Below are 72,089 nucleotides of genomic sequence, written 5' to 3'. Positions count from 1 at the left end.
GGCTTTTAAAACAGCAATACTTTAAATTGTCTTTGGTGCAATTTGGAAACTTTAAAACCAGATGGCACTTTTGTGAACACTTTAGCAGACAAATTTGATGTTGTCATTGGATTTAAAAGGAACATGTGGACTGAGGCCCCTGCAAGACAAACATTAAATTTAAAAGCATCTGGATCTGTCTGTGCTTAAATCAGAGCTACCTGTTATCACCATCATAGCATGATGACTGAAGTTGTCATCATCCCATGGCTGAAGGTGACCCTGAGAATCTTTCACGCTTTCACCGCATTTTTTTTCCAGTTGGATAAAAAGTATTTCCTAAATTTATGTTTTAAGTATGTAAGAAATACAAGTAAATAAACTGCAGTGGAATCAATAAAATACGACTTTTCCCATAAAAGATCTACTTCGGTTTTTGGGGTTTTTTTTGGAGGAATATTAGCCCTGAGCTAACATCTGCTGGCAATCCTCCTCTTTTTGCTGAGGAAGACTGGCCCTGAGCTAACATCCATACCCATCTTCCTCTACTTTACAGGTGGGACGCCTGCCACAGCATGGCTTGACAAGGGGTGCATAGGTCCACATCCGGGATCGGAATCTGTGAACCCTGGGCCATCAAAACGGAACATGGGAACTTTATGGCTGCACCACTGGGCCAGCCCCCAATTTACAGTTTTACCCACGCCATCATACTTGAGGTCATCACACTACTGCAAAAAGTGTTAATATCCTATTTTCACATACAAACTGTGTGTTCTTCATATTCTAACGTGCTCATTATTACTTAATCAAAACAACACGTAACTGATTAGGTCAAGCCATACAAAATGTCCCGTAGTCCACCCTATTAGACATATGTAAACAGAATTTTCATATAACTTGACATATGTGCAGTTTAAAGACCATCTGATGAATCCTATTTACCACTACCTTATGTACGAAATAAAACATCACCCAATATTATCAAGTACTTTGAAGCACCTGTGTCCTTCTTCCTCAAGATCAGCCATCTGCCTCAGAGTTTTGTGGTATTTACTACATGGCTTTATTTACGGTTTTACCATGCACCATATGATAGCATGTCATACTACATTTTTTAATTTTATCCTTTTTAATGTAATATAAATAGAAGCATACTACACGAGTAGTTCTATAATTGCTATTTAAAGTTCGCTATTAAATACATCTACTTGGTGAAGAGAATTGAAGGTCATTCATTTCCATTTGTGGTCTTTTGGGGGCCTGTGTACTTTCAATTTCCAAAGTATTTTTCTAAGTATTTTATTATTGATTTTTACCTTAATTGGCATAGCCTGTAGAATATTAGTTCTTTAATGTTGTAGGGCCTGTCTTTGTAACCTATTAACGGGCAAATTTCACAAATTTCTCCTGTGAAAGAAATAAATGATATGTTCTTCAGTTATCAGATGCAATAATAGCTGTGTATATGTGTATGTAATGTGTGTATCTCTTTCACACATAAACGTATATGTGTGTGTAAATATGTATAAATATACAATCTTAAGGTAATTAATTGTGTAATTCAAGTCCTCTATATGTTTGATTTTTTCTCTGTGCTTGAATAGTGTTAGCATCTTCATATTTATAGTAGATTTATCAATATATTCACATAGTTCTGTAAATTTTACTTTCTAAATTTGAAGTTTTATTATCAAGTATATTCATTTTAAGATTTGCCAAGTCTTTCTGATAAGTTGTATATTTCTAAAAATCTATGTGAAATCACACCCCACTTATGCCTGGCAAAGCATTTTATTTCATTTTTTTGAGCAAAATTAGCCCTGAGCTAACATCTGCCACCAATCCTCTGCTTTTTTGCTGAGGGTGACTGGCCCTGAGCTAACATCCATACCCATCTTCATCTACTTTTATATGTGGGATGCCTGTCACAGCATGGCTTGACAAGCAGAGCATAGATTTGCACCCAGGATCCGAACCAGCGAACCCCAGGCAGCCAAAGCAGAATGTGCAAACTTAACCGCTGTGCCACCGGCCTGGCCCCATAACAAAGCCTTTTAAACATATAGACCACTCTTACTGGCATTTATGTCCGAGTTTTCTTTCGGTAGTAATTATCTGGTACATCTATTTCTTTTATTTGTAATCTTTCTGTGTCGTTTTGTGTTAGATGTGTTTCATGTAAACCTGACATAGCTAATTTCTTTTTTTTAAATTTAAGTATATAATCAATGTTTTTTAAATGCAGACATTACTACCTCTCTGTTGATTACGATAGCTGATGTATTTGAATTTATTTTTTCCACTTTATTTTCTATATTATCTGTCACTCTTATTCTAGTTTATTTTCTTTTAAATTTAATTTTCCTATCCTTCTTTTTTCCTCTACTAGTTTGAGAGTTTTACACTCTCTCTATTCTTTCAGTGGTTACAATGGAAACTTTTTTTTTTATTTAAAGATTTTTATTTTTTTTCTTTTTCTCCCCAAAGTCCCCCAGTACATAGTTGTATATTCTTAGTTGTGGGTCCTTCTAGTTGTGGTATGTGGGATGCCGCCTCAGCATGGTTTGATGAGCAGTGCCATGTCCGCGCTAGGATTCGAACCGACCAAACACTGGGCTGCCTGCAGCGGAGCGAGCAAACTTAACCACTCAGCGACGGGGCTAGCCCCTATAATGGAAACTTTTAACCTGAATATTAAACATTATAATGTCAAAATTAATTCAACACCTTTTTATCACACTGAACAATGACAGGACCATGGAATTTTTTAACATATTTCTATCATTACTTTATTTTCTGGGCTCCTTACTGAAAACATTAAAAAATTAACAGATTTGATAAAATGTATTAGAAAAAATATGCTTTAGTCAGATGAATGATCGTGCCCTTACAGTTAGACATTTTGTTCATTGATTTCTTCCATCATTCAATCATCAATCATTCATTTCTAAATACAATTTTAGATCCCAGTGATACAATAGTGACAAAGAATCTGTCCTCATGCATCTCATAATCTAGTAGGGAAGATAGATGATACACAAGAAAATAGATTCTGAAATTATCAGTATTCTGAGATTATGGTAGGATAAGGATGTAATTTTCTTCAGTCACTCTACATGAGTAAACTTCCTTTCTACTGCGTTTTTGGTGTTCCTTATTTTCCATGTGGATTTTCTTTAAAGACATCCTCTATTTATGGTATTTCACCACTTTTACATATCAATTGTGTATGAAAGTTTTTATGTGAAGTCTGAAGAAATCTTACTAAGAATAAACCCTTTAGAACATATTACAGCTTAACTCAATGTTACACTGGACTTTCCTTATCTCAAAATTCTCAGGAAAAAATGGGTTTTAGTGCTTGCACATCCTAGAGTGCTCAGACATCATTGAAGGTGACAAAACCGTCTATTCAAGATTGTCTACTGGTGGCCAGAAACTGATTCTGCTGCTGCGAACCTCTATCGCAACTTCAGCTAGTATATGAAGGAAGCCAACAGTGATCTTAGAGGATGTCTGGTGAGAAATATTTGTATGAAGAATTCTCAGAATCCTATGAGCTTCTCTGAACGTTTTCCTACTGTTGGTGGGGGTCAGGGGGTGTTCCACTTTTACTTCAAGGCAAATGGAGGCTTCCGCGAAACTCCTTGGACACTTGATAAGGTTTCCCTGGAGAGTCAGGCACATGGAGTTGTGTCTGACTTTCATCCAAAGCAAGTACACTGCTATAAGCCGGCTACAGCTGCTCTTAAGGAAAAACAGAGGGATGTCCTTTGAGTGGCCTCAACTCCCAGACCTTGACAGCATGAGGGCACTGAGTTCTTCTCCTGGTTTTAGTGGTGATGTAGAATGTAGTGGAGCTTGAGTCTCTGTAAGAACCCTATGCAAGAGGCATGCCTGCAAAGCTGTGGTGACTGACAGAGTACATGTGTGGTAGCCTGCCAAAAGCAGGAGAGGAGAGAGAAGTTTGAAGCATTTAGCACTTGAGAATGGTACAGTGGGACATCCTCAGAAGGGGGAGCTCAAAAAGCCTATTAAAAAGACCACAATTGCGACATGTGCCCCACAGTGACTCTAGCAGCTGTCTGATCAGCAGTTTATCTCTGTTCCCACACCTACCCCAATCCTGAGGGACCAACAAGAGCAGAGGGAGTAGGGGAGGACTAGAACAAGGAGGGAGAGAAGCTGCCCAAACCTTCTCTTCTCCAGGGGGTGTCCTGAGTCAGAACAGGTCCGGGAAGAGTGACCTTTGAAGTGGAAGAATAATCCACAATTCTACCCCAGACTGAAGAAGCTTTTTAACACCTGGAAGTGAGGATGATTATAAAAGTTGAGGGTGACCTTGTAGAGTCTACTGAGACAGCATTTCCATGGTGATAAAAGATCTCTGGGATGGAGGGATTGAAAGTCATTATGAGAAATCTTTTTTTTCCCTTCTTATGCCTCACTAAGTCCATTTGGATCAAACTGTTTAAGCAATATTTTAATATACCTCTTAAACTCATAACTGGCCAAATGGTTTCAATCCTGACAAAATTTGCAAAAATTTGCCAAGATTCATAATAAAGGTCATACTAGTTATAGCATTAGTAGTTAAATGATTTATTTAGGCAGGTTAAGTTGGCTGGGTAAAAAACAAAAAAATAAGAGCATGAAAAGATCTCCATCTTTCACAGCTTTAAAATGTTGGATCTGTTGTGTGGCATAATTAAGTCAACAGTCTGCTGGTTGAGTTCCAGGCATGCAGACAACTTCTCCCTCACTGTCACCGGTAAATCCACAGGTCTGTGCTTTTCCCAAAAGCTGCTGTGCACAGCCTTTTCCAAGGCATGATTGACACCTGGAAAAGTCGAGATGGACAGGAAAGCCCAATGGATAATAGCAGACCAGACAGTATCTAGACAGTGAGTAAAGCAACAGGTAGGTATGAAAAACATTATTTACAGCTTAGCTGTCAAAAATCTCTAGTGTTTGGAACTTAATTTGCTCCTACATAACTTACATAGTTTTATACATGTAGAAAAATCTCATTTTAACAACTTTTAGGAAACTTTTCCAAAGGATTTTGTTATCAGTCTCTGGTTTGCTAAGTCAAACATGCTGACACTGCTTTCAGGGACTGCTATTTCTTTTTGAATTTTTTAAAAAAGATAACAGTATTTTTCATCTTTCTTATTCTGTTATTTAAAAAGCTTTAAAAGATTAGTAATCACATTAAACAGGGGCCTATGCTTAATGACAATGATGTTTGTAGGGTTTATATAGACAGATACATGTGGAAACTGCAAATCTGAAATTTGACCTGTGCAAAGAAGGCATTCAAATGAGTAAAAGCTAATATTTAGTTATCTGTTTCAGGCACTGTTCTAAGCACTTTATATTGACCCCTTCATCCTACCAATGACTTTACAATGCAAGTATGGTTTTCAATTATATAGACAGAGGAAAAGTTAAATAAGGCGATAGTGGTAGGTAGAAGAGCTGAGATTTCGACACAGCTGGGACATAGAGCATGAACTCTTACACTCTATAATAAACAGTTTTGAGAGAAGGGCATGAGGTTGAAAAGTCGGTTGTGTGGTGGTGGTAGCTCTGGTCGTGGTTATGGTCGTGAAGATGGTGCTATTAAGGAAAAAAAGCAAACCTCCATTCTGCAGCAGGAGATAGACTAATTATGTTGCATGTACAATGTCAAATAACTATCTTAAATACTTCATGAGCTAGGGAATATTACTATCCTATTTTTCAGGCAAGGAAACTAACACCGAAAGAGATTGTGTACCTTGTCCATAGTCACAAAGCTAACGTGGTACAGAGCCAGCCTTCCCCTCAGGAGGTATGAATCTAACTCCAATTCTTTCGTCTTTGCTTTTCTGGAGGTATATGATAACATCGACATAACACTTACTGGTCCATAACAACTGAGACAGTTAATTCTTTTACTTGGGACACTTTTACCAGTGTCACTCTGGTTAAAGTCTATATTCATTTCTGACTTCCATTGAAATATCCACACAGATTAGAATAGGTTACTCGTTAAATTAAAATTCTTATTTTAAATACAGAGTAGTCACTACATTCATAAATAACCAGACTAGACATAAAAATTACACACTTTTTTGACAAACTATGCTTATTTTTCATTTCTGCTCCACACTTCTAAGCTATCTGAGCACAGGGAAGGGCAGACGTGCATTTACTGTGACAAAAGTTATCATAAAGATTACAAAAAATATGGTGCAGAAAAATGACTTAGACTTGAACTTGATCACATAATGAAGATAAGAACTCCAAGGAGAATTTCAGCATGGCAAGGTACAGGTAGGGACATATTTAGCAAGGAGTGGTGAAAACAGGGAAGTGAGTTTGGCAGGTAATAGGGGCAATTTATGATAATGGGAGCCAAAGCGATGAAAATATGGTGGTGTGCCCTTAGGTCTTCCTAATGCCTCCCTGTGCACTAAATAAACTGGTCAGGAGATTTTGAGTTAGAAAAGAAAATTAATAAGCACTTAAAATATTTAAAACAGAATATTACTTTGTTAAAAAATGTTTTAATTACACTTAATTATACCATTTTAACATAACTATCATAATTTTGCTTGTTATCCTAATACATATATATTTTATTTACCATTTGGTAATCTTTTTCACCTAATATCACGTATTTTTCTATTTAACTTTGTGTCCTTTCTTTTTTTATATATGCTGCATAATTTCTTTTTATATTCCTGTCATAATTTGCACGGCCATTCCTCTATTTTTGGCATTTGTATCATTTCTGAAGTTGTACTGTGGAGAGTCATAGTCGGATATATAGACCTTACGACATCCAATTCTTGGAAAACAAAGATCCTATCTTTCTTCTGCTTAAAACCTTCTGTTGTTTCCTTTGACTTTAAAAATAAAATCTAAAGTTCATTTCATGGCTGCCAGCTCCTGAGGGATATGACTTCGGACTCCATCTCCAACCACTTTCCCTTCTGTTCGCTCTGCTTCAGTCTCACTGGCTGCTTCCTTCTTATTCCTCAATCACATCCAACGCTCCCCAGCCTCAGGGCCTCCACACCTCCTGTCTCCTCTGCCTGGAATGCTCTTCCTCCAGGCACCTCATGACTCAATGCCTTCACTCACTGAAGTCCCTGCACCAATTTTACCACTTCGGTGATGACTTATGGCCACCTGATCTGAACTGGCTTTGTGTCCCATTTTTTTATCTTCTTGTTCCTCACTGGTCTTATCATTTATCTATATGAGATATCATCATGTATATTTTGTGATTGACTTTCTCCCTCACTATGATATTAATTCCATCTGGGCAGGGATTTTGTCTTTTTGCTGATTGGTCTAACTCCAGCAGGTTAAACACAGACTTTATAAACAGTAACCAATAAATGGATGAATCCAATCCCTATACCCATACCTTTGTGGAGAATTCCCTTTCCCCCATTTTATGAAGTCTTCTAGGAAGGCTTCTGCAATACCCCAGCAGCTGAAAGGGCCAGATTGGAGATCCTCATTCTTTCCAGACCTGAAACTTTATAATGATCACTGTGTCCATGGCTTCGGATCTTGAGCTGGTTGAGCAAAGTCGAAGCAGCACTGAGATGTTCCTGATTCATTGAGGCTCCAGCGCAGCATGTGAATGGACAAGCCCCGCTACATGACAGCCATCAGGACTGTTTCCTGGCCTTCTGGAGTTAACTTGCTTCCTGATCATTTTCAAAGATTAGTCACATTTCTTCCTGTGAGACTCCAAGATACTTTCACTTAACTTCATTTTTTCTTAAAAAACTAGACAACTGTGGTTTCTGGTGCTCTAAAAGCGCAAGGAATATCAACCTCAGTCTCAACAGTCAGACTTAACCTGTTTGTCAGTTTATCCATTAGCCTCTGTCTTCAGGAGGTCAAACTGCGAAATGCTGGCTTCATCTTTTTAGGCACCGTCATATCTAATGAGAATAGCAATGTCAGTAGTAAGAGTAAGGTATGCCATTCAGATTTAATGTTAATAGCTGAATAGTCACATAAATGTAGGTGAGCGTTCCAGTAATTTTGAGTGAACGCTTCTTAAGAACTTTATATGTTGAGAGTCCTTCTGCCAGTAGCAGATTAAATGTACAACTATTTTTGCAAGTTTAAAATGTTGCAGCAATTAGTGAGTACTGTGAGCACTGTTATTCTTTATACAAAAACAACTTTTAAGGATTTTAACAGATAACATAAAAGGCAAAGATTGACAAATAATATGAAAGTTACGAAACAATGTTAGATAAATTTAAGATTTTTAAAGCAAGAGATGTTTGCAAAAATTAAAGTGACAATACAAGGTAGTCTGATATTTATTAGATGATATATAATTTTTTTCTAAAATTATTTGTAGTAGTAACAATTCTAACACTACACACAGCAATTTTAAGAACTATATTGACTTTTTATTTATTGAATTTCATTTAGAATATGAGTCAAGGAAAAACATCCTTTGTGTAATTTTCATATCATGAGCTAGGAAATAAAATATATTTGATACATCAAAATTTTATAAGAATGAAAAGCTAAAAATTTAAAATTCATAATAAATCATTTTTAATATAGATATTTTAAAAGCTGCAAATTGAAGGTAGTAGGAAAAATTAAGTTATTCTTCCTCTCTCCAATTTTTCTTTACTATTGACCTCAACTGAGCATAAACGTTAAAGCTGTATCACAAAATTGCTACACATTGAATTCAGGAGGAAGTTGATTGCTGACAGTGCTGACTGTTCCTGAGCTAAGTTTTTACAGCTTTGAGGAGTGAACTTCTAACAATAAAATTGTGTTACAGTTACATTTTCTCAATAAGATTTCAGATTTATTGTTGGATCTAACAGTGATTTCATTAAGATGATTTTCAGATTTGGACAAATATTAATTTCAACACGCAGCAACTTGTTAATTAGCAAAGATGCATATTAGGGACACCTCAACCTTCAGCCTAAAAACAAGGTTGAATATCCACAATCATAGATAACGCTAATGTCAATAGGAATATTGTCTAACTTTCCTGTTCGATTTCTTTCTACAAAATACTATATAAAAATATCTTAAATATGAAATTGTTGAGTCATTTTTTAGAAAGGACATTTGTGTGGCTCCTGATCCTGGAGCAATATTGTTCTCTGAATAATGCATATTTTATGCTACCTTAAGTGCATGAAGTTCCCGTAGCTACATAACTCATTACCAACATTCAATCTTTCCACTTATCATTTATGTGTTTACCTATTTGCTAATTTAGCAAAAAGATTCTCAGTGTCCTTTTATTTTGTTTCTTTGTTAGGAAGAAGAAATATATATTCTATAGTTATATAATTCTTGAAAAATACTAGTAATATATAATTTTAAAAATTAAACTTTTAAAGTTGTGTCTTTAGTTGATATTTTCTGATTGGCTAAACAAATTAAAATTTTAATTTTTTCTTGAACTTTTCCTTCTGCTATTTCTGTTGTTGTACTGTTAGTTGCCTGCCTTTTATTTTGATTCAACTTTCATTTATTTTTCCAATTTTATTAAACAAAAATATTTGTAATATAAATTTGATAGATCAATATCTTTATGTTTACATCAACTGGAAGATATGCAATGCACTGATAACAACAGCCATTTCTGGATGTCGAATGACAGGTTAAGTTAATCCATTTTCCTTGTGCTTTTTTGTATTTTCCAAATGTTTATAATTCATGTTCCTCAGATATCAGGAGAAAAATTTAAATGGTATAAAATATTTCAGATTCAACAATGTGATATTAAATTCTTTTATTTAATTTTTTCACCATGAATTGCCTTAGTAGTATGAGATAGGAGATATCAAAATAGAATGCCATGTTTCACAATAACTGTCCTAAACAGCTAAATCTGTAAAGAACAATGGATTTTGAGTGACCCAATAGACCAGACCTTTACTAAACCTAATGAACTCCGTCCTGATTAAAGAACAATGGGATTCCTTTTAACAATTCTGTCTGGATGGTCATAGGCTGTCCAGAGTGCTAGTTTTCACATCTCAATTACCAAACCACTATGAAACAACCCCACAAGTACCAAAATCCCTGTGTTCTAGACATTTTTGTTTTCTGTTTCCTATGAAACATTTTTTAAAAATGCAAAAAGATATAAATGGAGGTCAGTTCCTTTGCACTGACAGTAAAATATATACCCTGCTCTTAAAGCTGGGATCTCTAAGTCAGCCAGACATCCACCTCAGTTCTGCGACCATCAGATGATTGTTTTTCCACCTTTGTCTACGCACAATTAAGAAAGCAAAGAAAACAAGAACAATATTCTAGAAGAAAAGCAGAAGCAAGAAAAATAATACATCAAAGAGATCTTCTTTACCACACACGTGCGAACGCTTGGTAGGTTTTAACTCATGGGAATGAAACTTGCATGACAGGTCCATCTTGGAGATTAAGAATTAAAAGAGATAATTAGTTAAACTATAGACACAGAATAAGCAATCAGACAAGAAAAAGGTCCCTCACATAAACACAGATATTTTTTTAATGTGAAGATGAATTTCTGTGTATTATATATTCACTAAACAATGTTGATGTGCAACAGATTGTTGTAGAAAAAAGTAGAACAGAAACAAACTAAAAAATATCACATGAATACAAAATGTATCAAGAACTCAAAGGTTGTGAATAATACCACATAACTATTGAGTAGCTCAAATCAATTGCAATAAATTAACGTGGGGAACTCAATGTAAATCCTCTCAGAGAACATCTCAGAATATAAAGTGATTAAACTGCACTGGAAAACTTCTGTGTAGCATGTCATCTCTATAGTTCCTCCAAGAAGGGAGAACTGAGTTGTGAATTAATCTATAGTGCTATGCTAGGACCACAATATTTGAAGTGGTAACTTCTGGAAGTATATAATAATTTGAATCTGGACCAAGAGCTGGTTCATTTTTAGATATGTCATATCTTGTCTTCATTTATTCAGACTCAAGCAAAAGTTTCAATATTCAGGTCAGAATTTGCAACGGGCAGTCAGAGAGGTTGCCTTAGGAGAGGAAGACTTGACATTTGGGCACCTTCTTGCTAATAAAATGTTCAAGTTAAACCTTTACTAGTTAAGAAACTTCTAAAGTTTTACTGAGTCTTGCTTAGAATCCAGAATAAGGGCCTGGCATTGAGGTCAAACAGTGGCTTGAAGGGAGAAAAGTGGTGCTAATGGGGTTGCTTGGAGGGGACATAGATATCTACCTTTTTTCAATATTTTGCCTACGGCCACTCTTGCCCTGCCATTCAAAAGCATCTTTTCTGTCATTGTGGCATTTGTGGTCCACTGCAGAACCCTGATTCAGGCTGGCAGGTAAGTTTAGAATATTATTCTTGACACTTTGTTTTAACTTAGTAAAATAATAAATAAATGATTTCTTCTTGTCACATATCCCACACATCAGATGTAAATATACAACATTATTTATCTTAAAATGAAATTTGGTCTAGCTCAGTCGAGTACAACTCAGGAATATGCTTCATCATTTGTAGCAGTAATTTCGTTCATTTCCAGGTTCTCTCTTTCATTTTGGAGGCATAAAATTCTATATTTTACGTCTATATATACTCTCCAATGGGCCAATTCAAAAATAAAAGAGCATCCTTAACATTAAATTTCTTTGCTTTTAGCTTGCACCAGAACTTTCTCCTCATTTCAATGTAGCTTTTGTATGAGCATGTGCAATAAAAAAGCTAATAAACTTAATAAATGGTTCAATTGCATGACTGCACCTGTGTGCTACCTTCATCCTCATTATCCATTTCCTCAGACATTGTCCATTACTTCGTCTTGGTCACAGAACCCTATTGTAAGTCTAATAAATAGTGTAATAAAAGTAAATAATCTGAGAAATATTACAGTGCAAACTGAAAATAGTTTTGTTGTAAATTTATGCACAATCTTATACACTCTGCCAAGTACAAGTATGCTGGCATTCTACTGTTCGCTTTAGATCTCCCACAGGAATATGACCAAATCCTTACTTCTTATGAGCTTCATTCAAAGATATATTAGAGTGGCTCAATGCCAGCAAGTTTTTTCTCAATAGGATTGTTGAAAACTGACTCAGACAATAGCATGTGTATGTGTATATATATAAAATTTCTGCAACAACCCTCTGACACTGTGTCTGCATGCATAAAGTAAAAGAGAAAATTAAGTTTTTTATTCCAGTAATTCAGGTATCAAATGCATTTTCCTCCTGATGTTCTGTAGATATGGACAAAATGTATTTTATTTAAAACTTCTGAATAATAGATATATTTCCAAATGATGTGCGTGTGTGGACTCTAAATTTTGGTATGTTTATAAAGGCAAGAATTTCCCACGAAGGTTAGTACTAAAATTGCATGTCAGGTATCAGCATGCTATGAAGAAGCATAGACTCCCCTACACATGTCTTACTAGTTTAAGAATACTTTAGATCCTTTTAGCTAAAACACCATTTTAAAACAAAATGCGCCATCCAGTCAGTCTCTGCAAGACTGTGTTTCCAGTCACTCTTTTGCATGGGGTCCATTGGCAGCCGAATGATGTATACTCATTAATACCTTTGACAGCCCCTAGCTGTCAGTCAGAGATGTTCACAAGCTGCTTCCAAAGCACGAGAAATGCACAGAAGTGAAGAGGTGATCCCAGACAGACAGAACGTTTGGGGTAGCTCGGGTAGACTCTAATTGACTCTTGCTTTGCTCTTTCCCACTTTCCAAAGAAGGCACTGAGCTGATGAAGCTATTTGATGAAAATTTTGCTAGATCTTATCTGGTTCTGCCACTAACCAAGAAGACATATTTACATTATATATATTTTATATATACGCACACAGGGTTTAGTGTTTAGATTGGCTTGTGTAGAGAGGGGGATTCTTTCCTTTACAGCATATTTTGTTCTGTTAACTAGAAACAGGGCAATGAACAGCCAGATAATCTCTGAGAATCATAAAAGTATGGTGGCAATGTCCAATAGTTTATGTGTAGCAGATAGTTTATATACAGTAAAATTTCAAGCAAGATGTATGTAGAAATTTTCCACCATATAAGTTTTATATTATCTCTACTCTGATTAAGATTTGAAAACCTAGTCTAGCCATTTAAAACTGCTTCTCTCTAAAATTTTTTTCAGGATACTTTTAAATCTTTTATTTATAATAAAAGCAGCCATCTATTTAGTTAAGTGCTAGCCCTTGTGCTGAGCACTGAACAGACATGAGTCCTTGTTTGTCTTTATAATTCTATAAAGTAAACATTATTATCTTCATTTTTCAAGGAGGACATTTATGCTTAGACAAATTAAATGGCTTGACCAAATTGATAAAAGTCGTGGTTGGTAGACATAGTATAAGACCCCAGGCTGTTTGGATCCCAAATCCTTGATCTTTCCAAGAAAGTCACTGTGCTTCCTGAGTTCCTCTCCAGTTATGGTGGAATACATCTGTTTCTTTAACTTCTTGAGTAAATGCTCTTGTTTGAGTGGTTTAGAAGTCATTGCTTTTTGCTCTGCTTGACTCCTGGTGTGTATTACCATGTTTCAGTTCCCTTTCCACTTATCAAGTTAGAACTCAGCGCTAATTAGAATAATGACTTTACTGCATCAATTTCAAGACATAAATGACATCCTTACAAATGTGCACAAATACTTCTGACTTTCAAATGATGTAAACCAATGGAATATAGTTGATGATTCATTAGCTAAATACTATGCACAATTTATTATTAGAATTTTGCCTGACCTGAGAACATTTTTCACAGCAAATTACCTACAAGGAAATTTATCTGATGACTCTAAAATGAATATACTAGAGTAAGCTATGGTTTCTACAGAACACTTAGGAAGTTTCCTACCTTATGTTATTAAGTATTTGAGTTGATTGAGAGAGATAATAATCCCCACATATAATTTTCTTTCAATAGTTTACATAAATACTTTGTATATCAAATATTTTATATTTATGAATACATGCAATTATAAGTTAGCAAACAATAAAAATTTCCATTATATTCTTCTATTACTGGAATTATAACAAAATAAATATCACGGAATAATGTAAATTTAATGTTAGAGCTATACAGGAAATAGTTTCAACTTTCTAATATTATTCTTCCTTGATTGAAGCTGATCATTGGGAACGATAATTTTCAATCTACTATACTATGAATATAGCATATATAAGATGTTTGATTGCACACAATTTCTGGTTGATAAATGCTACATAAAGGAATAAATGACTCTTGTAGTAAATGAACCTCTAAAGATAATCTACCTTATTTATATTTGTAAGTATAATACTTCCACCCTATCCTCAAATGAGATCTTCAAAACACTAAGCCCAATACTTTGAATATAGGAGGCCCTTACCAAATGCTTGCTGAAATGAATTGACTCTGAGAGTATTCTATGATGTATTCAGAGCAACATTTCCAAAAGAGCATTCTGAACATATCTTTCCCTGCAACTGACCCTCAAGTGTGAGTTCCATAATCACACACATTGGTGCCATGCTCTCTGCTGTATTACCTTTTGGAGACTTTAAAAGTGTTAGTTTATTTGGCTTCTGATGAGTTTTACAGTAAAGAAATCCCTTTAACTTTATTCATTTATTTTCCAAGAATAATAGACCACAGAAACTCTTTTTCCTCCTCTAAAAGTCAACCAGACCTGGCAGCTAGCACTCCCAGGAACTCAGTATAAGAAGCATTGTTTGAGATATCCTTTCCTTGAAACAAATGTTCTTGATATTACTTTACTTAAGTACATCTTTTTCTTTATGGATTACAACTTTTATCCGTAGCTTATATTTGGGTTTTCTGTGATTTGTATTTTACGTAACGGAACTTGACAGTGCTAATCAACAGAGATATAAACGTGATTTGAAAAAGTCCCAGTTTTCTTAATATTATCATGACGAAGTTTCATTAGGCCATCTTCAATAATAAATGTCAGTGCTTAAGATGATAATGAAAATACGAAAATTTCTTCTTTGTAATTTTTGAAATTTGGTTTAAGGCGTACATTCAATATGTTATACTTTTAGCGGTGGATAAGAATTCAAGATATGTATCTACCCACAGAATGCTTATTTTCTTACTATTTTTGTAAACTCCCTGATTTTTTCATTTGAGATTAAAACTAACAATTGCTATAAATTACTCATCATAAAATTGCTTCTTATTGTAATTTGTTCTTGGCTCAAAAAGTTTAGTTAAGAAATGGGAGATTATACTAGTGTTAATAATGTTTTTAAATGTTCCTTTAATACACTAGAAGTGCTTTCATCAAGTGAGTTTCTTTGTATAACTGAGAGATGGAATGATGGATTGAAAGGATGCAGTAGGCAATTCCCTGGGACTGAATCTTAGATTTGCCACAAGAAAGCTGTGAGTCTTAGGTTAATTATCTAATATCATGGAATCTCATTGTGTAAATCTTTAGATTGGTTATGAAACCAAGATATATGCTGTGGCTTCTTTATGTTTTAAGATTAAGAACATCGGCTTAATATTCCTATTTTACCTCCTACAGAAAGTGTAATATCAATCTCAAGATTTCTATAAGTCCCTGCTACAAACTGAATTGTGTACCCTCCAAAATTCACACGTTGATCTTCACCCCCAATACCTAAAACTGTGACCATAGATGGAGATAGGATCATTAAAGAAGTAATTAAGTTAAAATGAAGTCATTTCAGTGGTACCTAATCCAATATGATTGGCGTCCTTATAGAAGAGGAAATTTAGACACAGTCACACACAGTGGGCAGAGAACGTGAAGACATGGGAGAAGACGGTGATCTACATGTACTCCAGGGAAAGAGGCCTGGAATAGTTCCTTCCCTCACCACTCTCAGAAGGAATCAATGCTGCTAACACCTTGATCTTGGACTTCTAGCCTCCAGAACTGTAAGAAAGTAAATCTCTGTTGTTTAAGACACCAAGACTGTGGTACTTTGTTATGGTACCCCTAAGAAACTCACACAATCCTTGGGGTTCACATACAATGTTGCTTGTGGCTCCATTGTCCAGATTTTACTAAACTCTATTGTTTATGTCACCATGAAAATGTTGGGTGGGACCTAAGTGATAGACAGACCTGTTCTCCATTTTCTGCTTTATGTTAATATACTCAAGGAAACAGTCCCTATTCCTCAGTTTCTCTAAAAACCACTCATAGTGGTATTTGAGGTGATTGGGGGTTAACATGACAACAAAATAAACAACCCACAATTATATATCATACACCGTTTTATTGCAAGTCCTCCATTTAAGGCCTCTGAGAATTACTCACCTGCCACATTTCTTGGCAGATTCCAGACTCCTACTTACTGTGTTATTTGAATTCCACTTCTCCTTTCCAAAATCCCCCCAAAAATCTCTCAGCTTTTATTCTCCTTGGTTATTTTCCTTTAAATCCTTCCAAGAAACTATACATTCCCTGCATTTTATTATGTGGAACAATTTGACATTCCATTTGGGCCTGGCTTTTCATTAATAAAGATCCATGGGTTTCATACTGAGCAGTCAGAAGTCCTGGCTAAAACTAGAAACGTTAGCCTTAGTTTTCTTTTTCCTTCACCTATCTTCATGAGTAGAAGAGAGGGGAATAAAAATTTATTTTCTCATTATTATGAACCATACCATCATCTTATATGTTTGAATATCTATGTGTCTTTTCTAGCTACTGCCAATTCCTTGATGGGTTGTTGTGAGGATTGAAGATAAAATGTTCACCTCAGTGGGGGCTGGCCCCGTGGCCGAGTGGTTAAGTTCGAGCGCTCTACTGCAGGCGGCCCAGTGTTTCGTTGGTTCGAATCCTGGGTGCCGACGTGGCACTGCTCATCAAGCCACGCTGAGGCAGCGTCCCACATGCCACAACTAGAAGGACCCACAACGAAGAATATACAACTGTGTACCTGGGGGGCTTGGGGGAGAAAAAGGAAAAAAATAAAATCTTAAAAATGTTTACCTCAGTGGCTGATACATAAAGGGTGAAGAACACATGTCCAGTGAATAAATGAATCAATAATTAGTTTATTGACTGACTAATACATACTTTGCCATTAAATAATATCTTTATAGTAAAGATGATATTTGAATCACCACTGAAGGTGCAGATGAGATTTCCTAGAAGAGAAAAGATTGTACATAGTAATAACAATTATACTGCAAGAAATGAAAGAGCATAGATTTCAAGAAATTATGAGAAACTAAGGGTATAAGATACATAAAAGTGGTGATAGTTGTATTCAACTGCTCAGGCTGCCATAAAAAAATACCACAGACTATGTGGCTTAAACACCAGAAATTTATTTCTCACAGTTCTAGAGGCTAGAAGTCCCAGAACAAGGAGCAGGCCAAGTTGATTCCTGGGGAGAGTTCTCTTCTTAGCTTGCAGATGGCCGCCTTCTCACTGTATCCTTACAAGACAGAGACAGAGGGCTCTGGTAATAAGGACACTGACCCTATCAGATTAGGGACCCACCCTTATGACCTCATTTAACATTTATCACCTCACTGGCCCTATCTTCACATAAAGTCGAATTGAGGGTGAGGGCTTCAACACGAATCGTGAGGGAACACAATTCAGTGCATAATATTCCATCCCTAACCTTTCATATTTCATGTCCTTCTTATATTCAAAATACATCCATTCCATCCCCAAATCTTAACTTATTCAAATATCCACTCTAAAGTTCAAAGTCTCATGCAAACGTCATCTAAATCAGATATGGGTAAGACTCAAGGGACAATTAATCTCACAGCAAGAGTCCTCTCCAGCTATGAGCTTAAGAAATTAACAAATTATGTGTTTCCAATATACAATGGTGGGACAGGCATGGGATAGACACTTCCATTCCAAAGGAAAGAATGAAGAGGTGACGGGTCCCAAGCAAGTCCAAACTTAGCAAGGAAAATCCCATTAGGCTAATATTGCAGGGAACTCATTTATCCAGGTGTGATATATGATAGCATCCTTTACCTTATAGTTAGATTTGTTGCAAAATAATTTAAGTTCTGAAAAAAAGTCAAATTTATAAGTACTGCACAATAGCTGAAGCTGAATATTATAATGACACATATTTATAATATGAAAGGCAGCATTAACGCTTCTGCAAATCCATCTAAACAGAAGCGCTGTCCAATTAATACCAAGCAAGATCTGAGTACATAGGCCCTGTCATATTACAGGAAGCACATCTTGGATCCAGCCCAGGAACAGGCAGCTATTCCTCCAGCCAGTTCCTTCTGTAGCTTCTGTAAGTTTTTCAGTTTCTTGTCACCAGTGATCCTGAGACATAGCAATTCTGAGGCTTCTGAGGCACAACATAGGGTTGAGAATGGCTGGTAATGAAAATCAGCAGATGGATATTTAAACCAGTATGTAATGCGAGAGACAAAAGTACAAGATGAGGCAAGGGAAAATACCAGGATGTCAAGTGGGAGCTGTGACAAGTTAAGCAGAAATAAGCCAAGAAAGGGAAAACAAATATGTGTAAGCAGGAAGAGATTAGGGCTAGGTAGATGAAAAGGACAAGTAGGACTATAGGAGGAAATTCTTGGTAATTCAACTTAATTCCATGAGATACCATGTCTCTGGATTAGTGATTTCTCCCACTGTGGTTTGTATACCAACTCATAAACATGTTAGCTTAAGAGTGCTACCTGACTTGTGAAAACCTGACCCTGTCACAGCCATTTTTTCTGTTCCCTTGGCTTGTCAACTATCTGAGTAAAAATGTCCCTCTTCACTGGGTATGGCTCCTCTGTTTTCTTCTTTTCTGCAAGGCAGCTGTGTCTCTGCCTGATTTCTCCAGCTAGCCAGCCTGTGCTCCATGACCTGGGCCCTTCTGTCCACTAGTGGCAGCTTTTACCACAGGTTCAACCAATATCTACTGCTTCCCAATTCCTCTTTCACACTGGACTCAGCTGTTCTTTTTATGAGCAAACACATATTTTCCTGAATTATTAAAAACATATAAATTTATCATTATGCATTAATATATGTTAATATAATGGTATTACATATTACACACAGTGCAATATTAAGCAAGCATACACACTAAAGTTTGCTCATCAATTCCCAGTAGTATTCTGTTGCAAAAACTGCACCTACTCCATTCTAGATTCGCTGGCCTCTAGCATGCAATTAAGATCCAAGAAAAAGAGAAGAAGAAAGGAAAAGGACAGAGTGCAGTTGGTGGTATAGACGTAGACGGCAGTTCATTTCTCAGGAAGGTGGGCTTCAGCCAGCATTCCTTATCTCATCCTTCCCTTCACTTTGTGCTCCAGCTTTGGCTATCTCCACCAAAGGACATTGACAAATATCATGTTCTTGGCCTTAAATCTCGAGCCCTTCCCATCCCTCTCCCCATTTCTAATCAATGACTCCCTAGGGAGCGTTTCTCACCCCAGACTCAGCTCAAAGGCCTGTTTCTAGTCAAGGTTTTTCAAACACCTCCCCCAACCCCAACTTGACCCTAGATATAGTTTTTCCCTCTTTTGTTTCCCTCATGGACACCTCTATCATGATCCTTGATATGATCCATAATTATTACATATTCACTTGTCAGTTTTCCCAATTTATAGTTAATTTCCAAGCATCTGCTGAAGAGGAGGCCCTCTGTAAAAGATTGCTGATTGAAGAAATGAACAAAATAAATGAACTTATCAAAAATATAGTGTAACAATTGTTTCATTCTCAATCTTAATAACAAATAAGTTAGTGTGACATAATTTAACATATTGGTGTGTCATAATATACTTATATGAACACTAATTGTGTTTACATCCACATAGGTTCAAAACCATAAAAGCTGTATAGGGTAACTGAACAGGAAACATACTAATAAACAAGCACACTTAAGCAAAAATCAAATAAAACTCTGCCTCTCTGTAAAGCACTGGTATTTTTCAGCTCTAAAAGAAGAATTTTGGTTTAAACTGTTTTTCACATTGTTTTAAGCAGTGAAATCTCTTTTTAAATGTTTTTTAGATTTATTTTAGTAAAAATTTACACAAAGCTCCAATATACAATAAAAGGACCATGAACCTGTCTGGCGTTCTACATACTTGCTCTTCTTGTGCTCTACCTCCTTGAGGCCCTTGAGACCCTCGGTGAAAGCCAAGGGCTCCATCCAATAGAATTTGGAAACAACCACCTACATCCATTCTTCTTCTTCATTCTCCACAGCTTTGAATCAGTAAAACTGAATTTTATCACAGACAAACATTGAATTCTTGGTATATTGTATTACCTGATCTGTATTTCCAATGTTTTATTTCACTGTTCTAACCAGTCAAGTATATTTGGTTATTAAAATATTACTGGTAAGTATGTAAATGGTAAAGCCATTTTTGTTAGTTTATCTATGTCCACACAAGCCTACCTGTTGGCCCAGAGCTATAACGTTGTACAATGAATCACCCAGTAGCAGCTTCTAGCAATGGACAAAATTTCTGAAAGAAATAAACTGATAGTCAAGAATATATCCTCAAAACTTCCTTCCATAACTGTGAGAAATACGTAGTCAAACTTGCACTCAAAAAAAAAATCACTAAAATATTTAAAATATCATATTGCATTTCCCATTGTATATCCAAGCACATTTAAGCCCTCATATGCAAAGCTAGTCTATAATAGAGATTATAGCAAAGTTACTGGGTGCTTTCATTCATTTTTACAGTGATTTGCATTGTGCTTTCATCATCTGAAACACAAAACAATATGTGTATGAAACAGAATCAAATTTTGCACGCACAGCCCCTTGCAATATGCAAAATCATCAAACTTCGAAGCTCATAGGGTTAGTGTTGTAAACTTACTAGGATAAATGCGTTTGGAGCTTTACCAAATCAATAACTTTCAAACCGCAGTTTGAAACATTTGTTAAAGTCATAATATGTGCAGGTATGCACATCCTTAAAACATAGGAATGTTTTGTATTTACTGGATGTACACGGAGATCAAAGCCTTTGTCATAAACACTCTCAGTAACACTCTGTGTTTGAGGCATTTCTTTGAGGTAGAGGTCTGGCTTTCTTTTTTTTTTAAGAGCATAAAATCACTTGCAACAACAATGACCTATATTAATAGCATATTTAGAACCTTAACCAGTGCTTCCTAACATTAAATTTAACATTTAAGGCTTTGATATAAACCATGTTTAAACTATCAAAACTATTGTCTTACTTTATGGATGCAGCCTGCCAACATTCATTGCACACCTTCCCAGCGCAGAATATTACAGCAGGGATAAAGCCTGCCAGAATATTAACTTTGCAACTCATTTTCCATAAAGCTTTAGCAAAATCTTCATTTTTCTTCCTAAATTGTACACTATGATTAGTAAATATGTTCATTATGCATCACAACATAAATCAAACTTGGCTGAGCTGAGAGTTTAAGCTCAATACGTCTATTTTCTTGTTTGACTACTGTGTGCTGTAAAGAATAAAGTCCCAGGGCATAGTTGACTGAAAGCCCCACTGCCAAATGTTTAACAAATAGCTTATGAGTCCCTTGTACAACATGGACACTTTAAAGTCCTTGATAATTTAGCATTTATTTTAGCCAATATATTCTAATTAACTTTGTTTTCCCAAAAATGTTTGAACCCATCAATGTTTCAAATTTGTATAACCAAAGAGAAGGCATTTGCTGAAAGCCCATACTTTTGGAAATAATTACAAAAATAAAATTCTGGTCAGGGATCCATCCTCTAAACAATAGTTGGTCAACCATAAAGTCATTTCAGATATGAAGAGCTAGTATTATATGTCTATGTGAATATTAAATGTACGTATCCACAAGACATTTTCTGGAAATGGGGTTAAGGATGTCTCACATTTTGCATCAATTCATTCTTATTCATCTTCTTCTCCATGGAACAAGGAAAGAAAGAAACAAAGGCATTGTATAAAGGAAGGTTAGGCTCCTCCATCTCACTCTTCATTTTTTGCATATGAGTGCTGAAATTAGCTATATAAAGGGAAATACATTATAATATTTAAAATATTCTAATAATTTTTTAATATCTCCCACCAGGGAGGGATTTGGGTGCAGAGTGAAAGGGAGCATCCATGCTTATGAAAAGCAGCATGACTGGAAACCAACAGGCATCCAGTAAGTTTGACTTCTCCAATTTTTGGCTGAAACAGAAAGATTTTGATTTGTTTAGCTCCCACTTAAGCAGAAACAGCTCTTGCCGGAAGGGGAAAGAAGAGACAGAGGAGGTTGGGAGATTGAAATGAGATGTTTTGGTAAAGAGATTTCATTCTCAAATGTGGAACCTCAGACCATGTGCAACTAATGGCTTTTTGTCCAAGAAGAAATATTTTGGGCCAGTGTGAATAGTTAGGAAGTGTTCACTGAAGTGACACAAATATTTATATAAAATATAGCACAGCCTTCCTGTATTTAATTGCATTTTAGGAGAAAGAGAAGAATCTAACAGAAGTCATAAGAGGTTGTTGAAATGTCCCACAGTAGAGTGTGTGCCTTTGCTGAAAAATGAAAGTTATATTATGTGCTACCTTTTCATCTGTTGCATGTCTTTGCCAGCTGTGGAGACATGTCACATGCCATTATTCTGCAAATTTTACTCTCTTTCTCAATTGCTAACCTCTTGTTGACAGTAATCAGAACTTGATGGAGGGGCCTATGCAGGTGTTATATGATAGTTGGTGCTAGTGTGATATAGTGTGTGACAGTTTTAGTATTATATCCTGTAGGATGATACATCATCAAATAATATTTCAGATAATCCTTAGTCTTTCAGCAAAAACGTAATTGTTACTCATCTAATAATATTTCCAGATGGCACAGTGGGTGAGGTGTGGGCTAAAAATAGAGGAAGACTAAGCTAAAAAAGTGTGGCCAGAGCAAGCTATGAAATAAAGAAAATTAGCAGGGATTGTGCAGAAGTGCCAAATTCTTTTCAAAACTAAAGTTACTTAAGACTGGCCATAGTGAAGAATTAAGCAAAAAGAACCACGTTTAGTTTTGTGGGATAACATTTTGAAAAAGTGGAAGAATGATTTGAAATACTCCCCTCTTAAGGCTTGTTTCTAAAGGGCAAGCATTGTTGAAAAAGTAGATGGTTTTCTTTATAAATTTCAGGACTGGGTACCCAATTTATGGAAATGACAGACTTGCAGACAGCTTCTCATAATTAATACTTAAATATGGCAATATGCTATTCTATTGTTTCCCACAAATTTTGGTTTCTTAAAGAGCAAAAGCCAAAGAATTTGTTATAAAAATTTACATTTGTCGTTGTTAAGTAACATTTACTTTTGCTAACTGGCATTGTTTCTCCACCAGAGCGTGCTAAGATTTCTTTATTTATTGACGGACTTGCCAACTCTTTCTGAAGATTCAGTGCACTCACTGTAGTAGAGGGCATGGCCTTTTAAAGTATTAGACCTCTCAGTAATTACAGTGCTTTTTTGATAACCAAGCATATGACACCTACAAGTTGTATTTTCCAAACTTACAAGCAAATATTTAATGAGCAGATATTCTATGACACTTACATCCTGAATTTTTAATCAATGAAGGAATTTTTCATGTTTTAGAGAATGAAAAAGTGAAGAACAATGCCCTAAAAGTTTTACAATCTCCAGAAGCTATGATTATATTAATGTTCTAATCATTTAACTTTAATTTTTATACTACATGCGTGAAGAGTCCATGTTTCTTATAAAGGGCAGCATTTTTATTGCATTACTCGGTAGACAGATTTTACAATCTGTTTGTTTCTTTTCCCAGTTGAATGAAACAGGACAACCAAAGGTCTGAGACGCCAACTTTTGATAACTTTTCATAAAAAAACAAAGAGGTAACTCAAATCCTTATCTTTGACATGGGAAATTAAGAATGATGAATATTTAGCTTTACAGAGTTTTTTCATTCAGATATTCTTGTTTATACAGCAAATCTACAGCATGACCTACTGGGTGTATATGAATGTGTTGTTTTTTTCTTTCATTTAGAAATGATAATGGGTTTAGGATGTTTTTCTAATGTAAAGATCAGAGTACTTTATATATTTTTCCTGTATCTTTTCTTTTTTTTTTTTTTTGAGGAAGATTAGCCCTGAGCTAACTGCTGCCAATCCTCCTCTTTTTGCAGATGAAGACTGGCCCTAAGCTAACATCCGTGCCCATCTTCCTCTACCTTATATGTGGGACTCCTACCACAGCATGGCTTTGCCAAGTCATGCAATGTCCACATCCGGTATCTAAACTGGCGAACCCCAGGGCCGCCTAAGCGGAAAGTGTGAACTTAACCCCTGCACCACCGGGCCAGCCCCTTCCTGTATCTTCTGAGTAGGTCTTTAAGAACAATGAAAATTTCCACTTTAACAAGCATGTGCAAAAATACAATTTCTTGGATAAGCTACACAGTGATTAAATGGATTCATCCAAGTCTAAAGAAATAACACAGTTAGAAAGAGAAATTAGAATATCACTGTTGTCACAGGTATTTTTGCTACATCAGGCTTTAATTTGTATTAATATGTTAGTACTTTTGTCTAAGTTTGTGGCTTTAAATAAAAAAATGGCTTCAGGTGTTTCATTGACTTGATCATAAACCCACACAATTTATTGATAATAAATGCCTTTTCAGATATTGTCTTTCAGTCATTTCATTCAAATCTATCTATGTACTTATCTATCTAACTATCTATCACTGTATTTATGCATTTTTTTGTTTGTTTGTTTAAGGCTCAGGAATTGGGTAGCAATGTGTCTTGGAAGGGGTTATCAGAAACGACCTATTCTGTTTTTCCTGGAGCTACTAATGTGCCTTCCATACCCTTATTAGCAGATGAATTACCAAGGCAAGGAGGACATACCTCACACATTTAGCCCAATTTAAGATCTCCCAGCATGGAACTGATAAACTGTAAGATTGTACCTTAAAATGCTTTATTACAAAAACTGTTGGGGCTCAAAGCTAATAGCATACTCAATGGTGAAAAACTGAAGGTTTTTCCTCTAAGATTAGGAACAAGACAAGGATGTTCACTCTTGCCACTTTTATTCAACATAGTATTAGAAGTCCTAGCCAGAACAATTGAGGAAGAAAAAGAAAAAGAAAGGCATCCAAATTGAAAAGGAAGAAGTAAAACTGTCAATATTTGTGGATGATATGATTTTATAATAAAAAACTGTAAAGAGTCAACAAAAAAACTATTAGAAATAATAAACAAATACCGTAAAGTTGCAGGGTACAAAATCTGCTGCATTTCTACCAAACACCTGTTAGAATGACTATTATCAAAAAGAAAGAAACAGCAAGTATTAGAGGGGACATGGAGAAAAAGTAACACTTGTACACTCTTGGTGGGAATGTAAAGTGGTATAGCCACTATGAAAAAGACTATGGAGGTTCCTCAAAGAATTAAGAATAGAACTAGCACATGATCCAGCTATTCAACTTCTGAGTATTTATCCAAAGAATACAAAACACTAATTCAAAAAGATATACATGTACCCCTACATTCATTGTAGTGCTATTTACAATAGCCAATATATGGAAACAACTTAACTATGCATGGATGGATGAATGGATAAAGAAGAAATGGTAAACAGACACAATGGAATACTACTCAACCATAAAAAAGAATGAGATTATGCTATTTGCAACAACATGGATGTACCTTGAGGGTATTATTCTAAAGTTATATGAAGAAAGATAAATCCCTAATGATTTCACTCATATGTGGAATATAATAAAACAAATGAACAAACAAAACAAAAACAAACTCACAGATACAAAAGACAGATTGGTAAGTACCAGAGGGGAGAGGGGATGGGAATGGGCAAAGGGGGTCAATTCTATCATGATGGATGGAAACTGGATTTTTGGTGATAATCATGTATTAGATGATGAACTACCAATTTGTACACCTGAAACTTGTACAATATTAAAAATCAATATTCCCTTAATTAAAAAAAAAAGGAAGAGAGGAAGCTGGGAAAGGAAGTGGGTGGGACCTCCTCTTTAAAGGGAAAATGCAGCTGGGCAGTGGGGGGACATTTGGGAGCTAGTGTTTGTGTACAGGGGAGGGGGCTTTGGAGGCTTGTCTTTGAGTTTCTGCCTGTGACTCAAGATAAACTTGGGGTGAGGTGTCTAGAATGCTCCTTTGCAATGACCTGTGTAGCCCATGAGAACTGTCCCCAGTCCCATATGAATGCTAAGGACACGGGGTCTATGTGTGGCTTCCCAGAAGCCAGCACACAGGGTAAGCACTCAACACTAAGCTCCTTATTTGCTGAACAGAAGAATGAACAACAGGGAGTTTTGCAACCACTAGCCATGTTTTGTTACCACAAAATTTTAACTAGCTGTTGCTGACCTCTAGGAGAAGCGGTGCCTCCTTGGAACTTCTCCAAATCCACAGGGTCCCATCCCAGACCCTTAGCTGCTCACTGCCCAGGTTCCAACTAGGGAGAGAGGACAGAAGGATGAAGACCTTGATGGTGGGGATTGGAGCCAATGAAAAAGGCAAGATGTGTATGATGAAGCTTATAATGGAGACCAAAGGAAGTGATGTCAGCAGAAACACAAGGGGCAGTCGGGACAGTTAGGTAAACACCAGACCGAGCAGGTCAGAGCGAGAAGTTTCTTTTTTTCTTTTTCTTTTTCTTTTTGAGGCAGATTAGCCCTGATCTAACTACTGTCAATCCTCCTCCTTTTGCCGAGGAAGACTGGCCCTGAGCTAACAGCTGTGCCCATCTTCCTCTACTTTATATGTGGGACACCTACCACAGCCTGGCCTGCCAAGCAGTGCCATGTCCACAGCCGGGATCGGGGCCAGCAAACCACAGGCCACCAAGCAACGGAACATGCGAACTTAACTGCTGCGCCACCCAGCCAGCCCAAGAAGTTTAAACAAGTACTACACACCCAAGTTCCACGGCTGGAAGGTTCCTAAGCTCAGGCTCCACAAAGACCTTCAACACTGGGCGCGCTTGACGCCCCCTTCCACGTGATGCGTGGGAGGGTCGCAGAAGACGCCGCAGGGGCAGGGAGGTCACCGTGCATGCGCAGAGAGGGCGCAGCCAGGAGAGCCTGGGCCCGCCCTCTGTGCTTCTGCCTCTGGCACGCTGCCTGGCAGAGACCTGGTTGCAAACGGGCCTTAACACGCGGACTGCAACCTGGGGTGCCGAGCCACGCGGAGCTTCAGCTGAGAGGCTGCCTGACCGGGCGGGGCAGGGATGGGAGGGTGCAGAAGAAGCGGGAGGACGAGGAACTGAAGCCCCGGAAGCCCTGGAGGTCCCAACCAAGGACTCCAAGCTGGAGACCGAGGTTCTGGAGAAGCCACAACAGCTCAAGGAGCTGACGCAGCGGCAGGCCCGCGGGAACTGGAGGCCGTGCGCGCTGCAACGCTGATCTGAGGAGGGGCGGCGGGAGCAGGAGGGCCGCAAGGAAGCTGGCGGCCTTGCCTGAGAAGCTATGAAAGGAAGACTGCCAGAGGACCCGCATTCGGAGGAGGCTGCTGCTGCTCCTGCGCCGCCCCCGCCAGCCGTCCAGCCCCGCCTCACCTCCATCCAGGACGAGGCCCTCAAGCCAAGAGGAAGGTGGAGAGCGGGCACCCAGGGTGGCAGGCCCTGGTTGTCGGGCCTGGGCGTGGTGAAGAAAACGGACCTGGAACGCCTCCCTTGGTGGGGCCGCATGGCCCCTGCCCCAGACACAGTGAAAAACAGGAAGGCAGCTGACCTTGCACCCCAGTCACCAGTACCTCCTCCTACTGCCAGCTGGGTGCATATTCAGACAGCAAGGACAGCAGTGGCAGCACCTGAGGCCTGCGCCCCTGCCCAGCTCCTTCGCCAGGTCAAGGGTCACATGTCTGACTCCAGCTTGTGGTCGGCCCAAGAGTCCTAGCACCGACCAGTGCCGCCACTGGACAAGCAGGAACATCCTCCGAGCCAGTGGGGCCAGAAAGGGCTTCAGCCGCGGGGCTTGGTTCCTCTCCTGTCCTACCACTCAGCAGCCCCCTGGGACGTCGCGCTCCCCAGCTCACGCCACCCTCGACCTGGCCCTGAGTTCAGGGCTGCAACGTCCCTGGAGCGGCTCTCGGCTTCAGGTAGGCCTTTGAGATGTCAGCCGTGAGTTAAGCATGTGGGGAAGCCTGCCCACCCCCGGTTGGTTTCTTCCCTTCCTGCCAGACAACTGTCTGGAACCAATAAAAGGAACCTGCAAGAAACCCCCCACAAAAACAACCAAAAATACTGTCACGGCTTTGTTTAAGTCTGCATTGTTAATTTAGCCATAATTTCTATGGATACAATTCTTAAGGTATACGATAAAATGAGATAGTGTTGAATAAGATTGACTTAGACCAAAGATTCCACATTCTCGTTTTCGTATAGTACTTGTGTTCTAAAACTTTATTCTCTAAGTGCATGCTATGTTACTCTTATCGCATACTCTGTGTCCTCTATCTTATAAAATCTTTACGACTTACTTTCAAAAGTTACCTATTATTTCACAAATTGAGAGATTCGAAAGCTGAAGCCTAGAGAGGTAGGTTAATTTGTCTGAGGTCACACAGGTATTAAATTGGTGGACCTAGAAGTAGAAACCAGTTCTTTTGTCTCGAGACTAACATCAGCTACCTTGCTAATGTGGCCCTATGCTGATGTCTTTGGTTAATTGCTTAAAACAAACCAGACGAGTATACTCATTAGTAGGGTCCCGTCATAAGATTGTACTGTTTTGCTTTACTTATTTTTTTCATCTTAATCTGTGCATTATTCAAGTAAAATATGCTTCCTGATCACCGTGGAAATTGTCCATAACAGAGGGTGATGATGATAATGACAATATCAACCCTTAAAATAAGGACAGTAGGGTGATTGCCTTACATAATTTTTGTGTTAGCAAAATGGCTTAGTAGTACTATTTATTTATATTTTTTTGTTTATTTTTGCTTTTGGTATTCATTTCCCTTCAGAGTCTTCATTCTCTCTTTACCAGGTTAAACAACCCAAAATTTTCCAATATTTGCCAGTCCTACGTTATCCACATTTATGTTTCTACTTGACACCGAATTCAGAGCACTCCTGGACTATGGCTCGCTTCAAAAAAGCTTTTTTTGGTTTGGTCTGAAAAAAATATAGCAAACTTTGCTGTTTTAGTTATTTCTTCCAAACTTCCTTCTGAGGACTTAAGATTTACTTTTTCCAAAGTATTGGTATTTATCTTCAGTCACTGCATAGAGGGAAAGAGGTCAATTGAATCTAGCACCTTGGCTTTAGGTGTACATGTGCTTATTGATAAGTAGTATCAAGAAAGATGCTCGGGAATTTCAATTTTAGCAAATTCTTTTCCTCTTTTCCATGACAACTAATATTACTAGAGGGCAGTTTTCCCTTGCAGTTATGTTATGAAAGAACTTCTGTGTTTAACTTTTCCAAGAATACCGTCATGTGTCACTGAACGACTGGGAAATGCTATGAGAGATCTGTCCTTAATTTTGTTGTTGTGTCAACATCGTAGGTTGTACTTAGACAAAACTAGATGGTATAGCCTACTACACATCTAGCTATATGGTACAAATCTTGTGTGACTACTCTTGTACATGGGTCCATCATTGACTGAAATGTTGTTATGCAGCACATGACTGTAAATACATAAGTAGAAAAAACAGATCTTAGTCCAGTCAAAAGTGTATTGATATATAAAATTTCATTCAAAAGTGTACAAATATCCAGGGCAGTTGACTTAAACAAAAGAAAATCCTTAGCTTTTCAAAAATAAGAAAGAAGTAAAGAAAGAAAAAAAGAAGGAAAGAAAAATAGAACTTTTGGACGTCATTAGAAGTTGAATATCGACGTCTAGGAGTTTTATGGCTGGATAAAATGAATGCCACTCTTTGGATATTTCAGAATTTCATTCCAGGTGTGAATAACCTCAGAACAGGGAGACTCTGCAAAGTACATTAGCTCTAAATTATTAATAAAAAACAGATTTTATTTAGGGGCAGAGTGGTATGGGAATTGAGATTCCAAGACTGCACATTATTGTTCACTTAGGGATATTGTGTTAGGTAACAGTAAAGAAAAGAAGAGGAGAGGAAAGGCCGGTAGTTTTAACATCTAACACTAGAGCATGTTCAAGGTGTGAACCATAATTCCCAAAGGGACAGGAGACTAGGTGTCCGCCTCCTTGATCTAATGCCATAATGTAAGAAATGAAAGGCAGTTGACAGAAGCAAGTGATTTTATGTCTGTATTTTTTCCCCCCAAATTGTCCACTGCTATTCAGGTGTTTCTCTTGAGGTACACAAAGGCAGTTTTATTAGTTGAGTTCATATGTTTGTATTCTTGCACTAAAACAAAAAGAAAACAAATATGATGGCTTTTCTTCTTTATACTCTTTCTACTGTGTTGCTTTTCCTACTAATTCCATTGTGTTGTGAACATATTGAATCAGAGGAAAAGCAACTCAGTATTTTGACTGTGTCTAGATTAGGAAACTGTCAAGAAAATGGAAAAAGCCTTATTCTTAGAACAACCAGCACCTACTCCAGCACCTCCCTTTTTCTAGCCCATCTTTCAAAAAACGCATGTTTATAACTATTTTTATGATCCTATGTCTTCTGACCTCTTCACCAGACAAAAAAAAATGTTTTTGAACTTTGTTAAATACCACGTTCATTAAATATATCCTTTTTCTAGCATGTTTCAAGCTTTCTTAAAGTAGAGAAATTTGTTGATTTAAAATTACACAGAATTTATGAAACAGAAGAAGTACTGAGATTTGTAGAGGTCCCAAGTATATCCAACCAAACTGAGAGAGCCAATTCAAAAATCACTGTGCAGAAAGGTGGGGTGGGAGGAGATGAGACCCACAAGGGACATGTTGATGGACTAGATTTTCTCAACAGAGTGGAAGTGAAAACTAAAAAGAAGGGTTTAATTGCTTCCGGCAAAGGGGCTCTGTATGGAGCAAGGAGGAGGAGAGATGAAATTGGTGAGAAGGAATGGAACTTTGAGGGAAGAGATTATTCCTAATAGGAAGTTTGATCATAAATCTGCTCTGTGATATGAAAACAAACAAGCGAAAAACAAGGGAAAACCCAAAATCACTTTTCTCTCAATCTTCAAAACAGCATTATGGATGATATCTGGTGGATGCAACACAGTGTTTAATATTGGCTTCAAGATAGGTACAAGACAAAGACAATGCCATCTGCAGGAAGCCGTCCTTTCCCGGGTTTCATATCTGTCTGAGAGGGTTATTTATCACCTAGGTGCAAGAGTTGAGGATAGTAGTGGTGCATCCGTTGGATTTGTTTTTCAGTTTCCTCTCTGCAGTTCTGTCCTCATGATTTAGAATAACGATTCTCAAAGTTTGGAACAGGAAATCTTTGCATGTTGTCTCAACATTTTTAAACCTTTTATAAATACTTTGAAATAAAATTTTTCCTGATCTTCATTATAGGTATTTAAAGACTATAGTTTTGCTAGAGTATTGTGAATAGTTGTGAACTATGTAAAAAATAATTAAGTAAATTCATGTGTGTTGCAGGCTGTACTCAATGTAATAATATATTTCACATAGTTTCTCCTTGTGAGCATCATGGTGGCACAACTCTGGATATGATTATGGGAATATATTTTTATTGTAAAAATCATCTATCAGGTTGAGTTTGCCAATATTTCAGAACCATGGGTCATCTACTAATGCCATATTGAAAACTGTGAATAGTTAAATTCTAAAAAAAAAATCACCATAGGTCAGAAAAGAGGGAAACAATTTTACGGCCAGAATATTAAGAAATATTTTAATTTCCAGAATATTAAAAAAACCCACCTTGGAATAAAATAGTTATTAGGTTCCAAAAGTGTCAATAATCTATATTTGCATATGACAAAAAAGAAGCATCTCAAAACCCTAAATCATGATTGCTTTGGAGGTCAATTATATTTGTGAAAGTTTTATAAAGAAGTATGTTTTCCTTCTTTCCCTACATGGAAGAGGAAAGATAAAACATAAATTCCTGGATCAAATATGTGGTACACCATGGGATTCAAGGCTACGTGACATTAGCAAGACCAAGGCCAACCAGCAGAGACGTAGCTATTGGTAAAGAACTCAAACTTCAGATAGAGTTTAGAATCATCCATAATATACAACTCAGGATTATGCTTTAATCAACTCAGAATGAGCAAAGAGATGGCCCAAGGGATGATGGATAAAGATGAGAAGAAAAAATCAAACAAAAAACTAGTAAGCACCAGAAGAAACACCTTCAAGTTTATGTGTCCTAGCATAGTATCCTCTTTTTCTCTCTGGCTCGGGGAAAAAAAAATCCCATGGGCCTGAGAATCAGTGCCAAGTGTAATACAGACTCAAGAGCAGACGTTCCTGCTTATGTTCAGATGATGGGCTGAATACCTTGTAGGAAAGGCTGCAAATCCCATTAGGCTTAACATGTCTACCAAAATGTCTGTTTAGGTTTCCCCAACAGATTGAGAAAGGGAAGCAAAGCCCATGTATTTAATAAGCTGTCAAATAAGAAGACTACGATTTTTTTTTTTTAATGATAGGAATTCTGAGCCATGTAAGATCATTAGCTCTTCGATGTAAACACATGATCCTTGAGTCACGAAAGGCCTTTAATGTCACCTTACCTATGTTTATGGATTTACATGGTGTTTCCAAGAACCTGATCGAAGAATAAAATATAAGGCAATGCAGCATTTAAACTGTTTCTCAGTTGTTCCCAAAGTTAGTTCTTCCATTGCCTTAAGGCCTTCATTTGACACTCTGTACGGTATTCTCATATCTTTAATTCTGCTCTGGTCATTGCTTAAATGAGCTTATTTTTGTAAACTTCTTAGAACACTGCCTGGTACCTCCTGAGCTTTATGTAAATATTGTTAAATAAATAAAATCACCTTCTTCTCCACCCAACTTAGATTTCATGGTCCGTAGACTTTAACAATGCATTTGTCATTTCCCTAAACTCATTTTATCAATTTTTATTCTATCACACACACTTGAAAAAAAGATTGAGTTTGGAAAGAAAAAAATGCCATTTCTCTACCTGAACCAGGTTTCTGAGCATCCCTGGGGAAAATCACACAACCAGGTAGAGAGTAGTCAATAGAGAATTAGGATCAACAACCACATGTGAAACCTCAAACCCCTCTGGCCTACCCACTAATTCTCTCAAAGTGTCTGGAATCATTACTTACATTGGTCCTCAATCCTCATGCCTCCGCCCCACCTCCCTTTTCCTGTAAACCGACCCCTTTAGTCTCCTGCATTATGTCAGCATTTATATATGCTTCCCTTTCTCCTAACAAAACCAAAGCTTGGGTCAACATTGTCTTCTCTTTTAGAAGAGAACACTAACTTTGTCAAACTTTTAGAAAGAATCTTCTAAACTCAACATCTATTTCCTCAGCGTTCCTCACTTCACTTTATAGTTCTTTTTGCTTTAAACTTGGATTGTGTTAAGCCTCAGCCTTCACTTGTGATTTCTCTTGACTTCTGTGCTCATGGTATCACTTGCATTTTCCTCTCTGCCTTCAAATGCTCATTCCTCTGGATCATTGTTATGGACTGACTTGTGTCCCCTCCTCAAAGTTCGTATTTTGGACCCCGAACCCCCAATGTGACTATATTTGGAAATAGGGCCTTTAGGGAGGTAATTAAGGTTAAACAGGGCAGGAGGGTGGGGACCCTAATCCAATAGAACTGGTGTCCCTATAAGGAGAAAGAGAGAGAGAGAGACCTGCCCACACCGTGATCTTGGACTTCTAGCCTCCAGAACTATAAGAAAATAAATTTCTGTTGCTTAAACCCCTCAGTCTGTGATATTTTGTTGTGTCGGCCTGAGCAGACGAACACAATCATCTTTCTCTTTGCATTTCTTAAATATTACATCCGCAATATTCTTCTCAATTTCTTCATTTTCTTCATAGATAGTTGCACCCACTCACAAGCCTTAAACCATCATCTCTATGCAGATTACTTAGCAATTGATATCGTCACCCCAATGTTTTTCTTAGTCCTAACCCTCCAGCAACCTACTGATCGTCTTCACCCTTGAGTCTTGCAAGTCCTTCAAATTGAAAATGTCTAAAATTGAATTCAGCATCTCAACTTCTCCATCCCCGCCCCACAGTACTATTCCTGCCATTTCTGATTGCCATAATTTGTACCTGTATAAGCAAGAAACCTCTAAGGCAATCCTTTTCTCACATCCTCACCATGCCTTATGATTGACAGGTAATCAAGCATCAAGTCCTTTAAATTCCACCTGAACATCTCTGGCAAATCTGATTACTTCTCACAATTTACATGACTAATATTTAGCCATCTCAGCTACCATCATTTGTCATCTTGGCAACAGCAGCAAATCCCTAACCTGTTTTACTTTCTTCATTGCTCTTCTCCTCTCCATTCCCTACTGGTAAATATAAATCTGTTAATGTTTAACTCCAGCTTCAAATGCTTTGAATCCTTTCCAATATCTCTGGGCTTAACTGCCTCCTATGACCCCGTAGGATATACCATTTTTCTTGCCAGTCTTCCTCTTATAATTCATATCCTGACAATTCTGAATTCCCTTCCATTCTTCTTATTTGAAGAAGGGATTCTCTTGAAGTTTAAAAGGAGTTAAACAATTTAACTCCTTTAATTTAACTTTAATTTAATTTTTTTTAATTTAATTAACTTTAATTTAATTTAATTAACTTTAATTTAACTTTAAATTTTAATTTAAACAATTATATCTAGGTAATATGTTTTACCAGCTTACATGATATAGATTTGAAATATAAAAAAAGTTATGGATACCCATGACAACCTGGACTCTAGAGATTTAGAGATAGTGGCACAAAATAATTGTAAGAATTTATACTAGTCTATGAATTAGTAACGTTTTCTCGAGTGCAAGCAACAAAAATTGACTCAGTAATTTTTGGCAGAGAGAGACACTGTAGTAGCTCACAGAATTAAAGAAAGAACTTAATGGTGAAGCCAGAGAACTAAGGGAAAATTCAGCATAACACCAGAAAATCAGCAATAGGAGTTTGTGGATTTTGCCTTAAGAATTCTGCCTTTGGTGAGGCTCAGCATAAGCTACTCCAGGCTTTGTGTTTTCCATTCCAAATTTCAGAGAACTGGGGAGAGAATCTGATTGTCATCACTGGAACCAAGTGTCTACCACTGGATCAAATAGCTAAGTTCATTCGGCGTGACATGGAGCATAGAACATGGACACTGGTGTCATTCATACCTGTTTATTAACCATGTCATTTCCAGAGAATGAGGACTCACTTTCATTTAGGAATACACTGATTGAGTCTATGACGTGAGATGGTATTTGGTGTAAGTTTTTGTTTAAAGCAAGTACTGTACAGTATTGATCTTTTGTACTTTGGGGTTGAATGAATAAGTGACATTTTTAGAGTATGCTTCAGCCAGTGATGTTTGGAGGGATATCGTATTAAAAGAAGTTAATTAATTATTCTAATTACCAGCTGTGAAAGGAGAAAAGTGTAAAAGCTTTCTTTTGCAGCACAACAGGATTCCTTCCATGCTTATTCAAGATGATTTATAACATAGTCTGAACAGACGAGAGGAGCTTGATTTTCTATATTTAGAATTGCATTACAATGAAGACCTAAATATTTTATATTTTAAAGGGTATTTTTAAAGGGTCTGTGGATTGTTTTGTCTTCTTAGACATGGATTTTTGGCTTAAGGCATGCCCACCTGCTGGGGCAGTAGTCATCAGCCTGCCATAGAAAACGCAAGACTGCTGAGCAATGCTGTTGTAACTCCCTGCCTGTAAGCTCAGCCTCCCACTCCTCCACCTCTCCAAACCCCCTTACCTGGAAGCTGCATGGAAACCTTTTATTATTGAAAGGGCTCTGAGAATATGAAACAGCTGGTCATGTCTAATATCTTAAAGATGCACACATGCTCACTTTTTATTTAATGCCCTCCTGGTAATTTGAGCAGATGCTTGCTGCAATGCAACATGAGTCATCTGAAAAGTATGTACCTCAAAACAGTTCAAAAATATCAGAGGAAATTTACAAAACTTTTCTTAAACCAAACTAAAAATATATGGTCAAGTGATTGTAGGAAGCAAAGAGATTTCACCTAAAATCAAATGATTAGTGAAGACAATTGGATGTGTCTGATGTCTTTCATACCAGGACTTGTTGCTTTTTACTAAAATAGGGGAAAGTTATTTTAACTATGCAAATTAAGTGTCCTCAATTCTAATCAATTTGCAGTGTGACAGAATAATCTGTTGCATTGCCAATTCACCAAGGTGTTTCAGCCGTTTGGAGATTATGCAAATTATTTAACTTATGATCATTTAAAGTGGATTAGAAGGGATGTGATTAAATGGTTTAAAATACAAGAAAAAATACATACTGAAACAGTAAATTAAAGCAACAGGGAAGTTTTTTAAGTTGTTTTATTTTTTAATGAACTCAGTACCAATAACACTACATTTTAATATTTTTAAAAGATGCCTAATATCATCACTGTCTGATGTGCAACTTTCATGTGCCCGATTGTCATATTATCTATCATGACTATATGAACTATGTTTTGGCACTGCCTCACTCTTTGACATTGCCTTTTCCCTCACTTAAAGTACAGTCGAGTTGCTTAAGTACAGGGATCATTCTGAGAAATGTGTTATTAGGCTATTTCATCATTGTGTGAACATCATAAAGTGTACTTATACAAACCTGGATGGTATAGCCCACTACACACCTAGGCTATATGGTACTAATCTTATGGGACCACCATGGTATATGTGGTCCATTATTGACCAAAATGTCATTATGTGGCATATGACTGTATTGATATTATTAAATGTTTCTTGCTTGTGGGATCACAAGTATATATACTAATTGTTTTATGAGAATAAGTCAGAAATAAAGTCATGATTATAAACTTTTGATTTTTTTATTTGCTGTATATCTATCTCCTCATAAATATAGCATCTGAATGATGCAAGATTTAAGAGAAATCATCACATATCATCCAAATTAAAAAGGGTTTAATTTAGGATTAGATGTGACTATGGGTAACATAAAAATCAATACTGGTTCAAACAAGATAGAAGTTTACTTTTCCATTACATTATTCAAGTTCAGAGATAGCTGTGCAGAGGTGCTGAAGCACTGGACAGTGACAGTGATGGTGGCCTCTCCAACCTTGTTGCTCTGTTATGCATAATTTTCGTTCTTAACATCATCTTATGCTTGGGGATGGCAGATGGAGTTTGAGCCCTCTGACGCACACTGTAGCCAGCAGAAAGGTACAGAGAAATGAACCTTTCCACAGAAGCATAAAACAACAGCCAGACTAGTCCCACCACTCATAGCTAGAAGAGCATCTGGAAAATGTACCCAAATAAATGTTTGGGGATATATTTTTATACATAAAGGTGCCAAGAGATAATGAGTAGACTCTCTCCAATTCACCAAATTTCAGTTTTACTCAACATTTTGTATGTTGACTATTGGCGGGAATGCAAAATGCTGCAGCCACTATGGAAAATAGTATGGAAGTTCCTCAAAATATTAAAATTAGAACTACCGTATATTCTAGCAATCCCGCTTCTAGGTGTTTATCCAAAAACATTGAAGTCAATATCTTGAAGAGATAATAACACTGTCATGTTCGTTACAGCACTATACACAATAGCCAAGATGTAGAAACAACCTAGATGTCCATCAATGGATGGATGAATGGATAAAGAAAATGTGGCATAGAATACTACTTAGCCTTTAAAAAGAAGAAAATCCTGCAATATGGATTAACCTTGAAGACATTATGCTAAGTGAATTAAGCCAGTCACAGAAAAATAAAACAAATTTAAAATATAAAAATCAGTATGTGCAGAAAAAGGAATGAGAAGATGGAACATTGTACTTAGTATCTGTCAAGCCTAGTACATGGTTTCTATTTACTAAGGCTTGGATGGGAGAAACACTGCTGTGCTTTGAAGCATCAACTTCAAATTACTAAGGGAAGATTTTTGTCCCTTGATCCATGATGGAGCCATGAACAGAGGCTTAGCTGTCTTGAGAGGCACATTCAGCTGGCCTTTTTCTCTAGGGGGTTTTCCAAATGAAGACCTGAGGAAATGGAACCTAAGTGAAAGTTACTATCTTACAAGGCAAAGAGAGAGAAGTAGTTTAGGTTTGACAAAATGTCTTGAACTGAAGAGTAATAAACATACGAGACGCAGCCTAAAAGTCCGTATGTCAATTTTCCCCAAATTGTTGGTTCACCCCCAAACTGCAAATGTGCAAGCCAAGACTCCCGGAAACCCAGCAGAAAGCAATAGCGAGGAAGCTAAAGATCAGAAAGCAGTTTCAGTAGTTAGTCACTCTTGAAGTTCTCAGGTTTTCAGTTGAAGCCCCAGAGAATCAGTGCCTAGGCGGGAGGATTATACATAGGATAAACTATGCGCTAAGACTAAGAGCGTGGCCTAAATACATCAGTCCTAATAAATCCTAAAATCCCACACATAAAGTTTCAGTGAATGTAGGAACACTTGGAAGAAAAAGCATACTCGCCGTCATGAGAAGAATTTAAAAGATCAATTACAAATAATTGTAGAATCTGACTGAAAACATACGCAGGTTTTGGAATCATTAGATACAGAGCAAAGCATAAGCTCGTGTCACTCGAGATAGGCAGGATTAAGTTGTGGTAAAAGACAATCCTAAAACCAAACCCTGAGAGGATCTAGGTGACCCCCCAGTCTTCTAGCTTGCAGAAAGATATTTAACAAATAAAAGTGAAGGTACTTATTTAAATCTACATGTAGATTTTGTCACACTAAAGCCACTTTGTTCGTTTTATTCCAAGTGGAAAACATACCCGTTTGACTGCTCTTTGAACAGAGAAGTGGGGTGATACTATTGACTACTGACTCAACTGTTCCTTGAAGATTCAGGAAGCAACATCTGATGGACTTGAATGATAAGAGAACAGCTTAGTGTATCTGCAAGATATTTGAAAGGGCTTCTTACATGTGTTTCTTCAAAATAAAATAGCAGAAAGTTTACCATAAATGAAGGACTTTAATCAAATATAAAGATTCCATTTATATTAGGAGTAACTGAATGAAAAAAATGTGTAAAATTTGGACACATAGGATAAATTTAATTGTTTATTCTGATTGAGTAGTCAGACTTCCAGCCACATTATACTGTCACCCAGAAAACCACATTCCTGCTTTCAATGAGTATGTACCTAAATATTCTTCCAGTAAAATAGACGTGGTTCTTTAAGTAGGTTGCTTGTGAAGTCATCGCTCTGCTTCAAAACTCAATCTGAAGATGGCTGTGAGATCACCATGCATTGTTTCCCTGAAATATTTCAGGTGGAATTTCCTTTTATTTATGCACCTATTTTCTACAATTTTATCTTTCATGCTGATTGGAAAACACGACCAACTTTTTATGCAGCATAAAGCAGCACTTGGAAAATATCCAATTAGTTTGAAGAATGAAGACCCCAAACCGATTATTCAGATTATAAAATAAAAGTAGTCTTGAATTATAGATTTCACTAACTTCATTGTCTATTTAGGTAAAAAACTACCTTCTCCTTCATATGGTATGTTATCTTCTGACTTCAACTATATGAAAAGGGGAGCTGGCTATTTTGTGGCTACAACAGAATGAAACAAGGGAAAATTCTTTATAATACTCTGTCAATCTCTCTATAAAATATCTTATAAAAGCAGATAGAAAGGAAATAGTGACAATATTTTATAAAATGTGTATTATGTGTCTCAAACAAAGATAGCTATTGGATATAGAAAAAGGAATAATGCATGCTTATAGGGTACTCCCAGGCTAATAAATTCAAGATGCTTTTAAATATAGTATGTATGGAAATAGCCTAAACTAACTGTTCAGAGATGAACGAATTAACTTGTAATATTAGGCCTTTATTTTCAATATCAAAAGAAGTTAGACAATCGTCCAAATAGATTAGGCTATGAACATACATCTTCATATGCTTTAGATGTTTAAAATTCTTTCAGTTTACTCTATGGGGATAAACAGCTTCAGAGACATATTAGAGCAAATCTTAAAGGAGGAGAACTAGGTGGGGGATCAGGTAAGAAAGACTTATGGGTGGAAGGAAAGGCAGGTGCAAAGGCCCTGAGGTGGGAGCCTTTCTGGCATTGTAGAAAGAATTGCAGAATCCGGTATAACTGGAGCAGGATAAATGAGCACTAAGGCAGTAGGAGACAAAGTCAGAGATGATGAGGAGTCAGAAGTAAGGCCTGTTGGGTCAGAATAAGGTCTTTGTTTTTTACTGGAGACAAGAAACCACAGGAGGATTTTATGCAGAGGATTGGGCCCTTAATGCTCTTAAGGAATCATACAGTGTTTCTGTTATCCTTCCTCCTCTGAATTTCACAGGTGAGCATTTCATTCTTTATTTTTGTTTGTTTTGGTGAGGAAGATTCGTCCTGAGCTAATATCTGTGCCAACCTTCCTCTACTTTGTATGTGGGACGACACCCCCACAGCATGGCTTGCAGAGCGGTTTGTAGAGCCACGCCCATGATCTGAAACAGGGAACATCGGGCCACCAAAGCAGAGCATGAGAACTTAACCACTACACCACTGGACTGGCCCCTCTTCATTTTGTTTTTTATCCATAAAACTTTCTCTCCTTTGCCATAATCCCCAATGCCCCACCTTCATTCTTAGCTGATGACTTATTTCATGGAAAAAGCCAGAAGATACTAGAAAAGATCTTAACGTAAGCTCCCATTACTGCCATGTCTGCCCATCTTCCGTCTCCCTTGTCACTGGGGAGGAAGTAGCCCTGTTCCTCTCCAAGGCCAGGCCCTCCACTTGTGTGTCAGGTTCCACCCCATTGTAAGGACAGAGCCACTGCGTAGCTGCCCTATCCTTTCTGGATCATCCATTTTTTCTTCTTTTCTGGCCTGTTCCTTCTAGCTGGTGGTAGGGAGAGGGTGTGCAAAGCCATAAGGCGATTTAAGTGAGGATGATGGGAACCATCTGAGAGCCTTGAGCTTCTTCTGGTGACTGACATAAATCAGGGTACAAGGCACAATGGGGCTCATCTGATTATTTATATATTATCTATAGTACCTATATTTGATTATTGTGGGTGCTAGTTGTGGGACAATGTGAGTGCTGAGGGCAGAAAGGGGACACTGGGGTTCTCTGCTTCACTCTTGTCAATGTAGATGCAAAGGCAAGCAGTTGGGAGACGACCTTATGGTCACAAAGACCGTAGGCTTCAGTAGTGATCACCATATGCTGAGCTGAACTTTCTTCTTCTGAGTAAATAATGCAGTGTCTTCAGCAGTGTTAACTGACACATAGCAAAAACCAAACAAAACAACTGCCCCTGGTCACAGCTTGGTCCAGGAATAAATGTAGCTGCATTTGGCCAAATAAAACACTGTGAACATCTCCACGGAGAAGATAGATAAAGGCAGAATTCTTCCAGGGGAAGCACAGCAGGGGCCTCTACAGCACTGTCTTTCCATTCTCACTCATAAGGAAATTCTGGAGGTGCCAGAGACTCTCAGGAATTGCATGGAAACCTCTTAAATAAATGAGTTGATGATAGGCAAACACACATATGTGAGTATGATAGGTGTGAATTGATGGAGACACACTTGTAAGATTTACACACCCATAGTACATAATACCGTTAATGTCTCTGCATATAATCTCGAGAGTGGAAGTGTTCCTGGTTTTCTCCTTCTAACCGGCGATTTGTGTATATAGCTGCTGGGACAAATAGAGCGATGGAGACACACTGAAAAGTGAGGCTGATATTTTTTGCAAAAGTGAGGACTCCAGGGTTAAATACTCAAATACAGAGAGGATGTAAAGCTCAAAAACTGGAGTATCCTGTCCATTGCTGCCCAAAGGCACAGATGCTATGAACCCTGATATAGGGAACAAATAAACGTTATAAGACAGAGAATGCCTACTCCTGGGATTCAGTATTCTTCAGACTACAATAACTGGACGCAACAAAAAATACCTTGCTCTCCCAATGGAGAGCAGAGAAAAAAAATACCCTTGTCTCTGATACAATGGGAATCATGCCTCCCACTTATGATCAGAGCAAACAGTAGGTCCCAGGCATCACTACCCAAAAAGAGACAAAATGAGAAATAATCAAATCAACTGTGTAAACACAGCACAATATAATAGTAAAAATGACAATATAAGTTAACAACTTAGAATTACCTGAGAACATGAATTCAATGAGGCAAGAAAGCATATAGAAGGAGATATTAGGGGATGCTGCAGAATAAGGTAATAAATTGGAGATTGAAATACTAGAAAACAACTATACTATAGATTTACTTAACTACTGAATCAAGGGCAGAGAGCAGTGGTTCTTACGTTTGAAGATTCTTCAGAATCACTTGGAGGTTTTGTTAAAACACAGAATGCTGGGTCTCACTTCCAGTGTATCTGATTCAGTAGGTCTCAGGCAGGCTGAGAATTTATTTGCATTTTAAACAAGTTCCCAGGTGATGCTCATGCTAGTGGTGTGAGGACCATATTTGGAAGACTATTTATATAAGGGCCAGAGAAAATAACAGGAAATGCTGTTGAAAAGAAAAACAAAATGTAAACACTTAGCAACAAATATATGAATAGGCAAAGTTTAAACAACACAAGTAAAATTAGTAGTACATTGAAAGGAATAAAAAATAGAGTTGGAGAGTTAAAGATATCTTACAAGTGAAGAAAATTTCCTAATTAAAAAAAAGACGTAATCTGAATTCCTAAACATACAGCTTATAGATTTCTTTAAAATTGACTTTTGACCTGTTATCAGACAACAAAGCCAGTCCTGATGAGCTATTGGTTAAGATTTGGCACTCTCACGTCCTAGGCATGGGTTCATTTCCTAGTCAGGGAACCACACCACCTGTTTGTCTGTGGGTTGTCATACTGTGGTAGCTGCCTGTTGCTGTGATGCTGAAAGCTATGTCTCCAGTATTTCAGACAACGTCATGGTCACCCATGGTGGACAGGTCTCAGTGGAGCTTCCCAACTAAGACAGACTAGGAATAAAGAGCTGGCCACCCACTTTCAAAAAAATTGGCCATGAAAACCCTATGAATAGCAGCTGAGCATTGTCTGATAGAGCGCCAAAGGGTTAAAAAATGGAGCAAAAAAGGCCATGCAGTGTTCCACTCTGCTGGACACAGGGTCGCTAAGAATGGAATCAATTGGACTGCACTAACAACAACAAAAATCAGAATGTAGATGAAAAGTACACCAGGAATATAATTATTTAAGCCAGGTATACTGATATTAAAAACTAAAGTGTAAACATTTGCTTTTCATTTTCCATAATTCTTTAGGCATCTAGGCAGTATTGGTAAGCCATCAAAAGGCAGACAAAGTAAGCTGCTCTAGACAGAGTGGGACAACAATTGGGTGGTATTTCCCTCCCAGATCTGAGGGAAGCAATTGTAAAGCAAGAACCTTGTATTCCCCCAAGCTCATTATACACAGAGGCACAGCCTAACTTCCTCAAATATGAGCAAACTTAGCAATGAGAAAAAGGAATAGTTCTTGTCAGTGAAAGCCGGTCAAGAAAGAGTTCAATGAAAATGACTCAAGAACTGAGAAACCGTGCTGAAATGAGCTCTGTTCAGTAGGAAGCAACGTAAATATAAAAGTAGTGCTAAATAACTGTGGGAACTCTGGTTACAGAATTGAATAACAGTGTTCTGGACCTTGAGAATGTTACATCGGATATGATTGAGAGAATTGAAACGTGAGGAGGAAGTGACAATGTACTAATGCCCTTGTTTTCCATGGCACAGAGGCTAATATTGAGATATTATGATAAATAAAAACGCAATGATCCGAAATTTTTTTAATATGAGAAAATAATATGTCATGCGAGAAATCTTATTTTTTGTTCAGTAATTCCTTCCACCTTCTTTCAAAATGCAATTCTCTTTTTGACCAATGTTGACTAAACGTTGTTTTAAAATATATATAATATGATAACATTTAAAATACAATTTCAACTATCTTTTCGTCTACTATCTATCTTCATATTTTTTTGGTGGTGTATATTTATACAGACTTTTGGAATGAGGTTAACTAATGTCATCTCCATAATTCTGGTGGAGAGACTGGAGATGTTTGTTTTCTCCCTTTTCCTTCTAGTATATTTCACATTACTTAAATTCTTTATGTTGAGTATGTATCAGTTTTACACAAAAAGATTATTCTTCCTAAGAAATTTAAATAAAATTTTAACTAAAAATCCCTTGTGGGAAAAACCTAATTGAACTATTTTGATAAATGCATGAAACGTATCTTTTTCTAAAAAGATTCCAATGTAAACAATTTAGTTACACAAAGCATTAGAAATTTGTATCTCCAGGGCCAGCCCAGTGGTGTAGTGGTTAAGTTTGCATGCTCTGCTTTGGCAGCCTGGGATTCGCGGGTTTGGATCCTGGGCATGGGTGGACCTACACACCACTTATCATGCCATGCTATTGTGGCATCCCACATACAAAATAGAGGAAGATTGGCACAGATGTTAGCTGAGACACAATCTTGCTCAAATAAAAAGAGGAAGATTGGCAACAGATATTAGCCCAGGGCCAGTCCTCCTCATTAAAAAAAAGGAGAAATATGTACCTCCAGAGCATGTCAAATCTGCAAATAAGTCCTGTAGAACTCACCAGTGTAATCATGCAAAGTTAAAAGCTTAAACGTGTGTGCCTGTGTTATGAATTCACATTGGCTATGGCAGTGAGGTTCTTACTTAACAGTGAGCTAAAAAAAGGAATTTGGGATATCTGAATGATATTGTTTGGAGACACCTTCTGAATTCTAGAGTTTTTAATAACATTTTTAAAATAAGGGGGAGATAGCACTGCCTACTTTAATCTTATGGAATACAAAAATATATATTAAAAATATGAAAATAGAGCTGCACTGTTCAGGACATAAAAATAAAGAACCTCATACCCTTAATTTATCTCCTGCCCCTGGGGTGGGCCCTGAGCTACTTCCGTGCCCCAGGAAGATCTGTGGAACACAGTTGGAACATCTCTCGGGCATGGAAAAATCAGTGAGCTAGAAGGAAGGAGAGCTTTCAGAAATAATCTCTGCTCTGTTTGCAAGCCATCAGTCTGGGTATCCTCACTTGCCTATCAAGGCTTAATTTATCTAATAAATTGTAACATAGAGAGTTCTGTATTACAAAAATTCTATTCCAGGACTAGTACTTCATAACTATATATGAGCAGCAAAACAACTGACATAGCAAAAAAAATAAAGCATATAGATATTGAATAATTTGAAATATTTCACCATAAATCATTACATATATGTGGGCATGTATATAGCTACACACATATACATTGCTTTTAATTAGTGGAGATTTCAACCAATAATTCTTTGTTGCACTTTTTCCAATAAATATTAAATTGATCAATTCTGTGATTTTAATTCATTTCAATAACTTTCTTATGTCATTTGGGAATGGGCATCATTCATAAAAATAAATTAACAGACGTATCATGGTTCTATGTTGACTAACTAGTTTTTTGAATACAGAAAAATTGTGTAACCTCACATTACAGAATACTTTTCAAATTGGATAAGGTTACCAGCCAGAAAAAAATGCTGGGCGATTTAAGGAGTACACGTATTATTAGAATTAACCTAAATTTTATATTTTTTCCCCATAAAGAAATTTATGTGATGTCAAGAAAATAAAAACGTAAATCCATTATGGATAAAAGGCATGGAAAATTCTAATTGTTAAACTTGTTAGTATTTTCTATTTCTTCAACAATGAACAAAATTGTGTATGTTTTCATAAATCTTCTGCAAGAAGATTTAATATCTATGCTATTATTGTTTTTTATAAAATTAGGTAAACATTTATCAGTGAAACCCACATATTGCCCCTTCAATTTTACTGTGAAACATGCATTTTTCTACCTTAGGCAAATATTAAGGAACAGTAGTAGGTCATTCAAGGATAAGTTTCTTGGAGCATACAATAACTTAATAAAAGCAGGAATATAAATAATATGAATTAGAATTAGATTCAGACTTTTGCATCTCTTTATGAGAGTGTGGTAGGTCATAGACAAGTGTGCTGTTTGGAAATCACGTGGCTAAGATTACACGATGTGGAGTCTATATTAGGTTGCTGGAGCTGCCGTAGGAAGGTACCTCAAACTGAGTAGGTTAAATAACAAAAATTTATTGCCTCACAATTCTGGAGGCTGGAAGTCCAAGATCAAGGTGTTGGAAAGGTTGTTTTCTTCTGAGGGCTGCGAGGAAGAATTTGTTCTATGCTTCTCACTCAGCTTCTGTTGGTTTGCTGGCAATCTTTGGTGTTTCTTGGCTTGTAGATGCATCACCCTCATCTCTGCCTTTGTCTTCATCTGGCATTCTTCCCATGTGCATGTCTGTCCAAATTTGCTTTTTTATAATGACAACAGTCATATTGGAGTAGGGGCTCACTCTACTTCAGTATGACCTCATCTTAACTAATTACATTTGCAATAACTCTATTTCCAAATAAGGTCACATTCTGAGGTGCTGGAGGTTAGGATGTCAACATATGAATTTCAGGGTTATACAATCAACCCATAACAGAAATCCTCTGTGTTAAGTTGAAAAGCTCTAGACTCTGACGCACAAATAGAAATGTGATTCCTGGAATCCAACCAGTAATCCCGGTCCATTTGTCAATCACAGGATAGATAAACTTATTGTTAAGGTAGAGATTGAGGCAACAATGCCAATGACACAAAGGTAGGGCATTAGTAGGAGACAAAAGCCTGAAGGCAAGGTGACTAAGATTCCTTTGACCTGATATGGTACAATCCCCATCTTGGTTGTATAAGCCCAATGACCCTGGGCCCAAATTTTGGAAACATATGGAAGATGCCAGGGACCCAGGATTTCTTATGAAGTGATCTAGCAGCTAGGACAATATCAGTGGGAGGCAGGTGACTCTGACACAGAGGAGATTAAAGGGGCATTTCAATAGAGCTTATCTTTGGGGACTTCAACTCCAGATTCCAATAATTTAAGCAGTTTGGATTGCTGAGACTGGGCCACATAGAGTCTGTGGTAGTCCTCATGGGAGACTTAATGACTCACTGGTGGTACTTGGCTTTTGGAGCAGTGGTCTATTCGAAAACCAGCTGGCATTTTCAGCTATTTCCAATCAAGCTGTGCTTGGAGTAGCATGAGCTAAACTTAAAATAAAATTAGATGAGCTCAGAATTAAGTCATTAGTGGTCAATGATACAACCAGAATAGGTCCAATCCTAACTCACCCAGGTTAAGAAACTGGAAATGAATAAACATTTAATTAGCTGGCATGTGGGGACCATTTTATCCACCTGAGCTCCACTTGAGTTCCTGGATTAAGAATAAAAATAGAAATTCTAGTTCACCAATAGAGCATCCTTCTACTTCCATGGGTAGTGTCACTGACAGGCAGTAACCACATTCTTGTGGCAGGTGGGATATTAGCAGAGACCCCAGGGAATCAGTGCAACGTGTACAATTCAAGCAGTCTTGCTATTAGGTGAGATATCCCAAGATGGGACAAACTGATCTTTATTTATACTGCTCCTTGGAAATAGAGATGGCACTTGCAGACTTGCCTGACCTTGGAAGACATGAATTAGGGTATTAAGGAATATGTCTTAGCATATCTGATAAAATCTAATACACTAAATGCAATCTTCTTGGTACTTTAAAGATACAGAAAGGCTACCTGAGCATTCATAAGAATAGCTGCCTTTGGTCCACAATGTAATTTGCAAGTTGACGCCTTGACATACACCACAGAGGTAACAAAGTGTGTCCATAAATAACCATGCCACAATGGCTGTGCTTGTAAACACGAAATATAATGATTGTCTTAAAAGGGATAAGGCAAGGAGAGCAAGAGAGAAGCTCTCATTAGAAAATACCATTCTTTGATAGCAATGTGAACAGATTCACTAACAAATCTGAATAAGCTTGTTATTTATTCTTAATCAGGACCAAAAGTGACAATCACTGTCTGTTGGATCTTGGCAGTGAGGATTAAGTAGTTTATAAGTTAATAAAACTTACAGAACTCTTGCTGTTATTACTTCTAACCAGAAACCATACTTCTCTGATGGTGATAAGATTTGGGCAAAATTTAGTCTTAAAGAGTGGCATTTCCAGCTGCCTTATTATCCTGGAGCAGAAGCAAGGATATAGAAATTGCATGGCTTTTTAAGGACTAGACCTACTAGAGCTAATGAAAAGGCAACTGGAATTTAAAATCAAGGTCAGTCTTCAAAAAGTGGAGTCAAAAGTTAGAGTAGTAGGAGAGTGGGGTTACCTCTTTAAATGTTCATTTTTTTAACAGCTTTATTGAGGTATAATTGCTATACAATAAAAACTGCACGTGTTAAATGTATACAATTTGGTGATTTTGAACTTATGTATCACCAGTGTATATATATGTCTAATTGTTCTTAAACAGGAGCTACTGGAATGAAGGGTTTGGAGGAACTCTATGTTGTATTTTTTTTAATATATTATGAAACTTCTTTTCTATCCCAGCAGTAACTACTATGTTACTAATTTTCTCCCAGAGACATCTGCCTGAAGTAATGTATAGTTTTCCCCAAGGAGGTTGGAACATCTCCATTTGAGCTCCAGATTATTGAAACAAAGGGCAAGGATGGTGGTGACAGCAGATTCAGAATACGAGGCAATAATGGATCATGGTGACTACACAGCATAACTAGGGCAATGAGATTTTGTGTGGAAGTCCAGAAATTATTCACCAAAACTCCATTTGCCACTAAGCCCATGGATAAAAATAGTCTACCTGCACTCCGCTGTGGTAGGAAGAATGAAAAGAGGTCAAATCCTCCAAGAAAGGAGAGATTATAGGAGGCAGCCCTGGGGACACTGAATGGGTGTGGGAAAGTACAAGTTTATCTTTGTACATTGAGAGAAATTCACCTCAAGACATATGTAAGTCTCTCTGATCATGTATTTCCCAGAATTACCCAAATGCTGATGGAAACAGAAGAGATCAGGCTGGCTCAAGGAAGCTTCCTTCTTTTCCTGACCTCACTCTCTGAATATTTTAACTCCTTTTGCCAACTAAGAGCAATGACGCAGGCGGTGTTTTATCCCACCTCTCCAGAGCCAAGCCTTGAAAAAAGACTAGGGAGACTAGAACAACAGCATACTCTAACTGGAGAACACTGGTAGTATTGACCAGGGAACTTGACTGACTCATTGAAGGAATGACATTGGTGTACTTTACTCTTAGGTGTGTTCACTGTCCAGGCAGAAAGAGTGGTCAGAATCATGTCTCCTGGGACTCTAAATGTTATGAGTCCTGACTAGCTATACATTTCAAGAATATACACAAGGACAGTAGATATCTGGAGCTAACCTTACCTGGTAACCTGGAGATAGAAACTTAGGGAAGATTTCACCTGTTCTCTCTCTTCACAAAACTATGGCTTCAGTACTACAATTTTAGCAGTAGAGGACAGGGGAATCTAGCAGCTCATGTGGTGACCAAAAGGATATACTATTTGGCTGTAATAAAATTTGACAAAAATATTTTAGCTAATCAGTTTGCATCCTAGAATAGGCGCATTGGTGATATGGGAAGCCAGTACTACTTTGGAGTGATAATTGTAACCAAAGCTCTAGTGACTAGGGAGTGGAACTCTCAGGCAATTTGATGTGCCAATAACGAGAGTTCATTTACACCAACAAAAATATTGACATTGCTTATAGGCCACTGTGATTAACCAGCACTGATGTTGTTTATATGAAATAACACTGTTACCCAGTATTAAGGTGTACTTCTCATTCCAGAGCCCTGGTCTAAACTGCAGAAGAGAAACACCACACCCTGGATGAACAGGAAGGGGAGTAACACCTAAGTGTCAGAGGCAAGGCATTCATAAGTGGAATGTTTTTCGCTAAAGGAGACAGCTCATGTGATGGGAAGACTGTATAAGGAAAACAAATATACTGTGGGAGTCTCAATAGTTTACCAATTTGCCAGGAATTGTCAGAAAGTATATGATATATTCCCAAGCTCATAGACCCTTCATTGGCTCCTGTTCCTTTAAGAGAGCTCCTCCATCTCACTTATATATGCTTCCATAAGTCTTGACTCAAATGGATGGGTACCAGTACTTTGAACAACTAGTTCATACTTAATAGACTGAAAGTATTTGCCTCCCCTGGCAGGTACCACAAATTGGGTTCTAGGTATGGATCAGAAATTGAAATGCATTCTCATCTACAACTACTGGTTATGGGAATCATCTTCATATACTTGAGGGGTGGGTTGGGAGCTATTTCTAGAAATAATCTAACAAGATGATACAGGCCCTGATAACAGTTCCCTACATTAAACCCAGCGTATGTGGGGTTAAAACCAAAAGCACTCATCCCTTTTCTCTGCTTACTCCTTTTCTTCCTGGCACCAGAATCCACTATCCACCACAGAGGCAGACAACCAAGGATATATACCTGTGGATTCCTTTATCTCACCATCCTCCTCTCTGAAAGCATCCTCACAAGGCCAAACAGAGGCTGGTGGTAAAGCGCCAACGAGCAAGGCCACAAGCTCCTCCTCCCTACAAGAAGTCACATTCCTTGCAAACTTTAAAACCCCTTGCCTCCCATCTTTTGAGGAGACAAGACGAATTTGAGGGCTCACTCTTGCCTCCCAGCTGATGTCGCCTGAAATAGAAATATTTCCTTGCTATAAGGCTGGCATTCCAGTTTTTCTTTGGCCCCTTTTGTGTGGTGGGTAAAGAACCTGTGTTTGTGGCTGGTAACAAAGAGGCTATCTAAAATCTATTCGAGGATAAAGGAAGAAATTACTAAGAAATAAGAATATTTTAATACACAATTTCCATTTAAGTGTTGATGAGAATCATTCAATACAGTTGCCATATCAGCAAATTTGGGCCAAACACATTGGCATCGTGCTATTAGTTTAAAACTAGGTGTTATAAGAAATAACATTGTAAAACTCATATTTTTTATTGTGGAAAAATATACATCAGATAAAATTTACCGTTTTAATCATTTTTAAGTGTATAGTTCGGTGGCATTAAGTATATTCACATTGTTGTGCAAGCATTACTACCATCCATCTCCAGAAGTTTTTCATCTTCTTCAACTGAAACTTTGTAACTCATTAAACACTAACTCCAAATTCTCTGCTGCCCCTAGTCTCTGACAACCATCTTTCTACTTTCTGTCTCTGTGAAGACAGACTCTTTTAGGTATTTCATATAAGTGCAATCATATAGTATTTGTCATTTTGTGTCTGACATTTCACTTCGCATAGTGTCTTCAAGGTTCATCTGCGTTATAGTGTGTCGTAATTTCCGTCTTTTCTTAAGCTGAATAATATTCCATTATATTTGCGTAACACATTTTGTTTATTCATTCACCTATTGATGAATACTTGGATTCCTTATTACTTTTGGCTACTGTGAATAATGCTGCTATGAACATGAGTGTACAAATGTCTATTCGAGCTCCTGCTTAAAATTCTTTTGGGTATATATCCAGAAGTGAAATACTGACTTATATGGTAATTTTATGTTTAGCTTTTTCAGGAATTCATATCATTTTTCACATCTGCTGTACCATTTTACATTCTCACTTGTATTGTTTTTATGACAAATATTTTTGTGGACATTTGCAACATTGTATGTATGCGCATAACCACATCTTCACTTGTATCCATATCTATATTTTCTTTTTATGAAGAAAGACCGTGGGGAAAATGACTTCCATTAAAAAAAATTATAAGCAATAGCTTTTCTTCTCCAGGGCAACCTGTTTGTTTTCTCCCAATTGGACCCTATGAATCATGTATTTATGTGTTTCTTTGGCTTTGATCTAAAGGAAGCAAAGAGCCAAGATTTCAGCCCACACCTAGCAAGCCCACACCAGGCACTTTATGTCTAATTTTCCCCTGGCTTCAATTTACTTTCATAATTTCATTTTTTCTTGCTTGAATTTGCTCAATATCCTTTTAATCATGAATCACATGAATTTGTGTAAGCTGTGGGGAAAATGCAGTCTACAAGCAAAAAAACACAATATTTAAGTTGCTTCATATTTAATTTCTATTCACTTGGAATATTTTGGAGTTTGAAAAAAATAATATCTGCATCTTGCCTTTTTCCAAGTAGAGTTATAATTGTAATGGTGATGGAATTTGTTTGAAATAATTATGCTCATTTACTTTGCTGAAGAGCAATTTACAAAAGGTTGAAACTGTTGGAAAAATTCAAAGAGAGAAAAAATAGAAGATCAACGTTTTCCCTCTCTCCCTGTAGCTAAGGTGGGTATGTATATATTCTTTTAATTCTACATTGTTAAATTATTTTCATGGATAAAAAGAGAATTGTGTTTCTTTGTCAGTGCGTAAGCTTCATATTTTATGTTTTCAATGAAACTTATATGAACGGGCAAGGGAAAAAAGTGTTTAAAGGTGTTTCATTTTTTCAAGTGCTAAATTAATCTTTTTGGGGTGGATTTCTGTAAATATTTTCAGGAAGCCTTCTCTTGGGAGCACCTGGGGGCTGTTGAATGTAATTATAGTTGAGCTTCAGCTAAGCTCGATGTGTGTTCTTGTGTGTACATGTCTTCCTCTTCCTCCTGAGTAAAGACAACGTGTGACCTCAATTCATATAAGATTCTTGAAGGAGCTATGGTGATCTCTATAGGTTTTTATGAGCTCATGGATTTCGGGCTCAGTAGGGCACGGATAAGGAATTCATGATGTTGATTACTGCAGAGCACACAGCAGTTTTGAATTGTTCTCCTCACCCAAATTATATTACTATGACCTTTGCATATCTTTGTGGAAATCAGATCATATTGCATTTAAAGGTACAAGCTCTAACTTCTTTTGTGTGTGATTTTTGATTAAGCAAACACTGTAAGAAATTTAATTTTGAACATTAAGAAAAATGATACATATATATGCACTATAAATGAGCTATGTTAATTTATAATAAATTAAGACATAGAGGTTTATTATCCTGACTGTTTATTACATGTTTATATTTATATCTATGGATATATCTATAGATATTAAATACATAAAATATGGAGAACACTCTTCTAGTGGTTTTTGGCCTGGGTTAGGTTACCAATCACTTGGCAAAGTCTGAGGTATCAAGGAATGCGTAGAACCACAGTACAAGCCTTAAATCGATGTGTGATGCAAACCCGCTCCTTGAGTTGCCTAGTCAGTTGGGCATATCAGCCCTGAGGTTTCCATTAGAGATAGCACCTACCAATCGCCCCATCAGTGTAGGGAGTTGGAAAACCACTGTCTGGAGGCAGAGATATGTCAGGAGCCAGGATAGTATCCAAAGGTGCCAGAAGATGTGGGGATTGAATTTGATTTTTAAATAATAGAGAATCAGGTGCAACTGAGGAAAAAGATTCACCACATGAAGTACAAATGTAGTACTATTTTACCCACTGATTAATTTCTCAAGCTGTTCATGATTTTCTGAGCAGGAGGTCCCTGTCTATATCTTAACAAAAAATTTACCCAACCAGCCTAGAGACTCATGAGATGAACTCTGTCTAAAAAAAAGTTCAGTCCAGGTATGAGAGGGAACAGAAAGGGCTAAACAGTTAGTATGAACCATTGATTCAGCATTTGCCACAAGGGGCCTCTGGAAAACACTACCTCCACAGATCCTGTGAGGGCTGAGGCCAGTACTAACTTGTTGGCTCCCATCCAAACAATGGCTCTATATTGGTAATTAGAGATTGAGGCATTCTTAATCATATCTGTAGCCCTATTTCCCACACCCTGCTATTGAGCTAGAATAGCTGAGCCAGGAGGCCAAAAAGCCTCAGCCAACGTCTTGTTCCTTCAGCATCAAAACTGAAGACTGAGGCCTCAGTCATATCTTCCCCCAAATCATTTCCCTGGATTTATGTAGATATCATGGGTAGATGGAGGTAAAGTTTTTTTTAAAGATTGGCACCTGAGCCAACAACTGTTGCCAATCTTCTTTTTTTTTTTTTCTGCTTTTATCTACCCAACCCCTCCCTATACACAGTTGTATATCTTAGTTGCAGGTCCTTCCAGTTGTGGGATGTGGGACACCGCCTCAACATGGCCTGACGAGCGGTGCCATATCCACATCCAGGATCCGAACCCTGGCCCGCTGCAGCGGAGCACGTGAACTTAACACTCGGCCACAGAGCTGGCCCCCGGTGGAGGTAAAATTTTATGAGCACTCCACATAGAATAAAATTACCTCTTCAGTCATTAATTCCACATTCTTTCTTTTTTCTATAAAAGCCTACAAAAGAGGGAAACAATTTGGTGAATTGTCAAGTGAACACCTGTGTTACCATTTTCCAGGTCAAGAAACAGAATGTTGTGCACACCTTAGAATCCCCAAACCTACGCCTTTCCAAGTCGCCACACCCTCCAGGTCCCTGGAAGTAATCACTGGCCTGCCCTTGATGGTACTCCCGTCTTTGCTTGTCTTTTTGATTTTACCATTGAAGTATACATCGCCAAGAACTACAGCCTTTTCTCTCATTTTTAGTGCCCCAGTGCATGGTTGTTTATCCTAGTTGTAAGTCCCTCTAGTTCCTCTATGTGAGCTGCCGCCACAGCATGGCCACTGACAGATGGACAGTGTGATTTGGCGACCTGGAAGTGAACCTGGGCTGCCAAAGTGGTCAGAGCACCCAACTTTAACCTCTGCACCATCAGCACTGGCTCCAGTCGTCTCTTTGGCACTTTATATAAATGAAATAATATAGTATAACATAATGCAGTATCTATTCTTTTATTAAACTAATTTTGTTCAGCAATACGTTTGTGAGGTTGATTTATGTTTTTATTTGTGGCTGTAGTTAGCATACAGCCTTCCATGCACAGTTCCCTATTTTATGACTGCACCAGTGTTTAATTATCCATTCTACTTTGCTAGATTTTGCATTACCCTAATTTATTTTTTGCTACTTCAAATATTGTTTCTTTTGTGTGTAATTTTTAGTCATATCTGCATGCATTTCTATTTAGGTATACATTAGAAGTACAATTATTAGACCATAGGATAAGCTTATTTTCAGCTTAGGAGCCAATGTCAAGCAGTATTCTAAAATGATTACACCAACTGCAGTTCTTGCAGCAGTGTATGAGAAGGAGAATTCCAGTTTCACTACATTCTCACCAAATGTTGTCAGACTTTATATGATTTTACACCCTCTAATACGTGTCTAGCTGCATTTCATTGGGGTTTTAATTTGAATTTCCCTAATGGCTATTGTGGTTGAACACCTTTTTGTATTCGTATTGACCAGCTGGATTTTATCTTTTGTAAAATGCCTGTTAAAATTGCTTGTCTAATATTTTGTTGGCTTGTCTGTTTTCTTATTGCTATTTAGGTGTTCTTTTTATATTCTGGATATGAGCTGCGTGCCAGTTTTATGTTCTGAAAGATCTTCTTTCACTCGGTAACTTGAATTTTAATCTTTCTAATGGTGTCTTTCAATAAACAAAAGTTCTTAATTGTAAAGTAGTGAAGTTTGTCTATCATTTCCTTTAAGAATATGCTTTGTTTTTCTCTCCTGTTTAACAAATCTCATTTGCCCTGACATCAGGAATATATTGTCCCATTTTTAGAACTACATACGCTAGACTAGATTTTTAATGTGGTATAAGGAAATTCACTTTCTTTTTATTTTGTTTTTTCATCAAGGTAACCAAATCTTCCTTAGCACCATATGTTGGAAAGTTTGTTCTTTCATCTCACTTCTTTGTTGTATATATTTGTCATAAATCAATATGCAAGGCTATATCAGGATCTTTGTAATACCACACTCTCTTAATTATCATGGTATTATAAACACCTTCATATTAACTAAAAATAGTTTTTCCACTTTAACGTTCTTTAAGATTTTCTTGTGTACTGCTCATCTTTTTAAGTCCATATGTATTTTAGAAGTAGCTTGTCGTGGCTCATCAAACTATCACTTGAGATTTTGTTTAATTTATATAACATATTAGGCAGAATTGATGTCTTTACAAAATCATCTTGCTTCCATGAACATGGCATATTCTTTCACTTACTTAGGTTTTCAGTAATTGCTGTCAATAATGATTAATATTACACAATTTCCTTTAGGTATATTCCTAGCCATTTATATTTTTGTTGATAGTATAGATAGTATCTCTTAAACATTTTGCACTTTCTAACTCTTAGTCTTGCCATAAATGCAAATGTGTTTCAGATTTTAACCGTTTCTAATAACCTTGCTAAAATCAGATTAATCTAACAATTCTCTGTAGTTGCTTTTGGAGGTTTTAGGTGCAAAATTATATCATCCATGAAAAATTATAGTCTTATTACTTCTTTTTCAATCTCTGTACTTTCTTTTACTTGCCTTACTGCACTGACCAGAACAAAATTGATATCATTGTTATAATATCTACTTGTCATGTCAATTACCTCAAAGGGAACACATTCAACATTTCATTATTATGTTTGCATTATTGTTTTATGAGACTAGGAAGCTATAATTTTTCCCCAGTTTGTAATATTCCGTCGTTATATATAATCAAATTTTCACTTCTTTCTCGTGTATTAAGATGGCTATATGACATTTCTCCTTTACTTTATAAGGAGAAAAATTCAGCTGATAGAATTTTTGAAAGTTTAACTTCCCCTAAACAGTCAGAAAAAAAATACCTTACCATTATTTATTATTCAAGTTACACATTTCTAGAAATAGTTGATATTTTCTCTTCATGTTTTTTGATTGTATTAATGCATGAGTTTGATCTTTAGTTTTCTTTAAACTTGATGTTCTTATTAAGTTTTGGAATAATAGTTATTCTGACATTTTTAAAAATTAGAATTGATTCCTTGCTTTTTGTTTTCTGAGGGAAATTGGATACTTTGTTATTTCCTCCTTACATTTTCAGTCTGGTTTGTCAGTGAAACTATCTGGATATGAGAAAGTTAATATTAATTACAGTTTCATTTCCTTAAATAATTGCATGACTACTTATATTTTATGTTTCCCACGTATTTGAGTCTTGTGAGTTATATATTTATTTGAAAAATATATATCAGTTAATCTAACTTAATTTTTTTTGCCATGAAGTTGTTCTTATATATTCTTGCTGTTCTTTTAATATTGACAATTTCTGTGATAATATCTCACCTTTTATTGTCACTTAAGTTATTTTGTGATTTCTCCCTTATTTTCTTTATTGACTTCTCCAGGAATTTACTAATTGTATTCATCCTTTCAAGGAATGTACTTTAGTCTCTTGATATTTTCACTTGTGTATTTGCTTTCTATTTCATAGGTTTATACTCGGCTCATGATTATTTTTTCCATTTTTGGATTTTCTTTTGATAATTTTTTTAAATGGATGTCTAGTCCGTAAGTTTTCATTTTTTAATTTATGCAGTAATATCATAGTTATACCTCTAAGCTTGACTCAGTTCCAACCTACAATTTATCCGTGATGGCTACGTGATTCCAGGGAGATGATTTGGGGGAGGATATGACTGAGGGCTCTGTCTTCAGTTTTGATGCTGAAGTAAATTAGGAAGGATCAAGGCATTGGCTGAGGCTGTTTGGCCTCCTGGCTCAGCTATTCTAGCTCAATAGCAGGGCGTGAGAAATAGGGCTACAGATAGGATTATCCAGTTCAAAACGTTTTCTAACTTTTATTTTGACTTTCACTTTTTCTAAGTATAAATACACACACAAACACACACACATATTACTTTCCAAACAGATGAAGTTCTATCTTTTTTTTTTGTTATTGATTTCTGGCTTTTTGTTGTTGTTAAGATAACACATTCTTAATTATTTAAATGTTATGAATTTATTCAGATGTGCTTTGTGGGCATCCTATCACCAATTTTTGAAAAAGTAAAATGCATTCTTGAAAAAAAAGTGTATTCTTAGGTTGTTGGATAGCGTGTCCATTATATAACCATATGTCAGACTTTTTAAAATTCTTATTTCAAATAATTTTTCAGCACTGTCTAGTATTTCTGTAACGGTGTAAAATTTCTGTGCTCTACTCTGTCTAGTATGGTAATCCCTAGTACAGGTGCTAGTGAAACTTTGAAATGTGGCTAGTGCATCTAAGAAATATTTTTAGATTTAATTCATTTAAATGTAATTTTCAATAGCTACCTGTGGCTAGGTGGTTACCACAGGAGACTGGGAAAGGTCTGTTCCTTTGACTAAATTTTTACTGTTTTTCCTAGCATGTTGAATTAGAGATGAGTTAAAATCACCCAAAATCATTGTTTATTTTACATCTTCTCATTTTATTTTATATATTTTATGTCAATTTTGAAGAGTATATGAACTGAGAATTATAATATTTTTGTAGTGGATTAGTTTTTTTAAAGTATCAAGTCAAGTGCTGCTTTTAATCTCTAGCAGTTATTTATGCATTATTTTTTCTGATGTTAACATAACTTCCTCAGCTTTTCTTTATTAGTGTTTCTATGATAACACTTTTTCCATGATTTTATTCTCAATATTTCTACGTCTTTATGTTTTAGATATCTCTTGTAAATAACATATGTTTTTCTTTTATTTGATACAATCTTAATGTATTCACCCCAAATTATAGCATTTTATCTATATATATTGCAGCGTAAAACTTATATACATGGACTTATTTCTGACAGTGTTTTACTTGATGGCCATCTGCTCATTATCACTTTCTTTTTTCTCTCTGTGGAGAAAAATAAGTGTGTGGACACACACCACACACTTACTTACTATTTTATTGCTAGAGATAAAAATATGCTTCATAAACTTATCAGAACATAGAGTAAATTTTTCTTTTTGCCCTCTTCACAGAAAGTCTGAGCAACTTACAACACTAATTATATTTGTTCTTGGCTGTGCATGTATTTATTGTTGTTTTGTATTTTATTCTTTATAAGATTTCAAAACTCATAAAGCATTATTATATTTGGTAGTTCATATTCAGTTAGATTTACAAACATATTTTTCATTTTCAGTTTGCTCTATTTTTATTGGCATCTCTAAAATTTAATCTCGGATTATTTTCCTTCTACCTAAGGAAAACACCTCAGTTTTCCCAGTTAGTGTATCCACTAGAGATAAATTCTCTAATTTCTCTTTGTCTGAACTGAGTTTTCCTTCATTCTTAAAACATGCTTTGCAAGGCATAGAATTATAAGTGGAATTTAATTAATGTCTTCCAATCATTGTCTGCAACTTCCATGGTTTCTGTCGTGCAATTTGTAATAAGGATTATTTTGATTCTTTGAAGGCCATCTCTGTTTGCTTTGGCTGCTTTTAATATTCTCACTCTCTCTCTTTCTCCCTCCCTCTCTCTACAGTTTTGTTTCTCAACATGAATTTTCCTCTTTTAAAATTTTAATCGTTGCCAGGCTTCGTAAGTCTTCTTGGTTTGTGAATTGATGTTTTTCATTTGTCGTTGAAAAGCCTCATCCGTTAATTCTCCAAATATTGTGTCTACTCTGCATTCCGTCTTTGTTCCCTCTGGGGCTGCAAATAATTCGCTCAGCCTTTCTCGTTGCGTGTGTGCCTCTTGCCTTCTCTTTTCTATTTTGCATCTATTTATCTCTCATCTCTACATTCTTGTTATTTCCTTTGCAGCTATCTTTCAGGGTAGTAGAACGTAATGTGCTATTTAACATATCCTCTTGCTTCTAAGTTATAGTTAATTTTTGTTGTTTTTGTGTTCGTTATAATTTTGTTTTGAAGTATTTTAATTATTTGGCATTTATAAAAATTCTGCTGTTTCATTATTATTTTGATATAATATTAGACTTACTAAAGAGAAGCAAAATCTGTCTCCGTATACTCTTCACCCAAATTCCTCTTATATTAACAACTCATGTCACATCTGGGCATTTATCAAAAGTAAAAACTTAATGTTGGTATTACACTATTAACTAAAGCAAAACACTGATTTATATTTCATTAGCTTTATTTGATAATGTTCCCTTTCTGTTCCAGGACCCAATAGTAGAGCCTGCGTTACATTCGTTTTCATGTATCATGAGTCTCCTCATGTCTGTAGCAGCTACTCAGTCTTGCGTTGTCTTTCATGTCCTTGACATTTCTGGTGAATACAGATTAGTTATTTTGTATAATGTCCCTCAATTTGGGTTTGTCTGTTTTCTCATAAGGAGATTGGGGTTGTGCACTATTGGCAAGGATGCCCCTAGGATACTTTAGTTTCCTTCTCTACTATAAGCCTTGTCCAAAGACCGTCAATTGATGTTGGATGCTCTTTCCCCCACTGATAACACCAACGAGGAGCTTAATATGTTTCCCAAAGCAATAACTGCCAGGAGATGACATTGCTGCCTAGCCTGGAGCATGAAAACACAGGTTGAGCGGGGAAGCTGAGGTGGCCTTACGGGGCCAACAGGGGTGGACAAGAGGCATTTTTTCTCTCCTGCTCTTCACTCCAGGGTTGGGCTTGACTGGTCACTCCCACAGATACTGTCTGGTGTCGAATGAATGTCCAGACTCAGGGGTCCCTTTTTTTATGACTTCGTGATGTCTCCATGGTTGTGCCCTGGAGTACTTGGTGCTTCAGCTCACCCTTGTGCCTACTCCTCCACCAGCCTCAATATGGAGGAATCCAACAGAAACATAGATTGTGTGTTCTGCACTTTCCTTAATTTTTCTAAGATACTCAGAAGGGTGCTTATGACCTTTGGTCCTCCTTTGGGACAAGGAAACCGTGATCCCACTAATAATTATCTTTCTTCCTTAAAGCAGCTGAGGTTGGATAGAAGGTCAGGGAGAACCTAGGGGCATGAATGGAGTGGCTCCATGCCACAAAGTAAGATTTTACATTTATTTTCATTTTACTGCAGCCTCCTGTTAGAGATCAACTGAGCAAAATTCTGATGTTTTTTGTTAACTTGAAACTGTGTATTCTAAAGCAAAGTCTGCACTGCTGGCCATTTGTTTTGTTTTTTGGATTATTTAACTCAGTAACCACAGAGAAGGGGTCCTACAGCTTTTGACCTTTGATATGACAGTATCCCTTGCACTTGAAGTGCAGTACCCAACAATCAAGCCCCCATTTTGATGGCTTGTTCTCATTTTCCTTCTCCCCACTAAGCATCATTTATATGTAGAATGGTAAGAAACTCTTAATTCTGGTCCCCTCCACCTGGTATTCCGGAAAATCATTAGAGACCAGATTCCAGGGTGTCTTCTCTCATCCCTGAGCCGAGCCCACTGGACCCTCCTCCCTTGTCCCCAGAAAGCCACATCTCTTTCAACATCCCATGCTCATTATAAAAACTATAAAACTCTTTGATTTGATTTTGCCTTACTTACAGATAGATATATTTGTCTATTACTTTTTAGAGAATGCTAGTAGATTACATGATATTTCTTGGTCACGGACAGGACTTTATTACTCATAGCACAGGAAGCAGCACGAGCATGGTGTCTTCGTTCCCCTTACCTTCAACACAAGCCATCTTGAGGGTACAAATGGTGGCCAGAACATATGAAAAGTTGCTTTATTGGAGAGGATCAATGAGTTTGGGGAATTGATGATTTATAACAAGCAGTAAACAAGCCTACTCTTGGTCCCAGGGGAAGACATCATGCTATCCTTCAAATTTGCTCTCTGCAAACACGATCTTCAGAAATGTGCCAGGTGAATAGTGTCCAGAGACTTACATCATTGGCCACCCAGCAAGAAAGTGAAGAGTCATGCATGCCCATAGTGGATTGCTTCTCCCAAAAGTTTCATGCAATTGGCACCCAGAGACAGGGAAGGATGGGTTTGAAGGGGCAGTGGTGGAGAATAATAAAATGTTTTTCTCTTTATTGAATCCCACTTATTTTTTAAACTTATAAGTGTACTTATATCCAAATGCAACTCTACTATTGTCTTAAGTATATTGTAAGTATCAACCAATTGAATAAAAAGAATAGAAATAAGAAGAATGAGAGAAAATAAATATAAGAACAATATCTAGCTTTTCTTCCCCTGAAAGAGTGGACCATCATGCTTTTTGTGGTATGGCTTCCTACTTCAATTCCAAATGCATAGAAAAAGGATTTTTCATCTGCTCTGTTCTTCTTTATGTGGGATGCTATACCTCCTTAGTATGTATTTGTTGAAGAAATGACTGTGGTCAGAAACATCCCACAATGTTTGGCAGCTCCTAATTTAATGGTGTGTGCATCTAAGCATGGTCAAACCCAAAAAGAGCCCCTCAGCCTCAGCCTGGGCTTACTAGAAGTGAATGGACCAACCTAGAACTAGTTCATACACTCCACAGCAATGACTTGAATTCAAAATCTGCTTTTGCACCAAAGGTAGTCCAAATTTAGTTATATTATTTCCTGCTGTGAATGTGTACACTTTGTTTCAGTCTTTTAGCTGAATCCATTCTTGCCACAAAATAAAGTTTTATTGGGCATCAGGCAAAAACAGACAAAAAAGGAGTTGGATTTTAATAAATCTTTCATTTTATTGCAGCAAGAAAGTTATACATAGCTTCCTCTTCTCTTCTCCTTCCTTCTGTCATCTCCTCCATTACAAGACACGTCAACTACAGAAATACAAAATTAACAATCAGATACACTTGCTATCCCAGACCATGGCATAAAAATTAACTGGTAGATATGGTGTAATAATAGCAAATACAGTCGTACATCTCCTAAGGATGTGGAGACGTTCTGAGAAATGCGTTGTTAGGCGATTTTGTCATTGTACAAATATCATTGAGTGTACTTAAATCAAGCACAAGAGAAAATGACACAATCAAGAGAGGTGGCAAACACAAGATGTTTGAGGCTGCTTGTGGTTGCAACATGGCATACTGTTTTACAGTAAACATTTTTTTATAAGTAGAAAGAACACACTCTAACGATAAAAACTGTAGTATAGTAAATACATAAACCAGTAACATAGTCGCTCATTATCAATTATTATGTATGATAGGTAATTATATGTGCTACTTTGTTTTAAATTTAAATTTAATTTAATTTTATTTTTTGAGGAAGATTAGCCTTGGGCTAACATCTGCTGCCAATGCTCCTCTTTTTGCTGAGGAAGACTGGCCCTGAGCTAACCTGTGTGCCCATGTTCCTCTGGTTTATATGTAGGATGCCTGCCACAGCATGGCTTGACAAGCGGTGCATAGTTTCACACCTGGGAACCGAACTGGTGAACCTGAGGCCACCAAAGCAGAATGTGCAAACAACTGCTGCACCACTGGGCCAGCCCCTATGTGCTACATTTTGACTGGCAGAGCAGTAGATTTGTTTAAACCAGCATCACTACAAACACATGAGTAATGCATTAGGCTGTGACTTCACCTTACAAGAGCCATGGCGGCACCAGGAGATAGGAGTTTTTCAGCTCCATTATAATCTTATGGGACCATCGCCCTATATGCAGTATGTTGTTGACTGATACATCGCTGTGCGGCAAATGATTGTAAAATAAACCATAAGGTACTTTTTAAAAATAATACTTTAGAAGTTGGCCTAGACTCTGAATTCGTCAATTTCTATAAATTCTCTTGGTCTGTAAATTCTCATGTGTATTTCAATTTTTTCATTTTATTACGTTATAAAAAATGATTAGGTTAATTTATCAATTATGCTACAATGTCAACATTTCAGAAAGATCATAAAACTGTTATTCATCCAATATAGGGTAATTATTTTTTATTTAAAAAAATGTGATATGCAGAGATTCAAAGTTTGCTAAAGAGAAAAGATCACTAAAATGAGAAGAGAGAACATTAAGAAAAAATTTTAGTTTTTGGATGGATTAAGCTAAAACAATATTTGAGAGAATAGGTAAATTTAATTAGAAAGGAAATTAGAACAAAAACATTTGCTCGGCAAACTTTTTATAACTGAGGCTTCAGGAGGATGTAGAAAACATCATGTGAAAATATGTCTAATACCATCACTGGAATCATTTTAAAATATGACTGGTCAGATATTCAAAGGGATAAGATAAGAAAAAAAAACACACAAAGCCTGCCTTGTTGAAGAGATTAAGTGACCTGACAGGTCTTTTCCGTCTCTAACTTTAGAGGATTCTATTATCTGGACCATCTACATGGTAACCCCATTTAAAAAAAAAACTGCTTTGTGTTAAATTACCAACATAACTTAAGTTGAAAATAAAAGATGCATACAGTGCATAAAAAGAAGTCTTTGCAGATGATAGCCAAGAAGAAATATAAAAACTTAAAAACAGAAACATATTATTCTAAGAAGAACTGTAGGATTATACGAGAAAGCCAAAATTCTAAGAATACATTTTGAAAGACATTTGATCAAATACTGAATCAGGTTATTGTTCTAGCTCTGTTCTTAACTAGCTATGTGAGCTCAGTTTTTAAATCCATAACATGAGAAAATCGGATTACTTACTACTAAGATCTTTTTAGCTCTAATAGTAAATAAGCCCATGACTCATCTTATAATATATAGTGGTGTGATAGCAAACACATTTCTATTTTTACATAAATATTGATGTCATCATGTATTTTTATCTCTGAAGCTCATAGTTAGAAAATTAAAATTGTAATTCTGCAGTGGAACATGTACAGAGGAGAACTCCATTTTTTTTTCCCAATGCAAGGTTCCAGGATTTAATTTCCTCAATAAACAGGATTCATTGAGACAGAGACATCTTTCAAATGGTAGTGCTGAAAACTCTTCAATAACTACATCAAATACTTCATAATGCTTGGTGTTTGTTTACTTTTCTCCAAATTAGACAAATAATATTTCCTCTTTGTATTTTCCTTCCCATGCCCTCTGGTCCAAAATACAGTCCCTCTTTTTGTATTTGACTCTTCCCCCACATTATGTTTGAGTCTCTTCTATCTTAAATTAAAATAAAGTTTCTATTTAATAAAGCTTTTCTTTCACTTGTGTCTGTTTTTAGCTGTAATCTAATCCTATGTCTTGTGGGGTATTTTGCTTGTTTTGTTTTGCTCTTTTTTGAAACTAGTCTATATCCTTTTTGCTTCACATTCTGCCTTCTACTATCTGACTTATGTGTCGATCATTACAATGAAATGTTCTTGTTCAATCTACAAAAGGGCCGCCCAATAGACAATTTCAATAATCACATTAATAGTCCTCCACCTCCTTCCACATGTATTTACAGATGCCTAGATACACATTGGGTTCAATTTTAGCCTTATGATGTAAAATAGACTTTGATCTCATGAAGCATATGATCTGGAAGTAGATGACTATGTTATTTAAACAACTGCACAGGTAAATACAAACTTTCAGCTGTGGTGAGTATTTTAAAGTAAAGCACATAACTCTCTGAGGAGCTATAATAAAGGGATATGAATTTTCCTTTTGAGTTAGAGGAAATACCCTTGAGGAAATGATATTTGAGCTGAAGGACAATGCATATCGGTAAGCCACAAAGGCATTTTTGGCAGGAAGTGAATTGTTCAGATAGATATTATTTAGTAATGATGTTGAAGGCACTATGGAGAATCAAAAACAGTACAAAACAAACAAACCAAAGACAAAATGCAAAAAAGGGAAGATAGTCATGAGCAAATCTTGGTAAAAAAGCTATTATTCTCTCCAGTATAGAGAGAATAGTATCTTGGCATAAAGTATCTGTTTGTTGAAGATAGGAAAAAATATATGGACTAGAAAGATATTCATGAAGTAAAATTGACGGAGTGATGGTTTAGATATGGACGATGAGAGAGAAAATGGACAAAAGAAAAATTCTATAGTTTTGTAATTCCTTATTTCTGACATCTATAGCTGGATTCAGTGATAAATGTGTTACACAAAGAAGAATGGGTGGAGGAAAGAAAACTACAGATCAATATCTCTCATGAACATAGATGCAAAAATCCTCAACAAAATATTAGCATATCTAATTCAGTAATCTATAAAAAGAATTATACATCACAGCCAAGTGGGGTGAATCCCAGGTATGCAAAGCTGAGTCAACATTCAAAAATCCGTTAAGGCAATTCATCACCTCAAGAGGATAAAGAAGAAAAATCAGCTGACCATAACAATAGATGAAAAAAGCATTCAACAAAATTCAACACCCATTCATGATTAAAACTCTCAGTAAACCAGGAAGAAAGGTCTTCCTCAACTTAAGAAAGAATATTTAAGAAAACCTACATATAGCATCAGACTTAATGATGAGAAACTCAAAGTTTTCCCATTAAGATCAGGAACAAGGCAAGGATGCCCCCTTCCACCACTACTTTTCAGCAAACACTTTGAAATCCTAGCTAGTACAAAAAGACAAGAGAAGAAAATAATATGTATACAGATTTAGAAGAAAGAAATAAAAGTTGCTTTGTTTGCAGATGACATGATTGCTTATGTAGAAAATCTTAAAGCATGGACAAAAAGCCTGCTAGTTTGCCAATAAGCAATTGTAGCAAGTTTGCAGAATAAAAGGTTCACGTGCAAAAGTGCATTGCTTTCCTATATACCAAAAATGAACAAGTGGAATTTGAAATTAAAAACAAAATACCATTTACCTTAGCACCAAAAAAAAAAATAAAATACTTTGGAATAAAGCTAACAAGATGCATACAAGCTCTGTACAAGAAAAACTCCAAAACTCTGATAAAAAAAATTGAAGAAATAAATAAATGGAGAGCTAGCCCATGCTCATAGATAGGAAGACTCACTATTATCAAGTGTCACTTTTTCCTAAGTTGATCCACAGATTCAATGCAATCCTAATTACAAGTCCCAGCAAGTTATTTTATGAATATCAGAAACTAATTCTAAAGTTTCTATGGAAAGACAAAAGACCCTGAATAGCAAACACATTATTGAAGGAGAAGAACAAAGTTGGAGGACTGACACTACCCCACTTCAAGGCTTACTAGAAAACTACAGTAATCAAGGTAGTGTTGTATTGGCAAAAGAACAGACAAATAGATAAAAGGAATAGAATTGAGAGTCCAGAAATAGACCTCCATAAATGTAGTTGACTAATCTTTTACAAAAAAGAAAAGGCAATACATTGGAGAAATAGTAATCTTTCCACAAATGGGAGTGGAACAACTGGGCTCTCACATGCAAAATGTGAATCTAGACACAGACCTTACACTCTTCACAACAATTAACTCGAATAATAGTCCTAAATGTAAAACACACAATTATGAAAATTCCAGAAGATGACATAGGATGAAATCTAAATGAACTAGATTTGGTGAAGACTGTTTAGATACAACTCCAAAGACATGATCCACAAAAGAAAGAATTGATAAGCAGAACTTCAATAAACGTAAACATTTCTGGACTGTGAAATGCACCGTCAAGGGAATAAAAGAGAAGTCACAAACCATAAAATGTTTGCAAAGAACAATCTGATAAAAACTGTTATCAAAATTTTACAAATAACTCTTAAAATGTAATGATAAGGGGACCTAGCCCCGTGGCTGAGTGGTTAGGTTCCAGTGCTCACTTCAGCAGCCCAGGGTTTCACTCGTTTGGATCCTGGGCATAGACATGGCAACACTCCTCAGGCCACGTTGAGGTGGTGTCCCACATAGCGCAACCAGAGGCACTCATAACTAGAATCTACAAATGTGTACTGGGGGGTTTTGAGGAGAAGGACAAAAAAGAAGAAGAAGATTGACAACTGTTCTTAGCTCAGGTGCCAATCTTTAAAAAAAAATGTAATGATAAGAAAATGAGCAACCTGATTAAAAAACCAGGCCAACGACCTTAACAGACACCTCAAAGAAGAAGACATACAGATGGCTAATGAGTATGAAAAAATGCCCCTCATCATATATCATCAGGGAAATATCAATCAAAACAACAATATACCACTGTACACCTTTTAGAATGGCCAAAATTCAGAACATTGAGGAAACCAAATGCTGGTGAGGATGTGGAGTAACAGGTGTTTTCATTTACTGCTTGTGGAAATGCAAAATGGTACAGCCATTTTGGAAGACATTTTGGCAGTTTCTTACAAAACTAAACTTACTCTTACCCTAAGATTCAGCAATCACATTCTTGATATTTACTCAAATGAGTTGAAAACTTATGTCCACACAAAAACCTACACACAGATATTTATAGCAGTTTTATTCACAATTGCCAAACCATGAAAGCAGCCAAGATGTCTTTCAGTAGGGAAATGTATAAACAAACTGTGGTACATCCAGACAATAGCGTGTTATTTAATGCTAAAAAGAAATGAACTATCAAGCTATGAAAAGACATGGAGAAAGCTTAAATCCATATTACCAAGTGAAAGAAGCCAGTGTGAAAAGGCTACATAGTATAGAATTCCAACTATACGGCTTTTTGGAAAAGGCAAAACTATGAAGACAGGTCAGTAAAAAGATCAGTGGTTTCTAGAGGTGGAGGAGGGGATAAATAGGCAGAGCACACAGGATTTTTAGGGCAGTGAAAATACTCTGAATGATACTATAATGGTAGATACACATCGTTGTGCATTTGTCCAAACCCATAGAATGTGCAACACCGTTTGTGAACCCTAATGTGAAATCTATGGGTTTTGGATGATAACGATGTGTAAACATAGGGTCAGAGAATGTAACAAATGTACTACTGTGGAGGAGGATGTGGAGAGTGGGGTGGCTATGCATGTGTGGAGGCAGGGAAATCGCTGTGCCTTCTGCTTAATTTGCTTGAACCTAAAATAGCTCTAAAAATAAAATTCATTAAAAAGAAGTAAAACATATTAGAGAAATGAGAACCTGAGTAAAGAATCGAATAGAGTCAAGCAGAAATAGCTAAGGAAAACTAGTTAGATGACATGAAATTCTTGATGGTTTTCAAGAAGGTTATGAAGAAGAGTGGAAAAAGAACGGAGGATTTTTTTAAAAGAAAAGTGATGTAGTTCAAAAAAAATAATAGACACCAGAATTCATGATAAAAAATACATCAAGTAAGATGAAATGCTGTTAAATATTGACCAAAAACAATTTCACACACATTTTACTATAACCAAAACAATTCCCTCTACTTTATTGAGATAACTGATTACAAATTCACCATACGTACCTTTACTATTTTTAACTATACATTATAAATCTTTAGATCATTACCTTTTTATATTTGGTGTAGTTCCTTATAAAAATATCTGTGGGATGCAAACTTAGCGTCAAGAGGCTATATTAAATGGAGTGAAATAATTAACCTCATGATTTCATTGAAGATATTAAACATTTTGCAGAGTCCTTTGTTCATTAGAAGGCTGCAATTTTTCCAGTGTGTTTTTGCCAAAGTAGAAATTATCGTGAATGCTTCAATTAAAATTGTATTGACATTTAAAATACCATCAGCTGCTTAACAAGAAGTTATCACTAATAATGTTATTGTATTTTCCATTTAAGGTAAAAGTAAAACCAAGATACACTCATATTGGTGCAGATATTTTTTCTGTAAATTTATACAAACAAAATAACACCTGTTAAGGCTCCTTCTTACTAGCACAGTATGAAGGACTTATTTGCTTTTTAAGTTCCTAAAATGAAAGCAACTAATTATATCACATGCTGGAAAGAATTTGCCATCATTGGAAGCTTTGAAAGGAGTATAAAAATGTGTGAGTTTCTGGAACTTGGAGTTTTAATTCTCACTTCAGCCACCTACAGTGTTTCCTCAAAGCCGAGCCTAGCACTTCGGCAATGATGTAGCTGGTGACCTTTTCCCATTCTTAGCTGAGTTTTTGAAAATAAATGCTCATTAAGGTCCATCGTGGATAAATATAAAGCGAAGTTCACGTATTCATTTGGTTCTGTTTGGCAGCAGAGGTCTGAAACCATAAGACATTAATAACATTTATTTAAACGATTTCACTCTTCATTTGGTACCATATGATTTTTTTTTGAAAAATACTTAAATGTTTGCATTCTATATTTCTTTGGAAAACTGCAACAACCTATTATGATATGGTTCTAACCCGGCTCTGATTTTTTTGAAAAACAGTTTGTAATTTTGTTTTGATAAAACTAATAATTATTTTATTAGTAATGTATTTAGTTATCTTTTTTGTGGGCTTTCAGAAAGACAACGTGCTATATAAAATTCTTTTTGATTTGGATGATCTAAACTGATACTTTTAATTCAGTGGTAATTAATAACAGAAAGTTTAAAGTTTAAATTTTTCTTCTAAGAAAGGTGCAATATGAAATATTATTCACATAAATATTTTCAAGCAATTGCCCTAGACTTCAAAGACAATATTAAAAAGATAATAAATAAAGACAGTCAGTAGTTCTCTCTTCTATGGTGAGTGACACAAGAATCTCCACAGCCCTCGAAACAGTTCCGTTAGTTGATTCTTTGCAATATGACAGTGTCTGGAGATGAGTTAAGGCACTGTGACTCTGAAAGATTATTGACTATTCTCTTCGCGGACTTCTACTCACTTGTTTTCTGACTCTGGGGGTCTTAAACTTAATAGTTTATCTCATTTCTTTTCTCGTGAAGAAGTAGATTGAAATAAAATTACCTGTACCCATTAGGTTGGACACCAGTAATTGCGATGCTATAAGAATTTAGAATTTTCACCTTGTCAATATTTAAACATAAAACGTACTGAACAAATTAATAGTTAGCAAAATTGTTGCAATGAGATTGTTTAAACTACTCCATGGAACCAAATAATTTTGAATAAGCTCCAGGAATTTCAGAATTTCTAGTTTCTAAAGTTAGAATTGATTCTTAGACCATATAACTCATACATTCATCACGCACACAAAGAAACTAACCAAGAGAGGTTAACCAACACTTTGAAAGTCTTTTAATGAGTTTTATAGAGACAACCATAACTAAAGTCCTATGCTTTCTACTAAGGTCATTTCTTAAAATTAGATGTGAATTATTAATATTTCTAATATCCTTAAATTAGTCAGTTATGCAACATCATATTTGAATATATTAAAATACATCATTATTGTAGATATACAATCTACAATTTGTGGGTTTATGCCATAAAAACAAGAAAAAAACTAATAATTTTATCAATAGTAACGGTAATATTTTAAGTGCATGTTTCCTGTGAACCTATTTTGTGATCTTGGAACGTTAGTTCAAAAACTCGTGAGCTTCCTGGGTAAAATCTGAAATTGGTCCCCATACATGGAGGCCAGTAGACCCAGAAGAAAGAGGCAGATGATGCCAGATTGGTAGGTAGCAGATTTAATAAGCAAGGAAACTTACATGGAAACTTGTCTTGGATGGCCACACCCAAACATCATTAAGCCAAATATCATTTGCACTACTCTATGGAATTCATATCTTAGGTTTTAATATTTTGTTTCACCATTTTCCCCACAGTTTCAATTTTATATGTACACTTCTTATGTGCAAGTGGGAAATAGGTTTTGTCCCCAGGGTTTGTAGGGAAAATGGCATCAGTTGAAGACTTCGGTAATGAAAAATTCACATTAGATAGGCTTTGCATAGGATTTTAGCTTAAACCACCAATTTAGACACAACCTCAATTTTAAACCATAATTCTCCCCAGGCGTCCTTAAAATTCAGTCCAGGTGGGAAGAAAAAAAAAGACATTTTGGCAAACTTGTATCCTGACTTGGTTTGTAATGAACATCTTGCAGAGCTCTGCTCATGAATAACAAAAACACATGTTATCTAGCAAAAGATGGATCGTAAAACCTTGAATATCCTGTCTATACTCAGAAGATTGAGAAATGACAATTAGCCTTCACCTTGCCGATTCTTTAAAAACAATTTTTGGTTTTATGTGTTTCCTTGTCACAATAGGAGCACCATTCAAATGTCTTAATGGTCAAAGCTTCAGTTTTGAAAGGTCCGTGCAAGCAGAGACTAATATCCTGGATATGACTCAGGTGGATAGGCTTCCAAGAGAACGGTGGTAGAAAGATGCAAATATCAACCATGTGCATGTAATGGAGCTAA

At 36.6% G+C, this 72,089-nt stretch overlaps 1 long non-coding RNA gene across 2 annotated transcripts; it reads left to right on the top strand.

The window, feature by feature from the left end:
* Nucleotides 1-27,086: 27,086 nt before the first annotated feature.
* LOC139076403 (uncharacterized) lies at nucleotides 27,087-55,678 on the top strand. Of its 2 annotated transcripts, none has more exons than XR_011527979.1 (3): nucleotides 27,087-28,121; nucleotides 54,216-54,365; nucleotides 54,511-55,678. It is a non-coding gene; the product is annotated as an uncharacterized lncRNA (long non-coding RNA). The 2 variants fall into 2 exon arrangements; XR_011527980.1 differs by lacking the exon at nucleotides 27,087-28,121 and adding an exon at nucleotides 52,076-52,458.
* The last annotated feature ends 16,411 nt before the right edge of the window (nucleotides 55,679-72,089 follow it).

Source organism: Equus przewalskii, chromosome 16 (genome assembly GCF_037783145.1).
Source record: "Equus przewalskii isolate Varuska chromosome 16, EquPr2, whole genome shotgun sequence".
NCBI classification, from domain to species: Eukaryota; Metazoa; Chordata; class Mammalia; order Perissodactyla; family Equidae; genus Equus; species Equus przewalskii.
The sequence above is the reverse complement of the archived record's forward strand: the minus strand, read 5'-3'. Positions and strand labels throughout refer to the sequence as shown.